The sequence below is a fragment of the Nelusetta ayraudi genome, unplaced genomic scaffold (genome assembly GCF_046127955.1).
Source record: "Nelusetta ayraudi isolate G7.1 ecotype Tasmania unplaced genomic scaffold, CSIRO-AGI_Nayr_v1 ptg000011l, whole genome shotgun sequence".
NCBI lineage: Eukaryota > Metazoa > Chordata > Actinopteri > Tetraodontiformes > Monacanthidae > Nelusetta > Nelusetta ayraudi.
Genome location: NW_027466061.1, coordinates 19,875,513 through 19,939,318, shown reverse-complemented (window position 1 = coordinate 19,939,318; position 63,806 = coordinate 19,875,513). Strand labels below are relative to the sequence as shown.

At 41.6% G+C, this 63,806-nt stretch overlaps 7 protein-coding genes and 3 non-coding genes across 13 annotated transcripts in view; all 10 read right to left on the bottom strand.

Annotated features, from left to right (window-relative positions):
* Positions 1-6,648: 6,648 nt before the first annotated feature.
* rabggtb (Rab geranylgeranyltransferase subunit beta) lies at positions 6,649-11,921 on the bottom strand. Its single transcript, XM_076021776.1, has 9 exons — positions 11,804-11,921; positions 11,309-11,416; positions 10,853-11,050; positions 10,496-10,601; positions 10,253-10,305; positions 10,043-10,153; positions 9,759-9,884; positions 8,475-8,624; positions 6,649-7,945 (listed from the first exon to the last, which is right to left on the bottom strand). Exons 1-9 carry the CDS (start codon positions 11,804-11,806, stop codon positions 7,805-7,807), a joined length of 996 nt encoding a protein of 331 aa, XP_075877891.1. The 5' UTR covers positions 11,807-11,921; the 3' UTR covers positions 6,649-7,804.
* Positions 11,922-12,344: 423 nt separating this feature from the next.
* Positions 12,345-17,206, bottom strand: acadm (acyl-CoA dehydrogenase medium chain). The gene is made up of 12 exons (XM_076021775.1): positions 17,088-17,206; positions 16,439-16,547; positions 16,207-16,304; positions 15,284-15,353; positions 14,895-14,995; positions 14,711-14,791; positions 14,493-14,623; positions 14,123-14,231; positions 13,823-13,963; positions 13,440-13,535; positions 13,087-13,335; positions 12,345-12,996 (listed from the first exon to the last, which is right to left on the bottom strand). The coding sequence occupies exons 1-12, from the start codon at positions 17,100-17,102 to the stop codon at positions 12,925-12,927; spliced, it is 1,272 nt and encodes a 423-aa protein (XP_075877890.1). The 5' UTR covers positions 17,103-17,206; the 3' UTR covers positions 12,345-12,924.
* A 1,495-nt stretch (positions 17,207-18,701) lies between these two features.
* On the bottom strand, positions 18,702-22,453 carry rps8a (ribosomal protein S8a). The gene is made up of 6 exons (XM_076021774.1): positions 22,304-22,453; positions 21,245-21,351; positions 20,860-20,959; positions 20,441-20,616; positions 19,716-19,845; positions 18,702-18,855 (listed from the first exon to the last, which is right to left on the bottom strand). The coding sequence occupies exons 1-6, from the start codon at positions 22,305-22,307 to the stop codon at positions 18,746-18,748; spliced, it is 627 nt and encodes a 208-aa protein (XP_075877889.1). The 5' UTR covers positions 22,308-22,453; the 3' UTR covers positions 18,702-18,745.
* On the bottom strand, positions 19,417-19,484 carry LOC142885766 (small nucleolar RNA SNORD38). The gene has a single exon (XR_012926332.1). It is a non-coding gene; the product is annotated as a small nucleolar RNA SNORD38 (small nucleolar RNA).
* Positions 19,926-19,993, bottom strand: LOC142885767 (small nucleolar RNA SNORD38). The gene has a single exon (XR_012926333.1). It is a non-coding gene; the product is annotated as a small nucleolar RNA SNORD38 (small nucleolar RNA).
* On the bottom strand, positions 21,068-21,175 carry LOC142885768 (small nucleolar RNA SNORD46). The gene has a single exon (XR_012926334.1). It is a non-coding gene; the product is annotated as a small nucleolar RNA SNORD46 (small nucleolar RNA).
* Positions 22,454-23,572: 1,119 nt separating the features above from the next.
* On the bottom strand, positions 23,573-31,380 carry hectd3 (HECT domain containing 3). 2 transcript variants are annotated; one of them, XM_076021772.1, is made up of 20 exons: positions 31,233-31,380; positions 30,445-30,930; positions 29,522-29,775; positions 29,148-29,283; positions 28,899-29,020; positions 28,555-28,668; positions 28,252-28,349; positions 28,001-28,166; positions 27,618-27,699; positions 27,153-27,335; positions 26,904-26,956; positions 26,652-26,820; positions 26,457-26,570; positions 26,249-26,338; positions 25,885-26,091; positions 24,956-25,085; positions 24,583-24,657; positions 24,140-24,221; positions 23,956-24,027; positions 23,573-23,785 (listed from the first exon to the last, which is right to left on the bottom strand). In XM_076021772.1, exons 2-20 carry the CDS (start codon positions 30,787-30,789, stop codon positions 23,701-23,703), a joined length of 2,577 nt encoding a protein of 858 aa, XP_075877887.1. In that variant the 5' UTR covers positions 30,790-30,930; positions 31,233-31,380; the 3' UTR covers positions 23,573-23,700. The 2 variants fall into 2 exon arrangements, with proteins under 2 accessions (XP_075877887.1, XP_075877888.1); XM_076021773.1 differs by having other exon boundaries at positions 28,267-28,349.
* A 450-nt stretch (positions 31,381-31,830) lies between these two features.
* On the bottom strand, positions 31,831-34,819 carry best4 (bestrophin 4). Its single transcript, XM_076019746.1, has 9 exons — positions 34,668-34,819; positions 34,488-34,588; positions 34,158-34,391; positions 33,409-33,563; positions 33,237-33,314; positions 32,586-32,738; positions 32,424-32,504; positions 32,177-32,331; positions 31,831-32,089 (listed from the first exon to the last, which is right to left on the bottom strand). The coding sequence occupies exons 1-9, from the start codon at positions 34,817-34,819 to the stop codon at positions 31,840-31,842; spliced, it is 1,359 nt and encodes a 452-aa protein (XP_075875861.1). The 3' UTR covers positions 31,831-31,839.
* A 4,082-nt stretch (positions 34,820-38,901) lies between these two features.
* LOC142885372 (uncharacterized) lies at positions 38,902-44,753 on the bottom strand. Of its 2 annotated transcripts, none has more exons than XM_076021770.1 (2): positions 44,432-44,753; positions 38,902-41,131 (listed from the first exon to the last, which is right to left on the bottom strand). In XM_076021770.1, the coding sequence occupies exon 2, from the start codon at positions 40,891-40,893 to the stop codon at positions 39,676-39,678; it is 1,218 nt and encodes a 405-aa protein (XP_075877885.1). In that variant the 5' UTR covers positions 40,894-41,131; positions 44,432-44,753; the 3' UTR covers positions 38,902-39,675. The 2 variants fall into 2 exon arrangements, with proteins under 2 accessions (XP_075877885.1, XP_075877886.1); XM_076021771.1 differs by having other exon boundaries at positions 38,902-41,126.
* A 1,742-nt stretch (positions 44,754-46,495) lies between these two features.
* Positions 46,496-63,806, bottom strand: part of glis1a (GLIS family zinc finger 1a) — a 37,913-nt gene continuing 20,602 nt past the window's right edge. Inside the window, exons 4-9 of one of the 2 annotated variants that reach the window (XM_076021767.1) lie at positions 58,843-58,956; positions 57,186-57,315; positions 55,549-55,699; positions 49,887-50,002; positions 49,687-49,785; positions 46,496-49,194 (exon numbers count right to left, since the gene is read on the bottom strand). In XM_076021767.1, coding sequence (XP_075877882.1) covers positions 49,061-49,194; positions 49,687-49,785; positions 49,887-50,002; positions 55,549-55,699; positions 57,186-57,315; positions 58,843-58,956 — 744 coding nt within the window. In that variant the 3' untranslated portion in view covers positions 46,496-49,060. Of the gene's footprint in view, positions 49,195-49,686; positions 49,786-49,886; positions 50,003-53,040; positions 53,316-55,548; positions 55,700-57,185; positions 57,316-58,842; positions 58,957-63,806 lie in introns of those variants that run through there. The other variant, XM_076021769.1, reaches the window with a different exon arrangement.

Sequence of the window (63,806 nt, the reverse complement as noted above, 5' to 3'; positions counted from 1 at the left end):
AAGAGTTTTATGTATATATAGAGAGAGCGAGATAGATAGATAGATAGATAGGTAGATAGATAGATAGATAGATAGATAGATAGATAAAGAGAGACAGAGAGAGAGAGAGGGAAAGAGAGAGAGGGGGGGGGGGGGACTTGCATAAATATTTCAATACCAAAGGCTTTTACAATTACAAGAGGTGCTCAAAGTGGTGGCCACTGGCTCCCAGACATTTATGTGCAATCAATTGCTCAGGTAAAGTTTGTTACCTCACCACTTGTCGGTTTATGAGGGTAATACCCTCTGTTGGGAAAACATCGTACAACAGAGTTATCATAATTTGATCAAACTTCAAAAGAGGTATTGCTATGTATGTTGTTTGTATACATTATTTTGGATGACCCTATGTGTATGTAAACACACGCACGTGCGCGAGCACACACACACACACACACACACACACACACACAAACACACACACTTATTTATTTAGAGCACGTCAAGCCTCTAGTGTGTGGAGTTAATTCTGATCCTGCATGAGGTTCTGAGGACAGAGGCTGTCGCAAATGACTATTGTCCATAGTGAGAGCTCATTTTTGGACACATAGTGTCCATTAAAATGGACCAGGATGGCAGCACGGTTGCAGTAAACCCGCATATTGCAACAGTCGCAATAATTTAGCTTCCCAGAATCTCTGCAGGACAAATTTTGCTGACTGCTAGCACATCTGGTTCAGTAGACGTGTAATGAAAAAATAATAATAATAAGGCCTTCCTTCCTCAACCAGCGATAAAGAGTTTCCTTATCTGCGTCTGAACACCAGGGTCGTCTCCAAACCCCACAGATACAGCCTTGACTGTATGTTTGTTTCAAACCTCCTGACTAAGCAATAGTCACACTGCTTAGCAGTTGAGGTGGTGTTAAATAGACCTATAAAATGACTGTCTGCAACATTTAAAATTTTTCAATTTGTCAGAAATTGTTATAGGACACTGCCTCCAGAGGTGGGACTCTGAGCCAACACACAGTGTGGGGATGAGAAGGCCGGGCATCTCCGACTGCAGTGAGATAGATACCTGTTGACCTTTGTTGTGATCCTTCAGAAAGCCAAGCAAAATTAGCCCAGACATCTGTTTTCTTAAGAATGCTTCACCGTATAATCATGAATGATCCTGGATTTGAACAAGTAAGATGACAGTCTCATGTACATGTGATACTGCAGAATTTCTGACCCAATCCACAGTGAAATCCATGGATGAATGCTTCATGAATCAAAATGAAACCATATGATCTCCTAAATTCACTGTCATGAAATTTTGCTATCCTAATCCCATTTTGCTACCTTTCTGAAATGCAAGTTATTGTCTCTCTCTCCAGTACATCTAAGTCTTGACGTGAGCAGAAAAGTCTGTAATTTGAGCAGCACTTTTGTGGAGCACTGGAGACAAACAGCTGAGTGCAGAGGAAGCGCTCGCACGTCAGACTGCCTCCGGCTACCAAAGCAGCGGATAAGCTGCTGTCCCATGTTCCCCTCCGGTTTACCAGGATGAATCACTTTGACTGAACGCTACAGATTTGTGTCTCGCGCCACTGGAAGGAAGCTTAAAAGCATAAATTAAATTCCTAATTACTGCATCGCCTTTTTTGCTCGTTGTCGCTCTCTTTGTGTGGATTTTCTTTCATTTGCTTTGTTTCTTTTGAAAGCATGTGATGAAGTAATTTCCTCCTCGTAGAATGTTTTTGGCTGTGGGGGCAATTGGTGGACTAAAAAACAGGTTTTCCCATTGATCTGAGGTACTTTTACAGTGACCTTTTCTTTAACCTACAAAACTGAGGACAAATGCTACCACTTCCTTTTACAGCGCCTGAGCGCCACTTGGGTTTTACTGCCTCCTAGTGACCAAAAGTGGATACTGATTGCATAGTTTGAATTTAGTGAAGTTAGTTCTTTTTTTTTCATTTTTTCCTTTAAAGTGAAGTGAAGAGCAGAGTTCATGTTCATGTGCAAGTAAACATGGTGAGATGGATTTGATCTTTAGTTTTCTCCTCGGATTTTGTGAGCGACTATACTCTCTTAAAATTGAACCTTTGAGAGGGAAATGTCTTGAAATAAGTTGTTTTTGGTTGTTTGTTTATTTGTTTGTTTGTTTTTTAAATCATCATGTCTCTGAGAGACCCAAGGCTCCTACGGCCTCTGCACGTCTCAGACTGGAGTTCATTGCAAGAGGCAGCACTTTTGTTTTCTTCCTGCTACGCATTAGTTCTGTCTGAATGATTTATTTGCAAGACTCAGAGAAAATAAAGTGGCTGATTTATTACCTATTTTCCAAAATATTCAATATTTTGGCCTAAATGTCTGGGGAGGAGAACAGAAATTGAACAAAATGAGAATGTCATCTCTGTCAACAAGCTGCATTCACTTCATGGGTGTAAATGACCATGTTGGAATAAGGCGCATTCAGTAAAAACAAACTTGACTCAGTGCCACAATTCCCTAAAGTCAGCGTACAGCTCATTGCCAATGACAATAACCAGAGGAAATGAGGGCAAAGAAGTTCAACTTCTCTTCGGGGAGAGCATGTGAGTTTTTCAGCAAGACTCATGAGTCATGGACATTCACCTACGACGCTGCACTGCCCTAATTAGACATTCATTAAGCGATTGTCAGCAGCATTTGGCCACAGCCTCCGTGGCCCCGGGCTAATCCTCAATATTTTGTGCCGGGAGATAACAAGAGGGTGACGGAGGGAGGAAAATGGGATGTTGCAGATGCAGGGACAGTGAGAGCTGCAGTCCATCCATCCATCTGTTGTTCTGCGTCGTCCTCTCCTCCTCTCTGCGTCTGTCTTGCAGTCACACACCCCCTTCCTTTTTTTATTATCTCTCCCCTGCCTTCTGTCTTCTTGTTCATCTCTCCCTCTCTCCCGCTAATGAGAGCCGGTGGGGCTTCTCTGCAACAGCCGACTCGTTTCTCTCTGCCAGATACCAGGGGCCCAACTGCTTACTGCTCCCTTATCAACGCAGAAAAGGCAAAAAAAAGAGAGGGAGGAAAAAAAAGTCACAGACTTGTCAGTGCATTTTGGGGGGTTGATTTGAGGCCTCACTGAACAACGCAGGTAGCAGGACAAAGGCCAGAGGTGTGGTTTGAATGCACACTGCTCCCCTTAAAGTTGGAATAACAGAATTGATATAACCCATCTTTTAATAGTGCTAGACAAATGTTGTGCATGAATTAATTTTACCGGGCTAATTAGGACAAACAATGTAATCAGTGCACCTGCTCAGAAGTGACTACTGATGAATTTTAATTTGTACTAAACAGAGAGACGTGTCTCAAAACAAAATTACTTCATGGGCAACAGTGTATATTTATAAGAGTAAAGAGCTGCAGCACTGGAGGCCACATGCTCTAGATTGCAATGCGAGCATTTTCAGTATCACTGGAAGGAAGACTGGAAAAAACTCTCCCCCAGCAGGCTGCCGTCCGTACTCTCACTAGTCCAACCGTCATCTTGATTCAATTACAACTGGCTACGTTCTGGCCCAGGGGTCACCAAGGTGATGGCCGCGAGCACCAGGTAGCCCCCAAGGACTCCATGACCAGCCCGCAGGCCTGTTCCAAAAATAGCACAACATGGGGAGCTGCATTTATAATTCAATTTTACATTTAGATCGGTATCATTAAAAATAATATATAACTAAAGGCTAACTGAAAAAAAAAATAGAGTGTAGCAAACTAGTTGTCCTTTATATGCCTCAGTAATAATGAAGTAGCTCAAAAAGGTTGGTGACCCCTGTTCTAGCTGGTAACCAATCACCTGTAGCTATAAAACCTCGAGAGGATGTCCACCAAGATTGAACGTTCACCTACGAACTAACAACCTCTATGTCCATCAACATAACTGTTGGCCGTTTAGGAGTAGTTTAGGAGAGGTCATAAATGTAATACACGGCAAGCCTCAGAAAACAACAACGGACGAAAACATAGCAAGTCTCCATCCTGCTTGTTTGGTGTCACCCAAATGCACGTATAGATGCTGCAGCCAAATGTGGTGATGCTAACACCATGTCCTCCAGACATCCAGTGTAAAATCCAAGGCCAGGAACACGCCTCCGCTACGCGCTGCATGAACTTTCCACACAGTGGATATTGTGAACACTATTTTGGCCGCATCACTGCTTTGAGCCACATTTGACTGTGGTGACACTTCTGGTTTTTACTATTTCAGTTCACACACAGGGTTCCAGCGGCAGTGACACAGCAGTGAGTAGTAGACACATAAAAAATTTTGCAACAGCCACCCCTTCAAAAGCGCTTTGTCTGCTCTCATGGAGCTGTGAACTCATCATCACAAAGGCTCAGGACACCTTTTCATTCCACACCTCAACCACAGACACCACAGTTATTTTCAACATAATCAAGAGTTGCTGCCGTCCATGTAGTGTTGGATCGCCTTGTTTTTTAGTGTCGTGCTGACTTCCAGGAGAGTTTCAGGAGAAGAATGCTGATTTCATCTTTAGTAATTCAAATTCAGAATACAAGTATACAGAGCTCTGGGTCGAGTTCATGCCCTCCCAGCATCATTGATAAGGGGGCACGAAGTCTGACTGCTGCTTTTTTTTTTTTTTTCCCTAATCAACTTATCCAGTCTTTTTAGATAGAAAAATTCCAGTTGTTCTTGCAGGCGCGCTCAGATGACATCCTCCTCTGATTGGCTGTCTGATCTGGCTCCGCCTGGCACAGCAGGTCACCTCGGTCACTGATTTACGAGGGATGCATTCCTGTGTCTTCTCTTAGGTATCATAATACTCTGCACAGAACTTACAGCATGTTATGGATACATTGCCCACCATGTGAATGGGTTAACTGACTGATTTAAACATATTTGTATCAATGATTATTTGTTTATGCATATTTATATCAGAGAGTATATAATTAGGCACAAGCATCTACATTGAGCGTAATATTACCTTCAGTAGTCTCCCTTCTGTTTTTTCCATTCTTCACCACCAAGGCTTCAGCTGCAGACACATTCATCAGACGTACTTCAACACTCACAATCTCACAGTCTCACAATCTACCAATCAAATTAGCTATCAATTGAACCAGATCCTGGTTGAACAGCGCACAACATTTTAGACTGGATAATCTAGTTTTACATTTATTTCCTCATATGGATGGCATGTCCACATCAACGGACCAATTACACAAACTCTCAAGAATACTAAACCTTAACATGCACAGAGACAAGTGAAGGGTCATTTAATGTTGTGGCAAGGTGTAGAGGGCCTGGGCAGGCTTCAAACCCCAGACTCCCAGGTAATAGGCACGCTCGCTTAACCAGTCGGCCTAAGGAATACGCCTTTGGCCAAGTAGCTGCATGATCAATTGGAAGCATAGTGACAGGACCCTCAACTGTCATCATGTGAATTACACAATGAACCTAGAGAGACCTTCCAATCATAAGCTGCATTTTAAGTTCTAATTTAAGAGCAAGCCAACCGTCGTGGGAGGGTGAGAGAACCACAGAAGGATGCACTTTCTAACACCGCTGTGTAACACAACTACACAGAGACACAAATACATGCGAACCACCACAATTAAAGCGACGACTATTACTGTCAGGGAGCCTCTGTGTGAGGTGCAAGCTGACACTAATTATCGCAATGCTAATTACCAGACAACACAAAGCGACCCTGAGCAGCAGAACTTTAACAAGCTCCCTGCCGAAAACCTCCCCAGGGCGGAGAAATCTAGAAACACACATCTGGACATTCTAACCAACCACATGTATCACCGTCCCGGCGACATGTGGAGGTAATCATATTCTACGCAGCATTGGGACCTGATGACTCGTAAGGCGAGGATTAAGTGTCATTTTCGTATCAGGCGGATCAGGTGGTTGCAGGGGGCATTTATCTTCATTACGTGGGGGGAAACAGGTAGGAGAGAAGCAGCTTCTAATTACTGCAGCGCAGTGATTTCATCTCAGAACTGCGTCATCATTACCATAATGTGTCCTTGCAATGAGCTGCAACGAAACTCGAGTTGTTGGCTGGCACCGTGATTACTGGAGTCTGGGTTTAATCAGGAGTGGCAAACGTTTAACGAGAGGGACGGACTTCGTTTCTACAAGTGTTTGTCCTCCTACTGGCTTGCAGAGTGAAACACTGCAACCGCATTTTTCGCTCCAATGAAAACTGTTTTGTTTACAAGTCTGCCATCTAGTGTTTTTGTAACTCACTCCAGCTGATTTTTTTTTTTCCTTTTTAGAATCTTTATGATAACAGAAACACAAAGGCTTGACATATTTAAATATAAAATAATTTATATTAATAATGAAAGTATTAATAATTCATTATTCGGTGTTTGCTTTTCATGAGAAAATGTTTTAGTTGAGACAATATGATTTATAATTTAAGCAACCTTTGTTTTACGTCATTAACAATTGTGTATCCTATGGTTTCTACACCAATTGGCTTGAGAATTCCTAACTGCCAGTAAAATCCAAGAAGAATTTATAACCTCACCGCTGGAGTTTAAAAAAAAAAAAAATAGCGGGGTTTTTATTTTGTGCCAAGGCTACACGTTTTTCAATACTTCTGAGAAAAAGACACCAGTTTGCTTCATCTGCTGCACTAAACCAAGGATCTCAGTCAAAAGCTGTGGGGACTCATTTATTGGCGAAATGTGGCATTTTGTACAGTAATACATTTGCAGTAATCTTGCAGGATAATGTGGCCTGCACTATATTATATTAAGCAACACTCCTTTAAAACACCTCTGGGACTTTCTGTCTTTTTTTTTTTTTTACTATTTTAGATTAGATTAACCATTTGAAATGATGCACCACATTAATTATTAGTTATTAATCAATGTTTTTGGTGGGCCAAGAGATCAATGATACAGGGTAAAGTTGCTCCAGACAAGAAAAATGAGACACTGACTAATGTTAAGGTTCCACATTAAACTCATTCATCCCAAAGTCCAGTGAAAAAGCCTTGCATGATTAATTATACAAAAAAAAAAACACATTTGTTTTGCAGATTCACATATATTCTTTAGAGTTCATTTACATTTAAAACAAATACCCTATGCCTCTGGTCTCGCACAAAAGCAGCCCCCTACTGCACCAAACACCATCCATGATAAAAGATGACGAGCTTTGTTTGCAGAAGTGCAGCAGAGTTTCTTTTTTCCTGGTGTGGTGACTTTTAACTACTGTGTGAACAAAGATATCTTTGAACCAAGTGACTGACAGTCAGCTGGTTCAAGTGTCTCACGATCAATATCACAGTGAAATCACAAGAGTGCAAGTGATCGTTCTGTTTGTTGCGCGCACATCAGCAAAGGTGACATTTACAAGTGACATGCAAGCAGAGCAGATGCAGCCGACACTTCGGTCCAGTTCTTTTTGAACAATGCAGCTCACGGGCACACACAGCACAACATGTGACGAAAGCCAGAACGAGATGATGAACTGATTTCCACAGCAGCTTCTGACACATTTGTATGCTTTCTGTCGAAAGGTTTATAACTCATTTTATAGTTCTTGCAACAATGCTATACTTAAAAAAAAAACCCATCTCTTTACAGAACAACAGCCTCACAATTAAACATGTAACAAGATGAATCAAGTGTAAGTGGAGAGAAGAAGACTGCATGTATCTCTGGTGAGCCAAGCCCTTCACCCCGTTTTCTATACACTTCAGCCAAGATGTTCGGTGGTCCTCTCGGTTGTGTTCCCAACGTCAAGCCGCTGGCAGCTCTCCCTGATCGAGTGTGTGTGCGTGCGCGCTGTGGTGAAGGCTGTCAACGGGTTAGCTGAGGAGCTCGGGCTGCAGGTTCAGCCGCTGCAGGATGTCCTCGGGCATGCACAGGACAGGATTGACTGGCTTGATCTGCTCGTCACCGAGCAGGGAGAGTCCTGCCACTCCGAACAGAGTGTGGAAGGGATCCACCTGCAGAATGAAAGCAGGACAAACACTCAGTTCCACAGCTCCTTTTAATCACATCTACTGTTGTGTTGACATAGGGCACAGCAACCCCTCAGCTTATGGGTATGAGGGTCTCGCCGGGTAATGTGTTATTATAATATGTGATTGACAAATTCCTTTCCCGTTTCCTGCAGCATGAGGCTCTTAGCAAACTATTCGCCTCAGCTATTACAGCAGGTCTCAAAGCTCAGTCAGCATTGAGTACCTTTTTTATATCAGCATACATTTAGTATATACACAAACAGCTGCAACTCAGTGTTTGGGTAGTACAAAACAAGTGCACCTTGATCGTCTATGTGAAGTGAGAGTCCTGCTTGTCGTGGTCTGTCTGCCTTCATAGCATAGCAATGTTTTCACTGTAAAACACCCTAGGACAGCATTTCAAAATGCTGTCTGTGCTATAGCTCATTGGGGCAAGAGTGCGCTGCACCAAAGCGGCAACATTGACAAGAGTGTTACACCAACCCACTAAATCCCGCAGGAGAGAGCTCACCATGTCTCCTGGCCTATCAGCAAAGCCTCCCGTCTCCTCGTCCTGACAGGCCAGAATAAAGGATCGCAGCTTGGCTTTGTCTATCCAGTGAATCCTGCCGATAATTTTCAACGATGCCAAAACCCACCATGAGTAGCAAACATCGGGAAGCTGAAAGAAACAAAGACAAGAAATTGGTCATGTCGTGCATTTCAGAATTTTCAATGACAAATCTTGAGATGTTGAAGTTTTACTTGAACTTTCAGATGGCAAAAAGTTGATGTCATTTTTTCCAAAGAGCAACAATATATTTGGTTCCGAAAGGCATGCTTTTGAATTGTGGCCACAACAAAAATGAGACATGTTTTGTTGACTGGTAATAATGGAAACAAAGGGAGCACTTTGGTTCGCGATACCAACAATACTGCTAGCTGACAGGAGAGGACGATTCCTAGAAAAGCTTCAATAATCTCATTTGGTTAAATCAATTCATTCAAATAACTAGAATGTGACAGTGGAATTTTGTGCCATGGGTTTCACATTGACTAAGAATTTAAAACAGTCTAGTGTAAATTGCAAGGTTTTAGAAATAAAAAGTTGAATTCAAAGAAAGAAATTGAGTAGAGACATTCTGAAGAAATAAATATTGGATGAATTTAACGTTTTTAGGCTTTCTTTCCTAATTTTGAACATTGGTTTTCGCTGTTGTGTTTCAAATAGTTGTTAATTCTGAAGCACATGCCAGGGTAGATTTTCTTTTATTCATTCTTTCTTTCTTTCACTTAATTTATGGCAGGGGTCCCCAAACTACGGCCCGCAGGCCACATCCGGCCCGCTGCGTCTTTGTCCAGCCCGCGTGAAGGCAGCCATAACCCCCCCCGCCACGTAACTTTGCCGCCACGTTAGCGTAGCGCGACAGCGATAGCATGCTCCCGCCCCCGTTCCCCCGCTCAACAAAGAAATGCGAGGACGTTAGCGTTTCCAACCAACCAGCACCCCCCCGTCAACGAACCGTGGCCCGCCGACATGATGCTGTTCGGTCATGTGGCCCGTTGCAAAAAAAGTTTGGAGACCCCTGATTTATGGGGTTGTGGTTTTTGTTGTCTTTTTCACATTTTTATGGTTTAGTTTTGCATATTCAAATGATCGTTTAATTGAATCAAAGAAAATAATGGATAAATTAATCAATTACAAAAACAACTGATGGCTGCACCTCTCGTATCAAGAAAAGCAAAACAACTACATTTTTGCTTCTGGCAGGTTTAGAAACGTGAAAAGTCTGTCACGCTCTGGACATGGGCCTACTTTCTCTGGCCTGCCGTTGAGGCCTCCAGATGGCAGTTGTCTCTCACAGAGCCACCAGCCCAGCAGGTCTGCGTTCACCTGGTGCAGCTGACCAGTAAGAGACAGGAAGCCAGTGCAGCAGTAAATCTAAAAGACCAAACAAGCATGGGAAAACATCAAAAAATATAATAAGTCTAATTAAGACAACCTCAACAAGACACTTGCTGGGGACATAGCACAGAAATAGTCAGAAGGTCTTCATGCATTTGTGAAGAGTAAATTAAATATAAAACCTAATAGCTCACCTGGCCAGCATGTGACTCTGAACCAGGTCTGCAGCCAAATCCACCATCAAAGTTCATAGAGGACAAGACAAATTCCACAGCCTTGTCCAGGTTTATGGTGTCCATCTTGCCCTTGAAAGTAGAGAAAAACAGCTTTTTTAAAAAATGAAATACTTTAATAGATTTAAATAAAACCAACTGCTGCAGGAAAACTATACAGTGAACTCATACCAGCAATGCAAGTGTAGCAATTGCACAAAAGGAAAATCTTGTGTCTATTTCTCCTGGAAAGAACAAAAAAGCATATTTATTATGGCACAAAACAATTCAATATCACTAAAATGTGACATTATTCACTAGATTTTTAATCAGACAGTCTTGTATTTTAAGTTAACTATTTGAACAAAGTATTGTAAATTACAGAAGGATTTTTACTATGCTTCGGAGGAGAACATCAGAATGAATCTTGCTAACCCCATTTGTCGCCAGCAAATGAACCATCTTCCTGCTGCAGCCCTTTGACATATTCCACCACCTTGTCCACATCAATTGCATCCACGCTGTCGTACAAGCAGAGGATCTGGTAAAACATTTAAAAGTCTGTTATTTTTGAATAAACACATTTATCTTAATTGTGTTTTCTTTAAGTAACAGTTTGCCGGGGTGTATAAGATGATTTTAAAGGGGCTTTATAACTGTAACATGACAACCAACAAAATATATATAACAAAAATCATTCTAAATCACAAAGTCCCCCTTTCTTAAGTCTTCATGAGCATCTCTCCACCCTACAGCAAAGAGGTGAGATCAACTTGATGTCTTTGGATTTACCTGGACCGCACTGAGTGTGTACAGCAGATGGGGGTCGTGTCCAATGCTGGCACTGATGCCTCCACAGTCGTGCTGACAGGATTTGATGAAGTCTATGATCTCTTGGCGGTTCATTCGGGGCAGCTGCCCCATCAGATCCATCACCGTCAGCCCCCAGTATATACCACTCATCCGCAGGTACTCCGACAGTGTGTACTCCTGCACAGTTAATATCAGAACAGAAAAATTAGGAAAAACCTCAGTGTCGCAACCATTATGACCTCGTCCTATTGCTTCATTTCAGCACCGAGGAATAATCCCACCATCAATGTGCAGACAGTTCAATAAGGGCAAGACGGCATCAAAATGTATTTACTGGAGATCTGATGTATATATGTGATGATATAAATATCTGGTGATGTATGTCTGCATATCACTTTATAACAACGTTTACAGTTCGATAATGGCATTACTCACATAGTCATCCTTTTTGGAACCGTAAGCAGCGATGTAGTCTGCATGTTTATCCAGGAACAGAGTGTTGGGAGCGTCGGGCTTAACGACGACATCTTTTACTGGGGTACCCTGGAGTTAAGACACGTCAAAACATTGCATGAAAACCATCCCACGAATCCAAAGTTGTCCTGCTTTATCAACACGCGGTTAGAATCAACCATTTTTCTATAAAGCTGACAGGGATCCAACGTATATTATATGGCAAACTGGTAAAGAACCTGTAAAGGTAGGAAAGCAGTTTTTGACAGCTTCTGCTCTCTGGACTGTTAGGCGCTGCTAACGTACATGCTAGCTGGATTGGAGACACTTGTCGGCTGTTTTTACGAGTAAAAGCCCAAAGTAGTACAGAGTATTGACAGAGTATTGTTAAAAGTGACAGTTGTAACTGCTACGACTTCAAGCTCTTTTAAGCGCCAATGACCAAATACAATATTTGTAAAATCTCTCGCCGGTTACCATTCTGTAATGTCCGCATGACCAGGCTTCTTCGTCGTGTTGTTAAAGGGACGATGTTGCAGGCACGCTTACCGCCACCTGCTGCTTGGAATATGTAACATATGCGCACGGTTTTAAGATAACGACGTAAAGTAGGTCTCGTCTCGCTTTCCGACTGATCACGTACGTTAGTTTTACATTTAATTACTGACAGGGTACTAATCCAACTTAACTTACGACGCTACAGACTGCTTGTAAGCGTGTAGGTTACTATAGTGTTTGGATTACCTACGCACTGAAAATCCAGTTTAATGTGAATCATGACTTCACATTCAACTAAACTTTTATCTGAACATCAATATCACGCTGGAATCATTTTCCTTTTGTTTTGTTTTTTTTTCTCTACAAAAGAATGTAATATACACCATTTTAACTTTCCAACAAATTGTGAAAATGTATAGTGCAGGCAGTAGGAATAACAGTTTGCTCTGTCCTGACTAAAAGCCTTTATCAAACCTTGACGACATTAAGTATCTTCATATTTGACAGAGTTAACACACAATTAAATATACAAAGAAATTTATTGACTGATCAGACTTCAAATGAAATTAGCATTATGTTAACAGTGGATGCTGTATGAATTTCATATGAAGCAAATTAACCATGAATGAATTTACGAGAAAAACATTTACAGTCTCACAACTTTTTAGATTCACATTCCTACGTTTAGAATACTGAGAGAATTGAATTTGTCCTCGCCAACATCAGAAGGTATTTTGTATATCCATTTGTCCACAATAGTCCAAGTTTTGTTTCTTTTAGCTACAGCAGCATATGTAATGATTTGTAGTCAGATAAGGCATGAACACAGAAAATGAAAACAGTGATAAAGTGTAAGGCTAATGGTCTGTTTCAATGTAAATAAATATAGTCCCCTGTTTTTCAACAGAAGACTGAACAGAACCTTAAATTCTGCATATGTCTGAAAAGCAAGGCAGCATGAAATCACGTCAGACTCAATGCTACTGAAAAACAGAATCTAGTTTTCTTTCCCCTGGTCATACCTACATCCAAGATCAAACAGTTATAGAAAAATCCAAAGAAATTAAATTTTGAATTATTACAAATTAGAGGCAGCGCATTCATTTCATGTATTTTCCAAGGTGTTCTCTTGCAATGATGAGTCTTTGGATTTGAGCCGTGCCTTCATAGATCTGCAAAGGGAAAAAAAAAAAACGATAATTAGGTTTTGCAAACCAACTTAACAGGCTTGCGATCACCAATTTAACATCATTGTCACCCACCTGGTAGATCTTGGCATCCCTCATCAACTTCTCCACAGGGTATTCACTGTTGAAACCATTGCCTCCGAACACCTGGACAGCATCAGAGGCCACCTGATTTGCGATATCTCCAGCAAAGGCCTTGGCGATAGAAGCGAAATATGTGTTTCTGCGCCCCTGATCCACCTCCCAGGCAGACCGCTGGTATGCCATCCTTGCCAGCTCCACCTTCATCGCCATCTCAGCCAGGAGGAAGGACACAGCCTGGTGCTGTGAAACAAGGAAGGCGGAGGGGGACTGTTGGTCCTGCTCTCATTCATGCACATTTAAATGTAGAAAAGCAACTCTTCCTGTGGAAGTATGAGGGAACGAACCTCAGCAATAAGTTTTCCAAAGGTCTTTCTCTCCAGTGCGTACTTTGTGGCTTCTTCCAGGGCCCTCTGTGCGAGGCCTGTAGCTCCAGCTGCCACCTGGAAGGCAATAATGGCAAATAAGAACAATGTCCCCAAAATAATTCTTGAAGACAAAAATGCAAAATGTATTTTCATCCATTTCAATTAAGGATTTTCTTTTTGTTTGTTTTTTGTTTTTTACAGAATAACCCTGAAAAAAACGTTTCACACAGCTTAGGCCTGTTTGCAATGCTGATGTACCATTTCCAGAAGCAAAAAAAAAAACAAAAACATTTAATTAAAATGAAGTTGGATGTTTGTGTACTGTATTAATTTCACTCCTAAAATCCAATAACTGAACTTACTGGTGGCCTTGTGTTATCAAAAGCTCCCATTGCAATTTTGAAGCCAGCTCCCTCTCCAATCAGTACGTTCTCCTTTGGTATCCTCACATCCTCGAAAGTGATGCCTCTGGTATCGGAGCATCTCTGGCCCATGTTCATTTCCTATGAACACAAGGTAAATACAGATAATTGCTCCATCTTCTATTTTGATCATGTACCTACCAAGACGACCAAAATGTCTCTCTTAATCTAATTGAGGGAAAATTGCCAACTTTTATTACGTCAAGACATGAACAAGCAATTCAGCCTTGCTGTTGTTACCTTTCTGCCAATCTGAACTCCTGGAGTGTCAGCTTCCACAATAAAACCAGTAAAAGCTTTGCTGGTTGGGCATTTAGGATCTGGATTGGTGCGTGCGAGGAGGAAATACCTAAAACATGAAAATGGTCGAAACGTTTAAATAACCAAAGGCCAAATAAAGAAACTAAAACAGTTGTCCTAGGATTCGGTTCAAGTTTGTCTTTTTGTTAAACCTGTTTAAATAGCCTTGAAGGTGGCATTTTAGTTAGGAACACTGCATACAAACAGGTTATGAACAAATCTAATTGAAAAGCTCAACCATGAAACTAAAATAAACATGAAACTTTGTTTTTTTTCCATCGAAATGAGCGCAGAGGATGTGGATACACACCAGTTAGCTTTCCCACCATTCGTGATCCACATCTTCTGTCCATTCACGACATACTCATCTCCCACCTTCACAGCTCGTGTCTTGAGGCCAGCAACATCAGAACCCGCCCCAGGCTCTGTGACACAATAAGCCTGAGGAAAGCAAACACACACCCACACACACTTGTTATTTTGTTTCTAAGAGTTGACAGAAAGACTGATCGCGCCACCATTACTTACACACATGAGTGGCTCCTCCGTCATCCTTCCCAAGTATTTTGTCTTCTGGGCCTCGTTACCAGCCAATATGACGGGCATTTGCTGTGGAAGAAATGTATTATTTGGACTCTCAGCTGTACTGTGACATGTAATGGACAGTGTCGTTATTAATAGCATCACCTTGCTCAAGTGAATAAAAACTTACTCCCAGAGAGTTGGCCTCGATGGCAGTCTGCACTCCTGTGCAGCCGTAAGCCAGCTCCTCTGTGATGAGACAGCTGTCAAAAATGGACAAGCCCATTCCACCTGAAAACACAAGACCCACATATGAAAACAAGATAGTAAGATAGAGAAAAAAAAGGAAAAAAAACAAACAAGATAGTACATAGTAAATTACATTGCAAAAATATCCACTGACAAAAAGATTAAAAGACAAGACTTCAAAAGGTTATTACTTTGGCTGCCAAAACCACCATCTCCACATTACACCAGTAACAAATGGAACCGGTAGTTACAGCAATAATTGCTCAATGAGAGAACCCTCGAGAAAGTCATCTTACAGTTCAATAAACAGACAGCAACAAAGTACCGTACCATACTCCTGAGGAATGTGACTGTTCATGAGACCGAGCTCCCATGCCTTCTTGATGATGGGGAAAGGATACTGCAATATAAATGGAATTTATGAGTAACTCTCAGTACTAATGTTGATCAAAAAGGATTAATCCAAGAGTACAATAATAATAATAATAATAATAATAATAATAATAATAATAGCGACACAAGCAGGGTAAGAGAAAATATACTGCTCAAAAAATAAAGGGAACACCAGAACAACACAACGTAACTCCAAGTCAATCACACTTCTGTGAAATCAGCCTGCCCAGTTAGGAAGCAACGCTGATTGTGAATCCATTTTACCTGCTGTTGTGCAAATGACACATTGCACCAGGTGGAAATGAGAGGCAATTACGAAGACAACCCCTATAAAGGAATGGCTCTGCAGGTGGTGCCACAGACCCTTTCTCTGCTCTCATTCTTTCTGGCTGATGTTTCGGTCATAATTGCATTTTGTCAGCGTCCCACAAGTGTGTCAGCAGTTCCTGCATGAAGACATTGACGCCATGGACTGGCCCTCAGGAGACAATTGGCCGTCTCATAAGGAGCATGCCCAGGCATTGTAGCGAGGTCATACGCACTACTGAGCCTGATTTTAACTTGTTCTGAGGGATTTCCGCTGGAAAGTTGGATCAACCTGTATTCTCAGTTTGCACTTTTACTTTGAGGAGGATTCCAAATCCAAACCCCCATGGGGGAATTTAATTTTACATTGATCATTTTTATGTTATTTTGTTCTCAACCCATTCAACTGTGTGATTAATAAAAGATTTTCAACTGGAACATTTCCTTAATTAATATCTAGGATGTATTATTTTAGTGTTCCCTTTATTTTTGCAGTGTATTACCTTTTATAAATAAAGTTAATAAATTTGGCTAAATGTGGGATATAAACTTACTTCTCCACTCTTGTCATAAGTAGGTGCGTGAGGGACGATTTCTTCGCGGGCAAATTTTCTCGCCAGCTGTTGGAACTCCTTTTGCTGATCGGTGAGCTCTGTGGGTCAAACATGCAATCAGTCTCTCTGTTCAATGTCCATCTCTGTCTAAGAACGGGCTCAAGCCCTCTTACATTTATCACATGAAAAGAATGTGAGATAAAGAGTATGCGTCTACATCATGGCAACTGACCAAACGAGTAGCCCTGGGAGGTGAAGGTGCCGCTGTGGGGCGCAGCAGCGCTGGCAGCAGCACTGGTGCTCTGCAACCTGAACCCAGACTGCAGGCCGGCTCTGAGGACCTTCAAGCACAGCAACAGAAGAAGAGACAATACTAATAAAAATACAAATGAATTTAAAACAGGCTATTATATGGAAGAAGTGATAGATAGATAGTACGTGGATACCTTCAATAAAAATGTAATCAAACGTATTAGTCAAAGTAATCCGAGTAACAGCTACATTAGTTTTCTCAAACCCAAATCAACATAAATTATATAATTTCATGGGCGGCTTTGTTTTGCTCGCTTTTCAAATACACCGCAGCTGGCATTTTAAAGTCCGGAAAGGAAAATATAATGAGTACATATACTATAAACAAAACAAGCGAATACCTAATCTTCAATGTTATGTGCTTGCATAACCTATGTTGCGGCTGCTAAGTGAACTTGAACCACAGGCTAGCCTTTAGCTTAGCCTTCAGAACAGCAAGCGCTGTAGGGGAAGCATAATCCAAACGTCGTTTCGAATGTCCGAGAGCGTGAAAACCCCACGGACGCATTGAAACAACCACGGCCCGTTTATTCACAGGTCAAGAAATCCGATAAATAATTTGCAGATACCTTTGTGAAGAGCATTGTTGTTGTTGTGTCACCAGTCAGTGGACGCTGCGCTGCATTCGAAGTAGGTCTTCTCTAGTACTGACGCTACCTTTGCTCTAAATTACATCCCTCTCTACCTCACAGCGAATCAGAATGGAGGAAAGTGGTCACGTGTCAAATCCCCACACCCGGAAGTTGACTTTTGCCCTACTTTTTGAAGACTCTAGTCCGCCAGATTGTCCGGAGTGAGGTCAGGACACGAATATATTACGAATATACGAATATAATCGGTCTACATTTTAGTGCCATTAGTGAAAAAAATATTAACGAGACAATGCCCATGACTTAAATCTTATGCAGAATTTAATTGGGAATTCTGTCTTTTCTCAGAGAAAATGCCCATAACTTAATCTTATTCAGAATTTAATTGGGAATTCTGTCTTTTCTCAAGAAAGAAAAAGTAAATTACGTTTTTCTAAGTCAGAGAGGCTCACTTTCTCCAAATGCAAGTAGAGCTATGAGCAAAATAATTTCCTTAGTCATTCAAACAGCACGTTTGCATCGCTGCAAAACAATTTACACCAAGGTTCACCTCCTCAAAAGCAACTTTGTCTCGCCTGGGAGGAAATTAACCAGCGCATTGCATTCACTGAATAAAAACAATTAGGCACCAGGATCTCGTAATTACGAGATAAACTTTACAAACGGAAACGTCTAAATCCGTCGTTAATAAATGAGCAATGATGGGGCTATCGCAGTTAATCTGCTATTGCTACCTTCTCGGTTTGAGACACTGGGAAATACTTGCATTTCTCGAAACTGAGGATGGTATTAATATTAGTATGTCTACACTGCAGGCAGTTGAGATTGTTCTGACGTTCTCGAAACGTCAAGCCAAAAACCAGTTCTGCAAAAGCGGTCGAGCCAGCAGGCACGCGCTTTCCGCTTGCTCTGTGTATACAAGGTATTACGGTAATCACTGAGCACAAGAGGGGAAACTAGATAGAATCGCTTATCTCTGTACTTGGTTTCAGGTTAATGTTTTTGGAACATTCTTTGTTGTCAGTCCATTCTTCATTCTCAATAAGGTTCCTCAAAAAAAAGAAAAAAAAGAAAAGCATTTATCTGTTTAACTGTGATAGCGTCATCACACTGCAATAGCGGCATCATTGCCCACTGATTACGGATTTAGAAGTTTCCTTTTAATTTGATCTCGTAATTACGAGATCCTTATCTTATGATTATGAGATCTTTCCGCGTAATTACGAGATGCTGGTGCCTAATTTTTTTTATTCAGTGAATGCAATGCACTTCTGTAGATATTTCCATGTAATTGTTACATAATTAACACTTACAGCTTGTCTACAGTAGCTGTGTGTCCAAACTACATTTTCCACTGGACCAGTTTGAGGTACACCAGGAAAATTGTTCAATCACAATTGAGTGTAAATACAAAATATTTATATTTGAACTTATTTTCAATGTTCAATTGCTTGGCAAATTATAATTTCACAGCACCATAAACCTTCTAGGTATATTTGAAACAGATTCTGGCAACTTCAGTGGGAAAAAAAACCCTCATAATTAATCCATGCATCTTACATTGTGTAATTGAAAAAAAGAAAGACAGCAGGATTGAGGGCATTTCAATTTTATTGACGTATCAAACAGCTTTACATCTATTTGCCTTTCTTGGCCTTGATCTTCCTCAGGTAGAATTCCAGCTCCTTCCCCTCAAGGACGTAGCCATCTGCCCTGCCACACTGGCCAGGTCTGGAAGCAATGCAAGCTACAGGAGAAAAGACAGTAGTCAATATGCTGGATAAACCAAAAGAGATATGCACCTTTTGGTCTCTGGAAGCAACAACTCAAGGTTTCAGAACCTTGCACAGCTAAATAATGGGCCATTGCTACATGCTAGAAGAACAGCCCACCATATTCAGGTATTTCAAGTCAAAAATATATTTTCACAGATAATCTTCGCTAAAAGGTACCAAAACCAAACTTCTGGACTGGTGGAATGGTTTTAGGATTGATTGTTTCTATGCAGGACTAGATGTAATTTGTTCCCTCTTCCTTTGGCCATACATTAATAGTCAGCTTTTAAAATATTGAGGCCATTCACTAAATGATATTTGCCTAAATAAAAGATCACGTAACTTGAACAAGTAAATAGTAGAATGAGTTGGTTTTTTTCTTGGCTGAACAAAAAACTAACATAAGAGACTTTATTACAACACCTGACATCTGAGCCTCTGCACACTTGCTTGTAGAGTAATAGATGTGAATTAAAAAAAAAAACTAACACAGGATCTCTTGTTTAAAAACACTGGCATGTTTATAAAATGTCTTTCTCAGAGTCTTTAGTTTCATCACTGTCATTCAGAAGCAGAACTGACAAGATTCTCATCATTGAAAGGCAAACAATGCAGTCTGCAATTACCCATGCCCGTTTGAGATCCAATACAATATATCCATCACCAAGAACAAAATCAGTTTAGCCCACTTTTATCCAAGTCTGTAGAATGAATGAATAATCACTGCACCGGTGAAGTCCTTGTTATTAAGTCCTAATACACAGGCAACAAATGTATGTCTGTACAACAATGGCAAACCATAACTTGAAGTTATGCAAGAGTAATGACTCACCAAGCAGTTTTCCCTGCTGGAACTGCTCCTCCAAGAGGGTGCTGATTTTGGCCGTCTTTTTACGCTCATCGTACTTCTTCTGGGTCCTCTTGGACCTCTTCTTGTTCAGAACTTCCTCCTCCTCAGGGGTCTGCAGAGAAACATAACTGTCACTCAAACTACTCCACAAGGTTGCACTGATAGTTTTTTTTTTTATTTGACTGCCAAGTCTTTCTCAGAGACGTTGTTTTCACCACTTTCATTCAGTAGCAGAACTGGTCAAGTTATCCTCATAGAAAGACAATTTCTAACAGACAGCAATTTGTATAGTCAATTACTATGCAACCATAAACTAAAGTGACCAAAAACACAACAGAAAAGGCAGAAACAAGTGAGAAGTAAAACTATAGAGACCCATTTTTTTTTAAAACACGCATCTCCTGCTTGGTAAGTTACTGTAGTGACACTGTTTTCAGCAACATTCAAGTAATTTGGGGTGATTTCATGCAAAGAAGCACTTTATATTTTTGAATTCAGATAGGACTTCCAGACTGGAAGTAATAGATTGAGGAGGGTGGGGGTCGGTGGGTGTTGACAAATAGTTTACCAGAAGTTATTGAATACAAACAAGATAATGTTTTATATAAAGTTTGATTTGTTGTGTCACTCCATAGCTTTTATATCAAAGTACCACTAAAAAAAACCTTCACAATCCCAATATACGGCTATAATGCTTTCCAACATACCAGCTTGGCTCCCTTCTTGCGCCCCAGAGGAGTGGTGTAGTGACCCTCATACCACTGCCTGTATGGGAGGCTGTCGACGAGGACGATGCAGTTCTTCACCAAGGTCTTGGTTCTGACCAGCTCGTTGTTGGAGGCATTGTAGACCACGTCGATGATCCTGGTCTTGCGTGTGCAACCTGTGTCCAAAAAAGTTCTATTACTCCAAAGTAATTACTAAAATAAACAAAACAATTTGATTTCATTGATATTAGCAGTTTTTTAACCGTGAGAAATGCGGACATGTCAGGAAAAAGGTTATTTCTCAAACAATTTGTCATCGCCACCATCAGCCACTAGTTACCTGAGCAAATTGTCAATAAAACATGTGAAAGTGCAAGTCATGGTCCTATAGAGTTAAAGGCAGACTGAACTATGCTTACACTCAGATCCCCATGAGAAGTTGCCGACATCCAGCCTCAGAGCACGGTATTTCTTGTTCCCACCACGGACCCTCACAGTGTGGATGCGACGAGGTCCAATCTTTGGGGGAGAAAAAAAAAAAAGACGTCAGGACTGAGCATTCCACAATTACTGTCTGCATTGTTTTGTACACACACTTGTGGAAATGACTTATTACAAATGTTAAGGAGTGTGTCAGTGTAACTATGACAAGTCCTATCACTGGTAGGTCCAAAGCTTTGAACCAAAACGGTCCAAAAAAGACATACCTAAGGTCGGGTTTTCGTCATCCACACTCCATCTTCATTTATCATATTAGGAATCATTTATGTAGCATTATGTAGCTACCCTAATAGTTTCACCTACCTTTGTGTTTGCAGGAGGGCGCCCAAGCTCATACTTCCTTTTCTTGTGGTAGGGCTTGCGTTTGCCACCGGTCTTGCGGCGTTTATGCCAGTTATCCCTTGAGATACCTGCAAAAGTGTGAACCAGGATTTAAGAACATGACGTCTCACAGTGTGCTCAGTTTCGTCTAACTGCATTTGCTTGAGTAATCAGTTCTCCAAGGTAAGGGTTGTCCGCAGTTTGTTTAGGATTCCGCTTTAGAGTTTCATCATTTCACTCAAGCAATTTCGCGTAAAAGGTAGGTTCATGGAATTTTAGAAAACAACCTATTCAATCTGAGCTCCCCTTCGCAGCAGCAGTATTTGAACTAAATGAGCCTTGTTCTATTCGTCCCACAATTGTGTTGAACCGGGCGGAGTTTCAAAGAGGGAAAAGCTACATAGGCATTGCGGCGCATAACGACTAGCTTTGACGATTCCAGCTATCCGTCAATGAGGTCTACAGGACGAAATGGCTACACGTGTCTCAGGCGTACTGTAAAGAAAACCGTCATTGACTTGTCTATCGACAAATCTAATTAGCAGTTGGAAATGAAACTGCTCACCCAAACGTTAAAATACAGAAATACTTGGCTTTTTTAAGAGACGCTTAACTGCAAAAGCATGCCACTCACGGTAGTGCTAGCAAGCACCTCGGCTAATGTCTTTGGTTAGTCTTCTTTAGTTGGATTATTTCGCAGGTGAAAATTTCCACCCGACTCAACGTCAACATACTTAGTTCTGTAACACTTCTGAACTGTTCAAAATTGAAAAACAGACTAAAACCTGGACTTTTTTGTAAGACACACTACACTATCCGCAACTATGTAGCCAATGAGGGCAGCCATCTTGGAAAGCTAGACATCGTTGGCAAGTTATCTATCTAAAATTAAATCAACTTGCTGTAAACAAATAATATAATAGTATACAAACGTTAACACCAATAAACTACAAAATAGCAAACCATCATTGAAAAAAATCCGTCGCTAAAACATCAGATTGAGAAGGATTCTCCCTCCTGGCCGAGTCTGGATTCACTCACCCATTCTCAGGCGCCGGCTAGAAAGAGGAATCGCAAAGGCTCATGGGGAGGTTTGAAGAAACGTGTTCTCGCGATAGTTGCCGCAGCAGTCAACGGATTTTTCTTGCTGGCGAAATGGTTTATTATGAAAGTCAACTTAATTCCATAGTTGATAACAATTTAGTCTATATCTCATGAATATGAATGGCTTTTTTTGGCACTCGAAACCACTGATTTATACCATATCATACAATTTAAGAATAGATGTTTACTTGCAGATAGGTTTGTTTATATTTTATTTTGCACACCTATTTTAAACAGATTCTTTCAGTTTGCACTAAAGTCGAATTAGTTTTAAATTGAAAATTTTAATCATTCAAATTGCCACAATATATTTATTCCATCATCATCATCATCATCATCATCATCATCAAAGGAGAAAGAGAATGATGTGGATTGGGGAAAAGAGTTGTTATATCCCTGTCACAGGTTATTGTAGTGGTTGAAAAGCTCTACTGGATCCATTGTTATGGACCACCCAGTCCAGACTCCACTCTTTCTTCAGGCCTCCTCATACAAGGACTTTTGAGCATACTGGGAAAAGGTTAACAGCTGAGTGTGAAGTGGCTAGTATGAGAATCACCATTTGAAATCTGACACCATAGTTCTTCTCTGCTATAGGCAATTATTTTTTCACACTGGCAGTTGCTGTTAAAATATCTCAGGGTCTTGTATACTAGATTCACAAATCTGTTTTCAATGACTGAAAACGATAGGGTCACACATTTAAGTGTCAAAAATAGAGAGTGACTTGGACTTAGCATTAGAGAGTGAGTGAGAAGCTTGAGCATAAGAAGTAATTTTGGATCAGAGCTACTGATCCTTGCCACCTGAGATCTTCAAGCATCTGGTTATTCAGGCATATACAGATGAGTAGAAGTCATAGGGTGTCTGGATCATTAGCATTTTGTCAATATCAGCACCGAATTATGCATTTAAGACATCTTATGCTTTTTTTTTCTTTTTTTTTTTAATGTATGCCCTATTTTAGTTTTAGTATGTTTTCTTTTTTTTTTTTAAATATAGTTCACTAGTTTAGTTCAGTAATTAACTACACATTTGATAATAAAAGTAAAGACAGTGACCTAGAATGAAAACAGTGGACTATATTTTTTGACATTATCAAGTCAGTCACAATATATAATAACAATAAAGAAACGTAACTTTCATGAACCATCATGCTTAACTGAAAAATGACACAAAATCTTTTTAAATAAAAAATAAAGTCAGTTCCATGTCCCCATATAATTCTTTATTATACACAGTTAGGATTGATTGGCAGATTTATTATGTGTCTAAAATTGGCAAGATTTCCAGATTTAATGAATGATTTTTAAAGATGTGCATTGAATCAGAGATCACTCTTCCCAGGGGCTCATGTCTGTGTCGATCGCCACACAGTTGTAGGCAGCGTAACGCAGCTTTTCCTCACAAACCTTCGCACTGCAGAACAAGACAAAAGAGAGGAGCAGAAACAGAAAGTTAGAAATGAAATGTCAGTAAAAGCAGGTCTGCACTGTAGCTAATAAAAGATGAGGGGAACAACAAATTATCATTGATCCGGCATAAATTAAGAACATTTTCTTCACCACATGCGCAGACTGTAAATATACCTTGGGTAGTTGGGTAAATATAGAGTGCTGGAACATGTAGAGGACTGCGGAAGCGCATCTGTTGTTTCTGATCTAAATCAGAGAGCAGACACATTTAAGACAGGAGAATCAACTGCTGCTTCTTAATAAACGGTTTCCCCCCCAAATAACATAACTAAAATCTAAGGATGTTCTTGGGACTCACCCTTGTTTTTCAGCAAAGACATAAATTGGTGCGGGAAGACGACTTCTACCAGTCACAAACCGCAGAAACCTACTGCGATCCTCTAAAAAACAAAAATCAGTATCATCAGGCAATGCTGAGAGATCATCGACAGGCCAAAGACAGACACACTGCAGCTGAAATTTGGGCATTTTTAATGTTAATGTTTCAATATCATTTTTCCTCTGCCACACCTAAAAATCCAGTAGCAGTTCCATTTTTAAAGAATGCCACTATAAGCTTGATAACCTCTCTGGAAATCTCTACAGTATTCAATCACAACACTGAACTAATACCCTAGACTAAAATCATTCAGTTAATGTGTCAGTGGTTTTAACATTGCGGCTGATTGGTCTGCATTAAATTGTCCAGTCCGCCACAACAGACGTACTGTGAAACCGCTGAAATATAACGGGTCAACTCACCATTGGTGAAGCTTGTCAGTGCCTCCCATAAGTACTGAACTCTAGTGTCAGTTTGGACCAAGTCTTCATAGTGTGCTGGGAGGGAAAGAGAAATGACAATAGTGTGTTAATGATGCAGGCTGCCAAAACCACAGTTCAATTAAGGAAGACATACACTCAGCTTTCAGTTGTTGCAGACCACAACTACTTCTATATTTCTATATGTATGTTTTAATATACAGCTGTTTTGCTGTTGGGATTCAAATGTAACTACCTTGTCCGACATGTTCACTTGCTAAAAAGAGGTTAAGCAGCCTCTACTTCATCATCTGCTGCAAGTTCAGCTAAAAAGACATGACGGCACCCATGCTGTAAAAATCGAATGCACACTCACTGAGTCGTTTCAGGGCTTCCACTGAGATCTCGGGGTCACCGCACACTTTCTTTTCCACTTCCTGCCAAGTGAGTAAATCGAGCACAGCCTGTGGGACCACCTTCAGCAGACCAGCCTGCATGGCCGCAATCTGGAGAACAGACAAGATGATGATCAGGCGCTGGCTTATTTTTTAACATTTCAATAACACATTGAACAAACAGGGAAATGAGGGGAAAAGACACAGGCAAACAAAAAAACAAAACAGATGGGCATTTGGCTATTTCTGACATGAACTGATGGTGAAAGCATCCTGATTTTTTTTTTTTTTTTTTAATGGGACAAACAACAAACAAAAGAGTTTTAAAACAATATTTTAAAGTGATCTGGGTCCTCAGACTAATTACTTGCTGACCTGCACTTGTCACTATAACCAAGGAACCATTTCTTGACCTGGGAATTTTTACTGTTGCATCTCCATCAGCACCCTCTCTGTCAGGTGTCACTGGCCTTTACTTCACTGACCAATCCCTGCAACTGAGTGAGCAAACTAGTTTTGGCACTGCATTTCTTCTCCTACCTTCTGCCATCAACACAACCATTGCATTGTTCTCGGAACCAGTTTTTATCCTGCAGATAATGCTGCTGTTACAAAAGGGAATCTCTTCATCTTACTATGATACTTCTGGACACATTGGAGAAATTATAAACGCAACATGTGATGAATGACACCGTAACGGATGGCGAGATAGATCAATCACAAATGGTGCTCTTTGGTGGTGAGCCACACCTGAAGAGCTGAACTAGTCAAGAACAATCTATATCCTAAATAATGGCATAAGTTAATATCCCTACATAGAGCCCCTATGTAAAATCAGTGTAAGTGAAACACTGGATGTGACAGAAACGGCAACCTTTAGGACACCTCTGACAGAACTTATTAGTCTCACCGGCTGCTTGCTCTCCTCCAGCCGAGCTTTCTGCACCAGGCGGATGAACTCGCTGCGGTCTTCATAACGGACAGCCACGTTACTGCCGCCAGGGACCAGATCCACCATCTGGCCGTCACTCAGCATGGTGGTGTACACCAGCTCCTCACCAAACCGGAACTCAAAAGTCTCCCGGTCCATTGTCTCCATGGCCTCCAGCAAGTTTACCTGACAACACATCCAGTTTAATACAAAAGGGGAAAAACGCCCTCCAACAACATCTGGTGATCATTAGAGTAAATATTAGTTTCGTAGAAAGACTTTTGAAAGTAGCACTACTTCCAATTTTTGCTTCTGTTTCTGATTGTTATTTAACTATCCTCACCAGCACAGAGTCTACAGCAGGGAAATCTTTACTCCAGCTGACAGCCTCTCCAGTCAGCTGCTTCCACACCAAACCAGGCAGAGCCAAGACCTGGATGATTTGACATGAAAAAAAAACCCAAACACAGTCAACATTACAATAACCACCTATTATTTTGTTTTACAGCACCAATCAATCAATCTCAGGTTTAAGAGTGAGCGTGACTCACCAGGAAGTCTTTTCCTCTCAGAGCAGCTCCCATGAGCTGACCAATCCACTCATACTTGTTGAACTCTTTACACGACGGGTTGGGGACGTAATAATCTCTGGCCTCTAATGCACCCTGCCAAACAGGCAGACGCCAGGTCAGGACTGAGATACAGCCGATGATGATGAATGAGTGGTTCTGGAGTGCGCCGGTTACCTGGTTGGACGTCCGGCAGAAGAAGGGCAGCGGCATGTTGCATTCAGCCGAGGTGGGACACAACTCCTCCGACATGTCCGACAGGCTGTCCCGAAATCCACCTCCCTGGTCAATGATGCCCTCTGCGATGAACTTGCACTCCCACCACTGGTCATATCGAGCAGGCCATCTGCAGACGGCAGGATTGCAGAGCCAATTAATGCAAGAATTATTCACCACACCAGCCTCAGATGAGAGGTGAAAATATCCCACCTGTAATCCAAAGTCTTTTCAAACTTATCGGATGGCTTGAGACCTTCGAACACCTGAAACAAGGGAAACAAGCTGCACTCTTGTCTCTCTGAAACCACACTAACCACCATAAAACCACCACTGCAGAACAGATATTCTAATGATGAAATTCACTCAATCTGACTGTAGCGACACTTAATAGTAATTGCATGCAAATGTTATAGTTTTACTTTGGCAAGGGATAAACGACTCAGGTAGACCAGCATGTACCTGAGTAAACACAGTGTTCTTGCAGCTGAGGTCCAGAGAAGGGTTATCTCTATGCTCCATGGCCAGACGCCTGTTGATGTACAGACGGGGCATAAAGTTTGGCTTGCTGGTCTCCGAGTCGATGAGGCACTGTGTGATGAGGGCCGAGCGGCGCTTGGACAGCAGCAAGAACTGCTTTATCCGCTGGAGGGCACCAAACACAGAATATGAGGAAACTGGAGCATCTGTTTGACCGCTCATAAAGTTTGGCTCTCTCAGTGACTAGAGAAAAGACATTATGAGCCTATTGTATCCCTATTTGTTTCCCTATTTGGCTTCATTTTAAAACCTTGCTGTTTTGCTTCTATTAGAAAACTGACACACAGCATCATTTTATACATTTGTGTTATGACTATTTAATGCCAGTATTTTTAATTTTAAAAAAATGTGAGAATAATTAATGAATTAAAGTCCATGTGTACCCACTTTGATCTGGTTAAAGGTGCCCAGACTATGATCCCAGGCTGGAATCATGTAATGAAGTACGCTGTCAAGGAGTGTCATGAACCTGCACAGAGCAAAACCACACTAAACGACTTATTTGAAATACATGCGTAAAAATAATACACACACTCAGAGCGTTTCACTGAAAACATGTACTTGAAACCTCACTATTGTTTTGATTTTCTTGGCGTGGACTCTTCAGGATATTTTCTTAGAAATACTCTGCTAACTTTGGTTCAGTTCCAGGTGGCTTGCTGAAATGTTCAACTGAACCTGCAACTTGTCAATATGGCAGCCATAACACTTGACTTCCTGACATGTGGTCATTCAATGGACTTTGAGTAAAACCTTGAAGACTCAGATACCTCTGGGTGACCTTTGCCCTGCCGTACAGGAAGTCAGAGGAGTGGCCCTGCAGACGGGGGTAGCGCACCATGTTGGTCGACTGGAAAATATCAGCATTGAGCCCAAGGTCTCTTTCGCATGATGACTTGATCTTCAAACCTCTGATCCTGACATCTATCCCCTCATCTGGAGAGACAAACATTGAAAACCAGATCCAGATCATTGTATCACCGTGAAATATTACTTACACACTAATGTATCACCAGCCCACCGATAAAAACCTTACCTCTGCATTCCTCAATCCGAATCTCAATTACAGGCAAGTGAGACGTCATGTCCTCCAGCACAGCCACCTCTCCAATAAGATTTCTGTAGGCAAATAAAGTGAACGACATTCTCATTCCAGGCAGCTGACAACTTCTGACATCAACCAAAAAAAACTGCCGACAGGAATTACCGTTCAATTGTGCATTATATTTATCTTGACATGGTAAAATAAGGCAAAACAGCACATTGCAAGGCAACAGCTTCTTTACATGCAGCTTACTGAGAGAAGCATTGCAACAACACTCACACATCAATGGTGACGTCACTCATTTTTTTTAGGTTGTCTCCCTCTCCACCATACACAGTGACTCGCTTTGGCATGTAGTTGTCATCGGTTGAGTCCACCACCAGTATCAGCTTACTAGAAGGAAGACAATTCACAGAGTAAAAGTAAGGACAGGTCTTCAGGCACACGTCACTGCACAGAAGAAAACTGTAGGAGTTGCATGTTAGGGATGATTTTAAGAATACTACATGCCTACTTTGTCAAAATATATTTATATATCTTAGGCTCTGCCATTTTAAGTTGTAGACTCAAGAATTGTTTCTGTTTTACTTCGTCATCGTCTTGTTAATTGCACAGCAGCTTACTTGACCACAGTGCCTCTCTTCATGTGAAGACGGATCCAGTGTTGTCCCTGCATCCCATCGCTCTCCCAGTAAGTCTCAGTGTTCTCATCTGTCAGGCAGCTCACACCGCCAAGGCGATCAACCTGTAAGAAAATATCAAATATTCCTAGTAAGATATTTTTCTTTTTTAACGTCTTGACTAAAAAAAAATAAAATCATAATTTTAATGGGAAAATGTTTAAAAACAAGAATATTTGGAGTGTGACTCGCCGTGAATGAGGAAACATCAATGCTGTTCACACACTGTTTGACACTCCCAAGGTTCTCATCCTCTTTTCCTATGTGGTCATACAAGAAGTGCACCAGGTCCTCATCACATTCATATGTCCAGGTGGGAGGGATGAATCTTCAGGATTTGATGGAGAGAGAAAAAACACCTTAATTGTTGTAAATACTCTGAACTGAACTGAAACTTCATTCTGGTCCTGAGTGCTTCATTTCAGGATACCTGTTTCTTTCTGTTCTCTGATTAAGCTTGGTTACACAAATAGATGTTTTTGTTTTGTTTTTGGGTTGTTTTTATTTTAAAGAAAACTCATAGCAAGTCAAATTAATTAACGGACAAACGAGTTTTGAATGCTCACCTTAACTTCTGGACGGCAGAATCATCCCTCTCTGCAATTTTTGGCTTGGAGCCGAGACAAAGTGCACTCTCCACATTGACCACCTGCTCCCAACGATTGCAGGGTTTGTGGTCATAGCCAAAGAGCTGCTGCTGCCGGCTGATGGTCTTTGGTGACTCCACCGGCACCAGTCTGTCTCCTCCCTCAGTTTGTTTACATACCAAGATCCAGCCTTCAGCCAGCTCTACCCCTGGATGGTGCTCCTCCATCTGATCCTGTACGCATATAGCATGAAATCATGACACAAGACCCTAATTGTAACATCATAAAAGGCAATTAACAAAATAAAGAAAAACAAAAAACAATCAATTTGAAAGAAAGGGAGTCCTCAAATCCATTCCAAAACTCGTTCATCTTCAGACACAAGATGGTTCAGGAACCATTCAATAAAATGAACCCACAAAATATTTTTTGAAGATGATTGGTACCTTTAAACTGCTCTATCTTAACTGGACCAGAAGAGAGATGGCAAAACATGAGGATAAATATAATTTAGGGTTTGTTTGTTTAGCAGAATTGACAGGACTGCACTAATTACCGAACATGGAAATCAAACCTCTCAGTATCCCCACATGGTAAAAGACACAGAGATCACATTCAACCTCATTTGGTCTTAACCAGCAATGGCTTACAAGGTGGTTTCCCACATTGTTGAAAGGAACACAAGATGACTCTATAGAAGACTATATCATGACAATAAATTCAAACCATGAAGCTCTATTAATGGTTTTAGTGGTCAATGTTTCAAAGTTGATACTTTATGACTTTGTGAGCATGCTATAAAATCTTAGTGTTCCACAGTTACAAAACCAGTGTTGCAGTAATAGATTGATTAACGTCACTTAAAGGCCACTTCATTTGTGAAACACTTGTAAAACACTGACCTTAGTCATCTTGACCCAAAGGCCCTGGCTATTGCGGTATTCATCCCCTGTAGTCCGGATGCATGCCCCTTTCTTTGGTTCGATGTTGTACTTGCACAATTTCTTATGCGGCGTTTGATTCGGATTTTCGTAGACGGCGATGAGAGTTTTCCCCCCGATGGAGCCACCGCCTGATGGTCCGGAGGAGGAGGACGTGGACGAGTCTTTGCAGATTTTGTAGCACACCTCTTTCGGGACGTAATACAGGGACTCTGGCAACGGCTCGCTGCTCTTGAAACACTCAATGCAACTGTTCAGGAAGCGGATCCTGCCTAACAGCAGGTGAGGATTGTCGCCGAAAGACATGATGATGATGACGATAGTGCTGTTGCTGCTGCTGGGGGAGACGATCAACGGCTCTGCACCAGGTGGGCGTCAGCTGACATTGCACCACTGTTGTGCAGCACTGTTTGTTTTGCAGTCCGGCCGGCTGAGTGCGAACGTCCCCTGTGAAACACACCACCACAGAAACGAACATTCCAGAGACCACGAGTCACCAAACACACAGTTGACAAATCTAATGGGGAAATCTAATTTTAAGACCTCATTCACGGAGTTCACCTTTACTTCACCGGACTAAAGTTCACTGATACCGAACGTAAACTACTAACATACTCGTATTAGTAATAAAATGAGCTGACATAAGGTATCTCGGCATGTGTTAAATAAAAAGCGTCCAGCATTGACTGTGAGATCCATTTCCGCTCTATTAAATATGGAAGTATCATTATAATATATTTAAAATGTACCTTTACTGCTGGCGATTCTTTTCCACAAAATCGATTGTCGACGAGCTTCAGGAAATTGACAACACGGAAGCGTATAGACGACTTCTTCTTCGTTGTTTTTTTTCCATGGCGGCCGAAGACTATGTGAGTTCATTACCGCCACCCTTTGGTCTAGTATGCTCCGCTTTGGCCTGGAGACGCTTGGCAACCGCAACCGCATCCGCATCAATAACAGTAAACAGACTCGTTAGCGTGGGAAGTCAAAGATTGGGAAAAACACGGTGGATCCGGCTGATTTTTATTTTAAGTGATGCGTGACTTTTTTTTTCTGAACTCATGTGGCCTGGTTTAATTAAAAAAAAAAAAAGAAAGAAAAGAAAAGAAAATAGAATATTTATGCAGCTAGGTATTCTTGGTGGGCAATTCCACAAGTGACTTTGACACAGTTCAGACCTACATTCTGCAAGATGGGAAATCAATAGAATATTGGACCGAAGTCTTTAAACAAATATGTTCTCAACACACATGGTCAAGATCATTCAACTTTATTTCACAATACTGTGTCAATCAAAACAAAAAAAGCAATGGTTTTAAGGCTCACACTTGTTTGTTTCTTGTTTGTTTCTTTTTAATGTTCATCTGGGACTCTAATCAGTGCCATCTCGAGATCTTTTAAGCTGGAGGCATTGGTGACATCCTCAGGAGAATAATCACCATCCTCTTCATCATTTGAGGGTGAAGAGATTTCGAGTAGAGAGGGACTCCTTTGTCCTTGCTTGATCCCATTGCCAGACAGCAAAATGCTGGACACATCATTGCCCTGAACCTTTCCAGGAGTGTCTGCAGGCAGGTGAATCTCAAGGTCTTCTGTGCTCATCCTGCAAATATGGGACTTTTGAGCTCAGTGATATCTCAGCGATCTAACAGGAACAAAAACATACACGGTTAAAGTAAAAGTGGGTTACCTCATGTCAAAGGTGGAGCCTTTGAAAGCAGGTCTAAGGTTCTCAGCTGCTGTTGACAGAGTATAGGGAATGGAGAAATGTCTCTGTGTCCAGTATTTGTCTTTCTCGATTGGAGCCAGGTTCTGGTACATATCATCCACAGCCAGCATTGACACCTTCCGGAGCGAGGAGACAAATTCAGATCAGGGCCGCTAGTATTTGGCGTTAACAGCAATTGTTACATAGAGAGAAGTCATGAGGGGACAACCTCAATGTTCCGGTCAATCAGCTGATTGGTTTCAAAGTCATCATCATCTTCACCAAATGGATTGATAATAAGCTCTCCAACCTACATTGCAAAAATGTAATTTCACTGTAAAAAGCAATTATCTCTTATACTAAAGTAAAACCTGGTTATTTTGCCACATACCTTTAACCAGCCAGCATAGAAGAAGAACTGCAGCAGTGTGAAAACAGGGATGTACATGTCTATTCTGTGTTCCTTGTGCTCTTTGTTAGGGTCCAGAAATTGTCGACCAATGACGCAGAATGCAAAAAATGAGTAAACTGCAATGGTGACAACCTGTGTGCGCAAAAGAAAACAATAACTAAATGAGTTTTGAAATAAAATAACATATTTACAATTAAAGCAATTTATTCTCAAATACGACAATTAAATGTCCAGCGTTATAACATTTTTGTAGATTTTTTTTTAATCCTACGCTCAAGTGGAAAGGCCTTTTGTGGGCATATCTCTTTGTGGCATATCCAGAAATCAGCACAATTAACCACCTGTTTAGAGCCTTTACCTTAAAATACTTCTTACTGTCAACTTCCACATAGAGGTAAGTCACTAACTTGGGAAAAGGTATTGTACCCGTAATGGCATCATAAAGGAATGTTTGCAGAACTGTGTGCATTAGCACAAAAAGTGGAGCAACCTTATGAAGTAAAGGATGAAGTTTTCTGATGTCTGTGGAATGTGTTGGCAGCCACAGCCAATATAGGAAAACAAAGATAAAGTGAATTTTGCATTATATGTGATCTTTAATATTTTATCCCATAATGTCCATCCACTTACCTGAGTGTAGACTAGAGGAATGCTTATCCAGTCATAGTGGAACAAGAGGCTACACTTTGATCTGTAATTATTCAGCTCCTGCACTTGGAAAAACATGATACATATTAACAAACGCTGTTATGCAGAATATAAGGTCAGTGTGAGGCACAGCCACGGTGTGTAGTGATCTCACGTCCATCAGCAATCTCAAGGCGATGTCATCCCTCACCCGACCCTCCTCTCTCGCTCTGGATGCCAGGTTGGAGAACCAGGTCAAAGGCATCCAGTACTTATTGAAATCAGAGTGCAGCGACGCATAAAGCTTCAGCTCGTGCGTTGTCATAAATCCTGCAGAAATATGAGACGCATGTTTTAGCTATGAGCTAGAGAGAGTTTCCTGGATCAACCAGCGAGGAGAGACTTTTAGACATTTGGCACTGAGCTTTCAGAATCATCTCTTTAATCAATTCAAAAAAGAATTTATTTCAGAATGTTCTCTTCATACGCCAGCAAATGAAATGACGTGTCCCCCATTAGGAATATTCCAATTGTCATTTGTATTTCTTGGAGTGTAGTTCAGACTTGCTGTAATGCAGTGACACGTGCAAAGCACCGTATTTTTGTGTAGAAATGTGCATTCAATTAAAATAATTGCAACAACTAAGATTATACCCTGTGACCGTGAATAGGAATAAGCGGGTATAGAAGATGAATGAATGAATGAATGAACTAAGATTATATATATATTCAGTTTTCATTAAAAAAAAATTGTTATGTATTATGTATATTTTGATTTAAACTGAATTTTTTTTTTTTTTTTAATTACTCATAAAGCAAGTACTTAAACCGATCTCCGTTGCAATAAAAATAGCAACTAGAATTGAAAAGAATGTAAGAGAGAGAGAGAGAGAATAGAAGGACCGTATCCACTTTCCTTCTTACCGGCCTCCACCACGTGATCCAAGGTTGGGAAGCGTCTGCGAACCCTGGTGCTGATGGAGCGCAGAATCAGGACGGAAGACAAGTTGGCATATCTCATGAGCGTTCGCCGCAGCAGGCGGCCCCTCTCATCCACGCCGTGCACATTTCCAGACACAACCATCATCAGGTTGTCGGGCAGTGGGAAGCTAGTGTACTGACCCCACCAGCGGTTGAAGGCCATAGTGACATAGAAACCTGCAACAGAAATAAAAAGAATTCATTTTTAATTCTGGCGGACCTTTTTTTTTCTTCCAGATTTGGTCCAGACAGAGCCGCTCCAGGGAGACTCACCCAGCAGAAACAGAACTGGGATGAAGTTGGCGTTGGTGAACTGGTCACAGTAGAGGGCCACGCGCTCAAAGACCTCCCGCTGGTTTGGCGTGAGCATAAACCTGTAGGGGAAAGTCTAGCTCAGTGGACAAGCACAGACGTGTACAGAGAACAGCAAGACTGAGGGTTGCGGCCAATCACCTGTAGAACAGACTGAAAAACAGATAAACCCCACAGAACACCAGGAGCTCCTTGTATATCAGCCTGTAGATACTTCCCTTCCACCTGAAGAGGAGCTTGGTGAATCCACCGAACCTGGCATTGGCCACCTCCAGAGTGTAAGAAACTGTCATGTCACCTGTGGCTGCGGCAGGATTCCTGTGAAATATTTAACCATTAATGTTCGGCCTTTAATTGCATACGTCAGACCAAACACATGCGGCTAGTTTCACATCCCCCCAAATGGTAACTACAACTCCTGAAATGGTGCAACAGCGGGTCTTTCACCTTGTCCTGTGTCGGCTCGTCTGCCCTGAAAAGAAAAACATCAGCGTCCGGCCCTCAATTTAAACCTCACTGCCGTGTTGTCATAAATTAACGTGTTCAATTTATTGTCTGGGAACCAGAAGCCCAGTGTTACACACCTGCAGTTGCACAGTAAGTAACATGATACAGCTAAACAGACAGTAGAGGAAACATCTATGAGTTCTGTAAATCCAAAGAAAATCTCCATAAATGCAGATATGCAAATTTATTGTATTTATTAATTTAATACCTGAAAATAAATAAAAACTCATATCAAAACTATAATCCTTGCCTTGCCTCTCTTATCTGATGTCATTATGATGATGATGATGATCATGAAGACTCAATTTAATTCAAGGAAGCAGTATATCTGACTAAATTAGGAAGCAAAAGTTAATGCAAGTGTGACAGATGAGGGTCCTGTCACTACTTGGCTAAGGGGATATCCCTTTGGCTGACTGGTTAAGTGCACATGACTATTACCCTGGAGTCTGGGGTTCGAAGCCCGCCCGGCCCCTCTGCACCTTACTACACAAGCATTGTTGTTCAGAATATGTGCACATTCATTTTCTCATCACATATCTCTTAATTATTTCAGTCCAACGATAAATCACAGAATCTAACTTTCCAGCACTTTGGACCTCCTATTTTACTGAATCCAATCCCTCCAGCCCAACATGCATATAAAACACTGATTACACAAGATAGGAAATTTACTGTGCTGGTGAAGTGTCAGTGATGGACACCAGCTCCACCGCTCTTACATGCCACCAGTGTCTCTGTCTTTGTCCCTGGCCGCTGTGCTCTTCTTCACATGTTTGTTTTTCACATGGTCAGAGCAGTCCACTGTAAATCAGCACCTCCGCGGCCGCCAAGTTTTATCCTCTGACCGTGTTTGCTCGTGTGTTTATGAGGCCATCCCTTGCTCGTCAGCGCATGGACATGTCTGCAGCGCGGACTTCCTCTTTGCCTCAGAATGTGCTGCCTCGTCTTAACGAGCTTAAAGAGGCTGTATTTCCAAACTCGAGAAAGAATGACATTGGTGCTAAATATTGGTCTCTGTTTCTGTCACAAGGTGGCGCTCGGTTGACACGCGGTCGGCCTCTTGTCCTCAGTCTGGAGGTCATTTTACCTGATAAAAACAGAAAACAGTAAACGAAGATTGCGTGGGTGTAACTTTATCAGTTCGTGCATTTTTGCATTTATCCTGTGATTTATCTGTAAGACAGAAGAAATCAGTGATGGAAACGTAATCGTTGGCCGCCACTGTCTCTTGTGCACCAATTCCTCTTTGGATTTCATTTTGCCTGTCAGCTCACCTGTCTGTATATATTATTCCCATTTTTCATTCTTGGACAATTTTGAAGCCACTTTATCTGATAAAGTTCTACGACATGGTTTGCAGACTTGGGTTTAAAAAAAAACCTTCTACAAAAACTGTTGCTTTGTTGTACTGTACACATATGTGTAAGGAAACAAAAATGAGGCAGCAATGAAGAATCCCCTCTAAGCAGAACAACTAGCTTTGTGTGTTTGTGACATCACAAAGGGATGATTTCTAGAAGTGTGTGTTTGAGTACAGATCCCTATAAGTGAAGCAAACCAAATGAGTCAGGATAGACTTCGCTGTAAGCCCAGACACACTTTTTATATATCTTAATATCACAGCCATATGACAAAGACCATTCACATACTGTAACCAACTAGTTCATCTACTGCCTGGAGCTCAGGCCTCTGAGAACAGGATAGAGTGGGCAGCACTGTGGTGATTGGTTCTGGTAACTCAATGCAGTAATTACTACTTCCCACGCCAAGTGAAATGAGAGCTCAAAAGAAAGTGGAATTTCAGGTGAATTGGGCTGGTCTGGATTGCTGTCGGGCCAGAGAGTAAATACAAGGCTGCTGGAAAAAAGTGGAGGTCAAAGATCTGGACAATGTTGGCAAAATGCAGACTTCAATGCAGTTTAAAGTTTTGTTTCCCTTCTTGTTGACCTTTCTCAGGATAGAGCCCCTAGAAGCACACATCTTGTAACACATATCTATTTTCAGCACTGAAAGAAAACAAGGCAATGCATCTACAAAGACAATTCAGTGCTCTTTGCAAAGTTTGACACCAGTATTCCCATTGTGTGTTTAGGATTGCACTAGTCTTTTACTTTGTTTTTATTTATTTATTTATTTATTTTTTATAGCTGTTGCTTTGCAACATCGATACAGCAGATATTAGAAACATTTTTCAATATTTAATGTTTTTGGTTATTCAAGATGAAGATCAAAAACAGGCCAGTAATCGGATCAGATTTATGAGCCATCTACTAAAATCTAACAAATCTTAAGGGTCTAGTCATTTAAAGACTTCAATTACTTAACATACTTGAAAAAGCAATTTTATCCCCTTCTATCTGACTCATGCAGTGATCAAATTACCTTAACTTAAGAAATGACTTTACACTAGGCTAGAACACCTGTGTTCCTTCAAAGAAACATGTGCCATTTAGATCCTAAACGGCACGAACCAGAACAAATGTTCATACATAGCCTTTTACAGTAATCATTACAAGTGCACACAAACATTGTAAATGTAATAAAGTTTCAACATTTCATTCTGTAAAATAAGAGAAAATGGCTGAATATTGCGACTGTTTTCATTGTTAAATGCTAAGCTGTAATATTAGCCCGTATATCTTGTAGTATATCAGTAGGTTGCTAAAAAAAAAAAAAAAAAATTAAAAGTAGCATGTAGCTGAATATGTCGTGGACAAGTGTTTGAGCAAAGGACTTGTGGAATTTTTAACGCAATAAACCTCAGCAAACAATGTGCTGAGAGTTATGAGTGGAAAATACACCTCAGTTTTTTGAATTCCAGGAAGTCCCACGCCCTCTGCTGTACCCATTCACTCGCAGTCTCTGACAGAACACACACACACACACACACCAATTAGCACTCACAGCATTACAGCGTGTGTCAGAGTGAGATGTCATGTTTTATTTGACAATGGCGTGTTTTAATTCTGCAACCCTGAGCCTGATACTCGCCGTTGTCCTTTCGTGGGTCACACACAGATTATTGTCTTGAACGTGCCTTTTGGTGAAACTGAGTGGGGCTTTGAAGCACCAAGTCAGCCTCTATTCTTACATTCTGGCCAAATCAGGCCCAATAAAACTCACTGAGACTTGTCATCTAAGCCTTAAATTCCACATTTCATCTTGAGTTTAATGTCAGCATTGTAAAGGGATTAGTCATTGTTCATCTGCTCTTCTGGATGTGCAGCTCCATCCAGAACATTCCTCTGTTCGGGATAACATACAATTAAACACAATTAACTATTAGACTTTGGAATGTAAAAGGAACTACATATCATTTGCTTGACCTGGATAAGCACAACACAGTGATTAAAACATATCTTGTGTGACGGCTGTAAGTCAGAGCGCATTTAAATGGGGTGCAGCATGAAATAGAGAAAATGCCTTTGTGTCTCGGTGTAAAGCTTTTTTTTTTTTCTCTCTCTCTCTCTAAAAAAGACAAAGGAGGGAGGCCTCCCTTTCAAACTGTCGGTGTGTTCCGCAGGTCCCACAGGAAAAACTCCGGATTAAATCACTTCCTCTGACATTGTGATACCCCATAGTGGCCGGACCGGACTGCCTCTGGCCCGAAAGATAATACATACAATTGTGAATTTAAAGGAATCATTTGAATATTTGAATATTTGAAAATACACGTTTCAGTTTTTTTTTTCTCCCCAGTTGTGAAGTTTAAGTATGTGTGTTATTTTTTTTGCAAGGCTGTCGGACGGTTGAGGCTTAAGTCTGGATGCCTGGCTAATCTTTTCTGTCAATCCATCCAATCAGCTTTCTTCTACTTGAAACCAGGACCGACGACTGGAGAAGGGAAATAAATCGAGGCAATTATAAGAATACAAAAGTTTTATTGTAGTCAAGATTTGGACATGACTGTCCAAGCTTTCTTTCTTTTCTTTTCTTTTTTAAAAAGGTCTTGTTTTTTCTATCAACCGCAGCGGATGGATGAATAAAATGACACAAACCTAACAGCTTTAGAAAACAATGCAACCTGGTGAGCTAGGTCGGCTTCCTATATTAAACCTGATTCACAAACCATCTACTGTATCTAACATCTTGAGGGGAAAGTTGGCCACATCTTGCCCGTGCTTTATTAGTCTGGATGTTTATCTGTGCATGCCACACTCAGTGGAAAAGCTGGGGGCTGACGAGCTGCGTTGACGGTGCCCACATGTGCCAACCCTCTCTAATTGTATATGCAACTGCAGTGAGCTTGGGGAACAAGTTTTGCTTGAGACAGGCAACACAAAGGAAAAACAAGTTGTTGTGTAAATAAAATATCTTGACAGTTGAGGATCACAGTATTACCCTTTTCTGACACCAGACCAGACCCACAAACAAAAACACTTGTTTAGAGTGTAGAGAAGATTTGTGGCAGTGTTCTTTCTGTCATACATCTCGGGCCACCAGACAGAAGGATGTAATCTTCAGCCACATCATGAGAGCTTCACTCAAAGAAAAAAACAAAAACAAAAACAAAAAAAGCAAGATGATCCAAGACAGTGGGAAAGTAAACACACAATGTCGGTGTAAACACAAGGACCAAGGGCCGAACGGGATATGAAAGAAAAACCAGTGCGTTTTTCCCAACTTGTTGATATTTGTGTCACGAGAGGTCCACGTTCTCATACTCGCCGTGGTCTGAGTCGTCGAGTTCAATGCCCGGCACCAGGCTGTAGTATTCGGTGGACTGGGTCAGGTAGGCCTTCTCTCTGTCAGCCGAGTCTTTCATCACTTCTGTCACACTGACCGTGTCCAATTCTGTCCTGCTGCCCCCATCTGGCTCCGCTGAGCCCTTCCTCTCCTCTGCCGTGCCAGAAGAGCGTGAGCACTGTCTGGGTATTGACTCCACTGAGCCCACCTTAATCACCACCTCCTCGTAGATGTCCCTGGTGCTGCCCAGGAGGGCGGATGCTGGACGCAGCAGCAGCTGGTTTTTAAGGATCCCCTCGTTGGCGGAGGGTTTCTTCTGCTCTGAGTTCTGAGGCTGCGGCCTCTTGTGATGTTTCTGGCCGTTGCTGCTGGAAGGTTTCTTTTTTGAGGGGCTCAAAGGCGGGTCTTTCCTGTTCCTCGTCCTCCCACAGCACCAACAGAGCACCAGCATGGATAAGATGACGAGAGGGAGCACAATAAAGAGCGCTGTGAGGCCAGCCGGGCGACACACATCACTGAGCCTCACCGACAACACGGTCATACCGGCCAAGTGCCTGGGAGAGACGCAAGTCAGGTTTCCCACAAGGTCCTTCAGATTGGTGCTCAGATTGACCTTCTTGATTTCCTCCACTCCTTCCAGCAACACACAGGAGCAGTCCCAGGGATTTCCACCCAGCTCCAGTCTTTGCAGCCTGGGCTTCTGCAGTATGGTGCCAGGTAGGAAGTGGAGCCGGTTGTCCTGCAGGTACAGCTCCTGCAGTTTGTGTGAGTCCTGGAGAAACCCCTGTGGAATCTCCCGGATCAGGTTCTCTCTCAGATCCAGCACCACCAGGCCGGGGTGGCCCGCCAGGAAGTCCCTTGGCAATGTTGCCAATTTATTATGACTCAAGTCAATCTTCTTCAGTGAAAATGTGCCTTTGCCTTCCATCTCAATAGATGTAATATTACAGAAAGAGAGATCCAGTGTCTCTATGATGTTCCTCCCGTTGGTGAACGCGGTCAAGTTCACGTGGCCGAATGTTGAACCAGAGAAGTTCATGCAGCGGACATTAGCTGGCATCTCTGAGGGAAACTGGGACAAAATGGTGGCTGCGGGACACAGGCATCCGCTCCCAAGCGCGGACATCAACATGAAGATGAAAATCTGAAAGGTTTCCAGCAGGCAAACCATGTCTGAAACAGAGAACAAGTTCAATGAGAGCAACTTCACTGTGTCATGCTGCACATGTGTGAGACAGCCATACTTGCCTCCCGCTCTATGTCCACAGTGAAGAACGCTATGTCGGTTAACACAGATGGCGATGAGCTTGTAAACCTAGCAACTTCTCCAAGGACTCCCGGTTGCTGTGAGGATCCCGGGGGTTGGCATGGTGACAGGAGTCACTCGGGATCAGGAGTCCAGTGCTGCTCTGTCAGAGAGGAAGCAGATGTTACTGCGACTTTCAACTGAAGGCTGTGGATGCCATCCGCAGCCTTATCCCATCTTAGCTGTCAGATGGGATCAATGCCACTCGAGGGCAAAGCTTGAGATGAGCTTAATGAGACGCAGTGACATTAAACCTCCTCAGGATCTGAAATCTTTAAACAATGCCTTTGAGCCACTTAGGGCATTTTTTCACTGGCGCTACTCTGCATCCTACAGCAGAGATGCAGGGGATTTGCTAACAGGCTAATGTAGGAGCTGGCTGTAAAGCACAAAAAACACGTGCAAAAGTCCTTAGCGATAGATTTTCTGCAATCTACAATCCGACCAATAGCTTACACCTTAACTGTTCTACACAACCAGATGCCTGAACAATAGTTGTTAGCTTAAAGGAGACAGAAACACTTTTGTGTTTAACTTGGAAGTGGAAAAGGTGCCAGAAATAGCAACATGGAGAACTGTCGTTCTCAGAATTAAAAGGAACAAGCATGCATGACCGTGAAAAAAAGCAAACATCAAAACACATAAGTTCAGAGGGCATAAATAAAAAACGTAGATTATGGTGTTTGTGAGGATTCCTAAAATAATCTGAAACTGCTCTGGGTGACTGTAATTTTGCACAGTGTAAAATAGCCCTCATGATGATTTTAATCTCAGGTTTCCTGCTGAGTCTCTGGCGAGACTGTGACATTGCAACCTTTTGGAAAACCCTGCCCGACAGCATATCTTTGAAAAAAGGGGCGGACAAAAGCCATAGCTGTCACTTTTTGAGAACTCCGTTGTGCTTGGTGACGTTGCCTGAGCCAAATAACATCTTGTTTGTAACGTGGTCACAAACAAGGCTGTTTTTTTCCTAAAGCTGCGGACAGGAAGAGACGGACAGGGGAGGGAATGACATCAGGCTTCCTCAGCCACCACAATAGAGCTCAAAGTTGTTCGTGTTGGGGGGCGGAGAAGATCATGAACTCTCCAAAAATAGGAACAAGTCATTAACAGTGAAGGACAGTCATGTTTACAAAGACACCAAGATTCATCTCTGAAAAGTAAGATTTGTTTTAAGATTTTCATTTAAATATTATGATTTTTTTAGGCCCACTTGTTCTCAATCTTAAATCTTAAAAACCCAATCTTAAACACTAAATCACAATATTTTGTGAGTATGCTGGATGTTTTAAAGGTCCAGTGAGTAAAATTTTTAAGGCAACCTGCCTGACTTTTATTGTACTGTGAGAATACACTTTTATTAATCTATTTATGGGCAGTACGTTAAGCTTTTACCAATATAAAAATCATAAATCAAGCCAAATTTTACACAATGAACCCTTAAAATGAAATGACGTCACCGATTTGGAGTGAATGTCAGAGAGGATTAACAAAACAAAAATAGAAAAATGTGGCTGATTACTGCATAGGCACGCCAAAACAAGTCCAATCCAGAGTGGCAGAAGTTTTGAGTCAACTGCTTGCAAAATGTTCCTGTTTTCAACTTTCAACTTTAGACTTTGTTTGCTCATTGCCCACATGTGAAGAGACTCAAACAACAAAAACATCATGTGAATAACTTGCTCCTGCTTCAGTAAAACAAAACTGCTATGAAGTCGATTTAAAAAAAATAAATCCTGATTAATCAGATTTCTTCCCTTTAGTAACCTTAAATACAGATCTCAAATTTACCAAATGATCAGACCTCTTTAACTTTGTGTCTATTGAAACTAAAAAGCATTTTCATTTCTTTGATTTTTTTACCCTTCTTTTTGCATGCTGTACATGCAGGCCCTGCGATGAACTGGCGACTTGTCCAGGGTGTCACCCTGCCTTCGCCCTAAGACAGCTGGGATAGGCTCCAGCAGACCCCCGTGACCCTGAATAGGAATAAGCGGGTATGGAAGATGAATGAATGAATGCTGTGCGTGCAAAGATGGCAAGGACCTTATCTTCTGACAGTGAGCAACAAGCTGTAGCTTTCCGTGACTTGTGCTGAGTTTTTACCTGAGGGTGATGATTTACTTGGATTTAAATATATTGGTTAATAACGTCATGTAAAGTTAAGCGTTTGTGCACACTGTTGCTTGCAAATATTGACGAGCTCAAGTGACTAACTATCATTTCAACGTGATAAGTGCTGCAGTCTAAAGGTTGGAGTTGACTCACTCCTGTAGGTTTGTCAAGACGGCAGTTAATTCAGGCCTGAGTGATGGCAGGTGAGCGCTCTTTGGACTTGGAAACCGCACGCAGCACTTGAGAGCACCGGCTGACCTCTGCAGAGCCTCGGAGACCGAACAGCGAGAGCGAAAGCCCTTTGTCCAAACAGACGAAACTCTTCAAGAGCTTTCGCCTTGCCGGGTGTGAGTCCACAGCTGGGAGGAGAGGGCCCTAAATCTGGAGAACATCGGTGATCTCACTTGCGAACGATGTGAGTTGCTACATCCTTTCTGGCAGCGCAGTTTCCATGGAAATAACGGTTGCCATCATTCGCCTTTGATGCAACACATCACCTTAAAATATTCTGACCTTAAGCAAGAGCTGTTGCTCCTGCACACTGGCTGAGAAGATAGAGAAAATATTTCCGGGCATTTAGGGAGTTTCTCAAGAATCTTTGCAATTTATTGTCTCATTAGAATGGCACCAAGCCACTGACACGCCCCTGGCTGGCTTATTATTGGACTGTATACTGTGGTTGCCCACACAACACTTTTAAACAGAGCTGTCGATGTTAGCCGTCAAATATTCCGTACTCCTATAACAGGCCATTGTCCAACTTTAAACTAAGTAAATGAAATGTAAGAATGGTTGGGAAAGTGTCATTTAACGGTAAAAAACTAAAACAAAACTATACAGCTCAATTTTAATGTCAAGAATGAATCGGATAACATTTTAATAGAAATCCCCAAAACTGCATTTTAATATAAATATCATAATATACCAATTACCGGTTTAACAAATGTACTTAACATTTTTACGTTTGGAAAAAATATATCAAAAAATTAAACTCAATCTGACACAAAACATGTCGATGAATGATTGATTTTTCATAGATAGATAGATAGATAGATAGATGCCATTTACTCAAACATTATGTGTCCCTTTATGTCATATTTTTGAAGAGGGGTGGTTCCATTTGTGACTCCTGGGCCTTTGAACTCATCGATGCAGAGGATCTGGTTTCATGTCAGCGTCAAACCCAAAACAACAACATGTTTTCATGTTACCCTTGACTGACGGCGAGAGAGGACTACAAAGCTGTTTTTGAAAGGATAACAGAATCAGATATTAGCCAAAAGCTTACCTCTTCTGGACATGCCTGTTGCTGCTGCTGCAGCCCGGGTTCTCTGAGTCAGGAGGAAACCTTGAGGATCCAAACACCACGCACAGCGCCGACGCCGGTCTCTTCGTGCATCCCCATCCACGTCCGCCCCCCGTTCTCCTCCGGATCGGTGGGTGTGTCTCTGGCGACGCACAACTGACAGTTTTGTGTGTCTCTGTGGGGAGGCGTTTCGAAACACGAACTCACGAAGCAGCGCCGAAGCTGCACGACTAACTCAAAGGTTTAATTTCATCTCGGTTCAAAGTAACACAAAGTTAGACGTTAAGATGCCACCTGGTGGCGGCCCTACGCTTGTGAGAGAAAACACAACACAATCACAACTGTGAAACCACTAAAAAAAACAAAAAAAACCCCAAACAAATCAAAACAAAGCAAAAAAAACTTCACAAAATCACATTACACCCAGAGAGCAAGAAATGCAAAGCCATCAAGGAAATATCACGCAGGTTTCAGGTACGCACGCACACACACACACACACACACACACACACACACACACACACACACACACACAAAAAGCATGTAGCTGCAGGTTTACAGGTGTCCAGCAGGGGGCGCATACTATTGGGGCCGCCCGTGAAGACGCAACAGAATTTTCTTTCTTTTCTTTTTTTTTTTTTTTTTACAACTCGTCCTCGTCAGATACACCAGTCCGGCTGTCAGTTGGACGCTTTCTGAAGAAGTTACCTCAGAAACAGTCAAAGTGAAAGAAACACGGTTTTGACCTACTGTGACGGTGATCCGTCCTATGCACCTGCTCAAGAGACTCTCCGCCCACAGCATCGCGTACAGGAGGTAATGCCCTCCTCTCAGCAGCGGTCAGAACTTCACCTTTGGCAGAAACTCCCCCTTGTGGCGCGAAGGAGCTACTGCTCCTTGCAGTTTCTCACACTTGCAGTTTCAAACAAGCAAACAAAATAAAATATTTGGACATGAAGTACTGCATGTATAGCTTATAACGTATCCTACATCAATGGAACGGTTTTTGATATGACAGACAGAACACGCGCAAAAAAATAAATAAATAAATAAATATATATATATATATATATATATATATATATATATAGTTTTTTTTTTCTTTTAGTCTGCACTCAACGTGATCACGTCGAAACATTTTAACACCACCAGTCCACATGTAAGCTATTGCTGAGTGGGGGACAGAATTTATGAGGTAAACGTGCGACCCTTTATCCAACAAGGCTATTTTTTCTTCTATCCAAAAGGCAAGTGAGAAACTATTTTTTCCCTGATGTAAATAAACCTGGACTCTAGATTATTTTACTTACATTGCGATTGTATTGCATTATTTTACTTACTTACAAGTCAGTGTCAATAATTGCTTCTTTTTTTAATTTTTATTTTATCCTTGCTTAGCCAGCTATAGTTATCCAGCCATTCTCACTGCTCAACAAAGTTTTGGACGCAATATTATTTATAATCAGCATTTATTTATATTTATTCTTGGCTAAATTTCAAAAGCCAAATTTATTATTTTACCAAGTGAATGAAAACATTCATTCATTCATTCATTCATTTTCTATACCCGCTTCTTCCCGAGATCAAGGTCACGGGGGTCTGCTGGAGCCTAACCCAGTGTGACGCAAAATAAATATTTCTCCATCCAGAGAGGTTATCACACTGTCAGCATGGCCACATAAAGCCAACTCAATTTAACACAGTCAGGACAGTATATGTACAGTTTTTGTCAGCTCTTCGTTGTGCGATCTGCGAACGTTGTGGTACTCTTTGAGTTCAAAGTAACCAAGCGTCAAGACGCCATGTTGTGGCGGCCTCACAGTTATGACCCGTTCTGCCTTTGAGTTCGTTATTCTCCCACTGGCAACAACAGCCAGTAACTCGGCTGTTCTCGGCTGTTGTCAGTTGATTGTCAGTATTATTTTGTCGAACGCCCATGGACAAAATGAAGATAGCTTAGCCGGGTAGAACTCCATGTGGCAAGGCGCAGAGGGCCCGGGCGGGCTTCGAACCCCAGACTCCCGCTTAACCATTTGGCCAAAGGGAAATCCCTTTAGCCAAGTAGCCAGGGCGCATGATCAATTGGAGGCATTGTGACAGGACCGCCACTGTCACATCCAGATCCCAAAAATGTATTTCATTTTGCAGATGTTTTAATATTTTAAATAGGACTTGATATGAAGACATCCATTCGGTTTTTTGTTTTTTACAAACAGACTTTTTCTTTATTCAGCTAGAAAAGACATATGTTTGTACAGTCTATATACACTGTTGAATGATATGATATCTTATAATTGCTACAAAATCAGTGTAAACATTTCCATTTTGGTCATTGTCTTTGAGTCTCTGTGACACAGAACTTATTGTAAACAAGGCACGCCTCCGTCTGACTGAATTTAACACTGACAGAGAGAGAAAATGACAACCAAACTGGACAGGCACATTCATAGGCAACAAAAGAGAAAATACATCGGATCGCTTATTTTTCTTGACAACGCTCCTTCTGCACAGTAACAAAGGTTATATTTTAGTGCAGTATTTTTGTTTCTGGTTTTTGTGTAATGTTTCCCACCCATACTGCACTCAACTCTGTACTAAAGACTTTTAATATAAAGTCCAGTACAAGGACTACAATACAAAATAATATGCAGTGTGTTGATTATTAATTATGATTATTATTAATAATTAAGTACATCCAGATAGGTAGCATGTCAACTGCTATACGGCCCAAAAAACAAAAACAACTACAAAAAAACTTGATGTGATGCATGTGGCCTTTGTGCCTGCCGTACGCTGGGGTGTCCATGGCCAGTCTGACCTACAATCATTTGCACGGTGGAAAATACATCACATTAAACATGCTGGGGCAGCAGACAGGTACGCTTTTCTGGGAAGGCATTAATGCACTGACACCAATAACACAGTTAACAGAATATAATTGTACACATGATGATTAGTATGAATAGTCAATAAAAGCACGTCTGTACAGGCTATAGAAAGCTGCAATGAATGAGCAAGAGTCAGGAAGTCAAGATAAGGCAGGGATGCATCCACACTGCATATATCAGTGTGTATTCAATGGGAGCGGATAAGGCATTTACTTGAAAGAATAATAAGAAAACAAAAAGGAAAGTGACTTATTTGAGTGAAACGTCTGTGTATTTTACAGGCTCTGCAGTTTAACCACTTGGTGGCAGCGCTGATTCACTTTACAATGCTGCATACTGCACTCTTGCTGATGCCTTGTGTGCGGCTGAGAACTATAAATCAAGGGGGTTTCACAATCTCCCTTTGGTTACAAGAAAATTTGGTTGGGGATAAACAAATCCTACAACTTCAACAGGACCGTTTGACAATTGAGTTGATACATTTAGCATTTTTTTCTGTGTAATGTTACATGGGCCAATCACCAGAAGCCTCATTTTTAATCTGTTGTGTTGCTCAGCAGGGTCTTTCACAGTCTAATCTTTAAGAGAGGCTACATGGCAACATGCCAGAGTAAATGAACTCTCAACCCCTCTCCCCAAAAGACCTCTCAGATCTGCTGCATGGGGCCTTGTAGATGTTGCACACTCCACGCTAAAGTCATGGCTGACCAAAACTTTGATTTGGTGACTCTGCTCTTTTTCTTTGTAGGATGGCTCGCACTGATTAATCCAAAAGGATATATATATTTCCTTGCATTGCTATTGTTTTGGTTCTCCTTCAGTGGAGTGTTTGGTATGCACCAGACTGTGAATAGTGAATAGCTATAAAAAAAAAAAAAGAAAAAAGAGTCATTATTATATGATGCAGTAAGTATCGTAAGATTTGAACTGTCCCAAAAATATATGTTTATTATAAGCTCTCATAGTTTCAATTTCTCAACATATTATCCCTTTGCTTATAAACAGGACAAGAAGAGGAAAAGAAGGGGCAGGGTGATGTTTTTGAGTCTGATTATTTAATAGTGCGGCAAGAAACTAATAGGCATTACTAGGGTGAGAAAAAAGGTCCCTTCACAGTCATTTCAATATTTTTTCATTTTTGATGTCATTTATATATTTATCTGTGCTCACATTCTCACCTATGGGCAATTTGGAGTCACCACATTAACAAAGCATGTCTGTCTGTCTCTGGACTCATGGAGGAAGAATCCACACACACACACGACACATGCAAACTCCACACAGAGAAGACTTAAAAACAAGCCCATCATCTTCTTGCTGTGAAATGAACAAAAATGAAATGGTTCATCCGGTGATGCAGAACTGCATGACGAGTTTCTTTCCTTTGGCATGTTGTTGTTATCACATTTGTGTGATAACAAAAGAGACTGTACTTCATTATGTCCAGATCTCAAACACCCTGGACTTCTCTGAAAATAAATGTTGTTGCTATTTCACTTAAAATCCGAGCAGATTTCCTCTTTGGCGCTTCATGTTTGGCAGTTTGCCCTCAGCTCTGTCTTCAATCAAGTTTTCACTTTGGTCTGTTTTCATAACTGTTAAGAATGAGATTGTAGATAACTTAAGCCATGAAAAGTGATGTACACACTGGCCTTGCATTTTGTCCTGAAGAACGCAGTGCATTTCTCACTCCTTCTGTATGTGGTTGAGGTGAGAGTTCACATCACGAGTCCAGGTAGATGGAGTAGATCTGATTGAGGCAGCGGTCAACGCCTCCTGCCTGGAAGAGGAAGCTGTCATCCGAACATGGAGACATGGAATAACCTCCTCCCACTTGGCCCTGCAACATATCAAACCCTGAAAGAGGGGGGAAACAGATAATTAATACATTATTTCACAGCAGCTCCTTTGTTTTCCCGAGGAGGAGAATGTGCCTGCAGTTTTCCTTCCAATTATCTTTAACCATTATAATCAACCTGCAGCTAATTATGAACTGATGCAAGAGTTTCCAGAATACTCGTTGCCCAATCAGTGAATCAATCTTGCAAACAAGTAGCATTCATCACGCTTAGCGATTCCGAACCCATCCAACTTGTTGTTTACGCTTGAAGGAAAAGCCTGTTTTCACAGTGCGGTGGGGGAGAGGAGGGGAACAGAGTGCGATTCAACAGACGGCCTATGTGAAAGTGGTGTTGTGCAGAACATGAAGATGACAGTGCAAGAAAGAGCTTAATCACTCAAATCAGCAAATCAGCTTCGAAACTGAGTTTTCATCATTAATCAACAATTTTTTTCAGGCGCTTGAAGTCTTCCTCAAATTACTTAAACTGCAACACATGCGGCTCTCACCTGCAGAGTGCGAGGCAGCGGAGTTAGTGAAGTAACTGGCCGCCTCGAAGCCTCCGTTGCTGGCCGGTTGAAGCACCTTCCCCTCGCCGTACACACATCCTTGGCAAACAACAGGGAGGAGTGCAAAGGTCAGTGAGGTGGCTGCTGACTGTAAGTGAAAATCTGTTTGTCCGACGCGGCCGTCGCGAGTCGGTCGATACCTTGCTGTTGCGCGAACACTTGCTGGTGGCCGTAGGCTTTGTGGTAGCTCTGCAGCTGGGCGTCCACTCTGTCAGCCGACGAGTTCAATGGGCCGAACAACGACGACGATCTGGTTCTGTCGGGACAAAAAAAACCAAAGGAGGCTCAGCGTGAACATTTATGCAAAGCATAGAAGGAAAATTATATATGCAGTTCAGCCAACTACAACAAAACACTTCAACTCATACAGTGTGTTCGGATTAGATTTAATGGGAGTGTCTTCAGCTTGTAGTCCAGAACAATGCTCAGCTTTACTTCATACTAACATATGCTTTTGTTATTAGCCTTTTGCTTTTAGTGGCACCGCAGTCTTTTTAGCATCAGCATATTCAATTTTGACAGAATGGGCTTCAGCGTTAGCAGTCATCCTCCTACAGTTGGAACAAATTTAGCTTTGTGTTGTGTTTGGGCTGGGCTTTTTATTTTTTTTCATGAAAAAGCATAAATTGTGTCACGTTCACAGGGTTTTGGAACAAAGGCAAGAAGGTGCATTTCATATACTAGCAACAGATAGTAAAAACCCCAGCCTGTGCCAAGTTTACCAAGTTTGGCTACCTGCCTCAGTCAGATTTTGCCCGTTATCCATGCGCGCGCTCAAACTTGGGCACATGCTTGGAGGCATTTTGGTGAAAAGCACGAGGCTTGCACGAGCTATAACCATCAAGTGACGTGAGAATGTGAGACAGACGTTAAAAGCACGTGTCAGTGTGAACTGGCAACCCTGGCCTATGCCTTGATTCTGACACCAAGCCTTTCCCTCCGGTTGTGTTTACGTGAGGCTTTGTTTATTCAAACTACAGTGGAGGGCAACTAAATCAAAATAACCAATGATTGATGATGATTGTTGAGTCTTCAAGTTTTCAAGTGTGACATAAAAAAAGGTTGTAAATTGCACTTTTGAACACAATTCAACACCAGGAAAGAGTCCATTCAAACTGGAATAATTGCCTCGTTTGCAGAAGTGACATTTCTATGACACAACCTTTGTTTTTTACTTTTTCCAGCTGGCATGATCTTCACTCCCGCGGAACTTTTTCAGGTTTCCATCTCATCACGCAGGGATGACTTTGAGCATTTCTTCAGCCTGACTAAACCCACCGCAGATTTCTGAGCTCCGCTGGCGAGCCAGGCAGAATTATGTCAGAGACGTAACTAAATTATTAGTAATGTGACATCGGAGCAAAAGATCACACCATCTTAAAACAACAGATTATGAATGAAACACGATAGCGGCACATAGGCGGCACCCAACCATTGTTTCTACTTTCTCAAGGAACTGAGGAGGGCATTCCTGAACCTCAGAGGAAGCAGAAGAAAAAACTGTTTCTACTGTTGTTGGGATTAATGGAGTCGAAAGGGAAAACAAGCCTCGGCTGGCAGAGCGACAGCTGCTGTGTTATCAGACAAACATGTAAACACTTAAACTGGTCTTCCAGCAGTACAGTTCATGCAAGGAAGTGTTTCCACCATCGCGGGGGTAAAGTGGGCGGGCTTTGTGCGGAGTTGTATCCATCGCTACGCTGCAGGAATGTGCTGACTCTGCACAAACATGGGAACGAATGAGTCAGTGAAGCCAAGTCTTCAAGAAGAAAGAAAGGCACTCGAATATTTCCTCTGAGGAGATATGCAGCTGAAACCCCTTCTCCTCTCCCTTCAAAGGGCTCCCTTTCGGCATTTCACGTGGCCTGAGAACTCTGCCGGATGATGTACTGTAGCGTATTGCTCCCCTGGGAGCCAAATGGCGCTGGTTTCTCCTGGTGGAACTTTAGTGGGCTTCATAAACAAGTCAGACCTAGTCAGAGATACTGATGGCTGCTGGCCCAAGGCGCCTGCATACTCAAATCTGACCAGTCATAGAAAGGGGAAATGTTTGGGGATTTCTTTATGCATCCATCATTTATCATTCCCCGGGTCTCCTTTGAGCCAATCCCTGTGTCAAACGGCATTACATTGAATGTAAAGGCCCCCGCTCTGAGTAAACCAACACAATAAAAGCCAAATTATTCAGAAGGACCTTTTGAAAGAAAAAACTAATATAACTTACAGATGGCTGTGGCTTCTCAAGGTAATAGAGACCAGGTTTTGTGTGGGATCGTGTCAACAAAGCAGTCTTTGATACAGTGCGACTGTTGAAGTGTGCGAGTGTGCGCGATGACTGCGAGGCCCAAGAATTCAACACTCCGGGTCCCCCGTTCCCCTCCGCCACCCTCACCGGCCTCACAACCATCAGAGCTGACCTTAACTATAAACAACTATGTCGGCTCCAGCGCTTACATTCTTTCACCGGTCCAATAACATTGCTGAAATGTCTGAAGCTGGGCCGTGTGCGGCTCGGTAAGCCCAGCAACTCCCATCAAAAAATCTCTGACTTGTTAGCCGAACAGTGAGCCTGCACTGCCCCAGGGAGCGGCTGTCAGCGCAGCTTCGGGGATCCGTCGCTCTGGTCATAATTTAGCCAGTAAACCCACCAGTCGCCCGCAGCTCCTCTGCACTCCCCCAACGCTAGCCAAATGCTCTCTGTACACCTGGTATGAAAACAATCCTGCATGCTAATTTAACACTGTTGTCGTGCGGCGTGCATCCCTAATCCGTGGCCCGCCGTTTTCTGCTGCAGCACACTTGCACGGGATCAGCAGCAGGAGACAAGAAGGTTTACTGTGGGTGCCAGTCTGTGGATGTTTTCCAGCGTTGGCTGAGGAGAGACACTAATGTGCAAGCGTGCTCTTGATTTAAGGGGTTGCAGAGAATTATGTTGAACATGGGTAATGCAGAGGGAGATTTAAGGTGATTTAAGTGCTCCCAATTGGGCACTTAGGGGATGTAATACAGATATTTTTAACATGGCTAACCAGTAAATATTTAAAGGTGGCTGCATTTCAGCGAAGCCGCGCTCTTTGGATTGGGTGTCACATGGAACTCCTGCAAAGTAAACGCCATTACCTTTCCGTTCTGACAAATTCTACAATGGCGAATCTGCATGAGAGCCATCCTGTATATGACGGACACGCTGTGTGAGAGACAGAGAGAGAGAGAGAGAGAGAGAGAGAGAGAAAAACCCAATCCGGCTCTCCACCCTGGTGGCCGCAAAACACACAAACACTGAGCATCACAAATACTCCGTGCCAGACGAGCCTCAGCACGGCTCTCTCAATCCCTCTAAAAATGAAATAATTAAAAGCTGTCCAAACGCTCCCTCCAGGCCAGAGCAAACACGCCTAGCTATGAGGTCAGGCTTTGATGTCGGCTGCGCTGTGAAGCAGAGATAATTCTCTTTCACCTGTTTAACGTCTCGCTAGGTAATTCTGCGGGGGGAAAGTGCCGGCCTGGTGTTGGTTTTGGCAGGCCATCGTGTACTGCAGGCACCAGTCGGATTCTATGACATCCTCAGTCTATATAAAGAAACATCAATGGAGAGATTGTACCTGGTCACATGGGAGCTCTGGCGGCAACCTTTGAGGAGATGGAAGCGTGTTTAGGCCGGAACAGCAAGAGAACAGGCAATAAAACAGAGTTTTTACTATACTGAGTCCAACAATGAGGTCATGTGTTTGTTCCACATTGTTGATTTGTTTGTGGGTAAATCGCAATCTTTTTTTTAACAATTACCAAAGGAGAACACAACACTTGATTTCTGGTAAAAGGAGGAAACGCAACCCACTGATTAATATTGACAAGAGTCAAATTAGATTGAGCTCAAGAGAGCTGCTGGTTCAGTGAACTGCACAGGGGAAACGGATGATTTGCACCGACTGATCACACTGGAAGCAAACAAATCAACACCTTTGCACACAACAAAAGTCAGGTGCCTCAGTGCCCGATGCCTTCAGGTGAACTGACAGCAACCTTACATCAAACTAAGACCCACGACACAGATGGAACAGAGGAGGGAAACAGAAAGTGTGACGCAACATGGATCGGATTTATAGTCCGACCACACACTGTCACTGGCCATCAGCCGACACTCAAGCAACATGTTGTCACATAAGCATCCCCACCTATAACACGGACGTTAACTTCACAAAAGTTACTAGCCCAATTAGGACCCATTTAGAACCATATTCACACCAAATCAAAATCAATAAATGTGAGTGAAATCCTAAAAATGGACTTTAACTGACTTTCTGTTCATGCTGGAAGAATTGAATGACTAAACGATTATGAACAACTATTGATTTATTTGAGCTGATTCTCTGAGCCTCTCTCAATGTCTGCAGGCACTTAACAGTGTGTTATCATTGTATTTGTCAACACATTCAACCAAAACAAGTGGGGGATGTGACAAATATGGATACATTGTGAAAAACTTTACAATGTATCACACATTTATATCACAAAAAATTATTTTATTTTTTTACTTACAAAGTTGCCGTATTGCGTACGCAGGAATTTTTTTTTTAATTCTAACATAAAAGACTTAAATTTGACTTCATGATGTGTTATCAAATCATTGTGGTTTGAAGCCTACTTCAAAAGAAGTTGGAAGAAAAAGTGGCAAAAGTTTATATAATTTCTAAAACATGGTTCTTGTTGAGTTTCCCCCCCCCTCCAGTGGACACAAACTCTTTGTTGTCAAAAAGCTTGGTTTACTGGCAATACTTAAATGACTTGAGATGTGTCTCCAGACCACTGACTGGAGGGTGCCAGATGTATTATTGTTAGTTTCATTTCTTTTATTCTAGAATAGACAAGATTTGTCTCAGCTTACAGAACACATGAGTTATGCGGTCCTCAAGTACCCAATCAGAAGAACCGCAAAGCCATAACTCCATATCTGGTGATAATGCGTCTGGTTTACTCAAGAATGCACAAGCTCACATCTCTCCCTGCAACCCCCACCTCCTCCCCCTCCCTGTAATGGACATGTGCTCTCCAGACAAAAGATTTGAAACAGAGTCTAATATTCAAGGTTAAGAAATTACTTGTGGGTCCGGGGTCATTTGCGTAGGAGCTGCTTACACAGTTTGAGCGTTAAGCGGTTTGAAAGAAGAAAACTAAAAATGTAATACGCAGGAAACTGATGAATGGAGAGTTCGGGGGGAGTGGCCGAACATCTTCAGGAATCGATTTCACAAAGAAGAGCTGAAAAGAATGGTCAGCTCTTACTATTTTTATCCTAGGAAGAAAATAGCTCTGGGGAAAAACTGCCAAATGCAAATGAAATCATGAATCAGCTCCATTATTGGCCTGGCAGCGGAAGCAGATAACACAAACCTTGCCAGACACCACGAAGAATAAGTGGGAGAATGTTTTTTTTCTTCTTCTGTGATTTGGAAGAATGCTTCTGCCTCGGTACATCACTGACGAGAAAATAGGCTGTTTGCCAGAAATAACAAAGATAACAATGTTGTTATTTTGACCATAGTTTGAGTTGAATGATAAGCTTTTCTGGTCTATGATTTCACCTTAAGATACAGATAAAGCGAAACCAACTAACAAAAAAAAACAAAAAAAAACCAGACGCACGTCTACACGGACGGCTTCTCTTGGAAAAGACGCCTCAGCATCCACTCGAAATAAAAATCTAATTCAAGCACAGAAATGCTGACAGTGTGAGTCTACAGCCATTTCCGCAGACTTTGAGGATGCAACATCCACTGATGGCCTCGTCGTGCTCACACTCACCCCTCTCGCGAGCTCCCCAGGCTCGGGAGTGGAGATATCGGGCCGCTGACATCAAAGTTTCCTTCCAGCACTTGATACCTGGAGGACGTGTCTGCAGATGTTGGGACAAACTCTGAATTTCTCCCGCTGTGGACCGTGTTTGAGTACACATCTGAAAGACAGACAATTTTTTCAATGGCTCTAAGATATCACATGTAGAAATCATTTTTCTCAAAGATTTACAGTTGTCAGATAGAAGATGAACAGCAGAACATGAGCACCGGAAGCAAGACCCAATGTGGTGAGAAAACTCATAGGCAATGCTAATTTGTTGCAAATACTGTCAACTGTCTTAATCTGTCATTCACTTACAGAATGACAGATTAAGACTATTCAATTTAATTTATTCAATTTTAGGTTCACCTGAAATTTTGTTGCACTTAAAAACTGGTTAATTGAGACCAAGGTGCCTTATTTAAAATGTAAATGAATATATATATTTTTTTAATGACATAAAAAAAAAATCCTCAAATGAAAAAAAAAACGAATTTAAAAAAATGAATACCATAGTAGCTAATGGTTAGCCAATGAGATGAATATGAGGCAATTAATATAAAATGCTCAAGCACAAAGAACAACAAACAGGTAAGAAGTAACACAGTAAAAGGAATGAATGGTTTGAGAAGATGGACATTTTACCAATAACAATAAAAGTGGGTTATGCCATGAGACCGCTTTTCAGTAGTTGACTAATGTTACCTATAGCTACATTTGATAGCAAAAGCCAAACCAATTAAAAAAGCCACGACATTTTTAAGGTATGTTTTCATATTGAAATAACAGTTTTTTTCTGAAACGTTAGTTTGAGCCGCAAAAAACAAAGAAACAAAAAGTTTTCAAAACTGTGCTTTTACTTGACTTAGCTGATGATGTATATATATTCACCAGGACATTAAGGTGCATTCACAGCTATACACTGAACAGTCCTGGAGCTAGATGCAGGCTGCAGTGTACAGTCAAACTCTGATAAGGAGAAAGTCCTGTTGGAACGTTTTCAAAATCAAACACTGACATGCTTGTTTTACTTTGAATAAACAGCTGGGAGTGTGCTGTTTGAGGCTTTTTTCCCCCTCCCCCCTCAACGTCTTTCGGGTAAAACTGCAAGTAGTCTGAAGTAATAGGCACAGACAGCTCTCCTGGACACACTCCCCACTCTTTTGCCAACTGAGGTTCAGTGTACCTGACAGCTTCTTGATCCTGGTTCAGCCATTGAAAGGAAAAGAAAAAGAGTTTGGCTGGAAAATTGGTTCAGAAGAGCTGGCGGATGGGCACGGGTGGGAGGTGGTGGTGGTGGGGGGTGGGGGGGGCAACTTGCCCACAGTCGGTGGCCAATAATTGGACGAGGTAAACACTGGCATGATGAGCCATCACCAGAGGAATGGGGGGGGGGGGGGTCGGTCGGGGGGGAGCAGGGAAAGGAGCTAATGAGACAACAGAGGTGTACGACCAATGAACAACCTCGGTGGCAGAGCTCTCCATCATCTCTGTGATCCAAAACACCCTTTGGTGTGTGTATGTGTGTGTGTGTGTGTGTGTGTGTGTGTGTGTGTCTGTGGGCGTGTGTGTGGTGATGTTTGGTGGTTACTACCATTTCCTACCTGTGAAGTCCTCCAGGGTGGGTAAAGGGGAGCTGTTTCCTGGATGGGAGGGGGCAGAGTTGTTGTGGAGATGCTGCCTGGCCAGACAATCACTCAAAATGTCCGACTGCAGCACTGTGTGCACCTGAACCTGGTAGAGAGACCAAGATACAGATGAAAGGTATATTAGGTGGTACATTTGATGTGTGTTCTCATGCTGGTGTGCAAGTTTGGTTGCCGGCCCCTGGGAACGGGAGTGATCAAGATCAAGTCCAGTAGTGTGCACTTGCATTTTACTTTTGGGAAGTAAAAACACCTCTCACGGAGCCAAACTTTGATTACAGACAACAGATCAATTGAAAACACAGATTCCTTCAAGCAATTTTCTACTGTTCATTTAACAAAACAAAACAAAAAAATAGATGCCCAAACCAGATGGCCTGGCTCTGTTTGGTCTCGCAATACAGCATCTCCGTCTACAAAATCCAGGAATCTTACAGGAAATTTTACTCTAAAAGGCTCTAACAATATTAAAGGAAGACAATTAACTTCATTATCGAGCATCCCAGAGGACTTTCCAAAACAATTTAATGACCATTCCAGGACTCATGAAAGACACCCAGGAACCACAAAAGTATGAACAATCAGCAAAATATGCCTGCCCCGACCCATGTTTATGAAGACATAAACTTCAATAACCGAGACGCATCAGCTCAAAGAAATGTATAACTGTAAGCAGTTTGCGCAGTGCATGTTTAAAATTTCAAAGCCCTTTCTTTTTCTCTTTTTTTTAGCCCCGCGGGGTTTACTGTAGTGCAGGGCGTGTTGGCCATGTCACAACTTAGGAGCACACGTGGTTCTCCTTAAACCAAACAAGGCATGGGAATACACACACAGCCCCAGTGTCACTCACGGTCCATAGAAAACAAATAAGGCCCAGATAACCACGAACAATAGGTTCCCTATTCTGACTTCCAGGAAGTGTGTGTGTGTAATACCTTTTGTTGTATTTCATCCTACTGAATCATAAACATGCTCACTCTGCCCTCCTCCTGTCTCTTTGTGAAGATGCTGGAGTTGCTCTTTGTGCAAGAAGGAGCAACCAAGAACCTCCCCACAAACTCAGTGTGAGTGTTGATAACAGGGCGAGAACTGTTTCCCTGCAAGATATCATGTGTTTGTTTTGTTTTTTTCACTAGAATATAACCTCCAAATTCCAAATTAGTTTGATCGGGCATGATCAACAGCTGCACACTGATGTGTCCTTTCTCGCTGGCCTGTGCAAACATTTTTGATTCCTCTTACCCACTCTGTCTGTCTGCTCCTGCTTTTCTCAGGTAAAGTGAGTGTGGAGAGTTTGGCTTGATTCCCACAGAGAGAAGAGATTAAAATTGGTAGATACAAAGTGCGGTGAAAGGAATGGAATTTCTTTTTTTTTTATTATTATTATTAATAATAATAATAATAATAATAATAATAATAATAATAATAATAACAATAATAATAATAACCATCATCATCATCATCATCATCATCATCATCATCATCATCATCAGTCACCTTCAGTAACTGCTGTTGTTCTGGCCATCTCAGTCTGATGTAATCTAACTCTCCAGACGTGTCAAAGGTGCAGTCACACTCTGTGCTCTGCACGCTGTGCTACACGCTCGGCTTTTACCTTGACCTCCCTCTCCTGAAGGCCTTTGGCTGAGTGGGCCTTGACGTGCTTCCGCAGAGAGCTGGGATCAGTGTAGCGTTTGGTGCAACCCGGAATCTGACAGGCGTACGGCTTCTGTGAACAGATACAGCACCAAAAAGAGGGGGAGCAGTGAAGGGAAATGTAAAAAAAAAAAAGAAGTGTTTTTTCCACAAGCAGATTGGCCATGGAAAGTTGCATGAACACCATGAGCACCACAGACACAGTGGGTTTGATCTCAAGTAGAAAATGTTTACTAATAATAAAACAGGTTGAACGAAGCCACATCCAGATGGTCTACAGGTGTGACGCTGTGTACAGTAGTCCTGTGTACTACTCACACAAACATTTAGGAAAGATGCTCTGAATGTGGTTACTTAGCGTGACAACTGCACTAACAGACACAGGAAGGACATTTACATTGTGTCAACAATTTATGCCATTTGCCCCTTAACTGAAAATACAGTATATTTACCTTTCGTCTGAAGGCTTAATGAGAGGAAAAGAGAGAAGAGTCAGACTGGGAAAACAGTACAGAGCCCAAAAGCTCAGCAATAATTCCATTCACTTACTTATGACCTCCATGTCAGATTTACAGTGCCATCATATGAATGAGAACATTTTCTTTCAGGCCTGCATTTTGTTTGAGAATTTTTAACTAAAGAGACCTTGTGAACAAAAATGAGCCTGTATCAAAATAAACACAGTCACAGGATTTACTTTCAAAGATTTGCACAATTTGAGGCATGAAATCTGTAAATGAAATCTTGTAACCCGTTCTTTCACTAGTGTGGTCTATGTCCTATTTCCTCTTGATGATTCATGCTCATTAGTGTGAGAGGAAAACAAATCAAGGTACTGCAACTATTAAGTATCTAGCATCAACAAGATGTCCCGAGTCGGCCCAAACTTTGACGATAATCTCAACAATCTTAATCTTCATAATCTTCTTAAAAAAAAACTGTTTTAACTTTCATGAAGAGTTTGAATGAACAAGTCGGACAAAGCATCTTATCTGCGCTGCTCTGACACTCTCCTTTAAATTTCACAATGTTTGCTCGCACAGCAGCAGATTTCAACTGTAGAAGCTGGTCAGTGCGTAATCATATTACGTTGACAGGGCTTAAACAAAGCTCTCCTGTGTGGTGTTGCAACCCCAGATCGCTCTGTGGGAATACGTCAATGACGCAGTGTGACAAGGCATTTGGCGTCACAGCCCAGTCGAGCAGAGTATGATGGAAGACACAGTTTCACTGATCATTTTGAGTGATAATCACACCATGGGTGGGAGATCTGTTGAGATGTTAGTTGATATTTACATTTCCTTCCTCGTCTTAAACTTCTACCGTGCACAGGCAACACACTTTGCAACGATAGGACACCTTTCTGCAGCAATTCTTCACACTATTGAATAAGACTGGAGAACAATGCAACCACAATATGATGGGTAAATGGTAAATGTGTTGAATGATTAAATAAAATTAATTTATGGTTAAATTCTTAACCTCTTTTTTTCTCGTGATATTTATTATAGCTGTTGTTATTAGTATTGTCTATTTTTCTGAACCAAAGCATCTGTACAGGTTAATGATGTGAAGTGTGAAGGAGAAACTTCTATGACATATACAACAATATGACTTTGGGCTGGATTTCTATAGCTGATATTCATGTTATTCAAACATAACGCTTTATTCATACGGTAATTTAGAGAAATTCTTACTGCTTTAAGTGCGTCATCCAGTCTATTCTTGGGCGAGAGTACTTATTCCATTCATCGGATTAGAGTGTTTTCCCAGCATCAATTCAAATCATGGAGTGTGACTGGTGTGAGAGCTGTTTGCGCTGATTAAAGACATGTCAATGCTGTCCAACCACTCCAAATTTTTTGATGAGACCCTTCTCCCTGAGAACAAAATTCATTTTTCATGGGGTACTATTTATAACATAAGTAACAAAATACAAGTTATTTAGTCAAACACCAATAACCGGCACTGAAACCAGACTTTTCTTGGCTGGAAGTCTTGCAATGTTCAGCAATTATTTACGTTGAGACAATTCTCCCCGGGGGCCCAAGTCATGGCGCCACAAATGTCTGATTTCTGATTTGTGACACATCTGCCAAGCCGCTATTAACCAGCGTGAAACCACAAAAAGGAGAAAATAGCTTTCTCCGCTTGTTGTAATAACACTGGAGTGCAACACACAGCTCCATCTCACCCGTGTAATAGGAGAGCTGATTTGCTGGATTACTGCTAAGTCCTCATCGCATGTCAGCAGGAATAAAAATAAGTGTGGTTTATAGTATAAATCCATGGCAGGTATGTAGTTTCACCGTTCTAAAGAATGTTCAACTTTTATGGCGGCGGTGCAGTCGGGGGGAGTTTAGAGTTAGAGGGATTTTGTGGATTTTGTGTGAATGAAATGTGCACACAGCTAATATTCTATATCATAAGGCAAAGGAGTAATCAAGGAGTTTACTACCAGTAAGCTTGTTTCATTTTTGAATGTGAAAGAAGGTCGGCTCCAACTGCTCACTTTTCACATCCGGACATTTTGGAGAATGTTCATGATAGGAGACATTTCAGATCCTTTCAAATCCTTTGTACGTTATCCTGTTGTTGAGCGACTTAAACATCATCAGATCGGAAGGAGGTTTGCGTTTGCAGGGCAACCAAGGGATAATAAATCTTTATAATCGTTATTCTTGCTCCAACGACTTTTCTACACACAACCACCTTTTCCTGGCGCAAGCAGTGAGAAATATGGAACCATTTTTGTTCCTGAAATGTGCCTAATTAAAGTTGTAGCTCTTGATTTACTCGAAACAACAAAATAAAAAGAAGAATGTGCAAGTGAAGTACGTACATGGTAACATATTAGGTTATGACAAAAGAATCTGAAGACGCGCAACAAACAGCATAGCTGATAATGTCCATTCAAGTGCTGAAGTGGATTAATTCTTGCTGTTTAAATAGGCTGCGTACTACCTTCCCCAGCCTGGCTGTGGATTGTTTGGCTCACTTCATTGTTCAATTATTTCCTCCTGGCCGAGGGAAAAAAAAGACCAATGAAACAAGTGTAGTCCTCGGGATAGTTTCCTACTGAACAGTTCCTTTAAGCAGATTTGTCGAACTTTGAGTTGAAAACTGCAGGTTGCTATGGTTTAAACAAGCCAATAAAAGTCACCTCATTGTTTCTTTCCCTGATGGAAAAAAAGGCACTGACCGCAGTTTGGGCAAAAATGTTCCAAAGGTTAACTTAGGGTAAGATTGAGACTCAACGAAAGGATATTTTCCCTGTGGGCTATTTATTACTATCCTTATGGTCACAAACAGAGAAAGTAAACACGAACAACTGTAAACAATTACAGAAAAAAAGGCTGTTCCACACAGTTCTAATCACTGTCAGCCTGGAAACATTTGCCAAATTATCCTTTAAAAACTTATTATACAGGTTATGGTGTTCTTTGTAAACCTATTAATCTAATGAATAGTGATTAAGAAGAGGGCCATGTGTGCAGACTGTTTTGATTTAGCAACAGAAGACCATCTTGGCCACCTCAAACAGGCCGAGGCAGCAGACAGAAAAGCAAAGGCTGAAAAAAATGCTTTCTGGTTCTTGCTTTCTTTCACACTCAAATTAGTAGGACCACACAGACGGATGACAACTGAGTGGAGTTTGGACTGCGGCAGCGTTTTCTCACGTTGACTTAGACTTGGCATTAGGCAAAGGTAAGTTGTACTTTCCCATGGCAATTTTAGACGAAATACAAATGCAAACATTACCTCGTGTTAAAGTCACAAACTAACAAGAAACACATTCAGAGAGGAACTCTCTGAATTTGTTTTGTTTTGTTTTTGTTTTTCTAAAGTAACCACAACTTTACTTCTCAAAGGCAGAGTGACCTCAGTAAATTGCAATTCCAAATCAGTAATAATAACACAACAGTTTGATTTTAGCCCACAGTCAGGTTTTCTTTTACCATAAACATCTGGACATGTATTTTCTATTGAGTTAAATCCCTCCACCTGCTTTGTATCCTTTTAATCACAATGTCTTGAAGATAACATGATAGAGGGTTACAGACATTCAACATTCTTTTAAATAATATGTCAAAATACGGAGATGAATTTCTCCTAGATTGTAGCTACACCTCAGATAACGTCTAAATAATTAAGATCAAGCAGACTGACTGCATAGCTGCTGTATGTGGGAACCCAGAGAGAAGTGACCTCAAAGCAGCCTGTCAGCACATGTCAACATGCAACATTTGTAAACTTCATAGCACTTCAGGTTATCAGGTAGACGTTAACTCTTATTTCTTATTTCCATTCCAGTTTCATACAGAGACAATGAAAGGAGGTGTTGAGAGTGAAGTGATAGTTGAAAAAAATACATATTATTACTGTGAGACTCTGTATAGGAACCTGCACAGTTTCTTTGACGTAACCTTTCTTTGAGAAAGTTAATTATATTTTATTATATGAGTTATTATTATATTATGTCAATTAAAAACATTACTGTATTGTTGTTTTTTGGGGATGGTACAAGTACAATCTAAGTTTTGAGGAAGCAGTGAAATAGATGCACACAGCAACATAAACAATGGAGTATTAGTCAGTATAAGCTCCAAGTATACCAAAGCAAAGGACCTTTATACGGCAGCACTGGTGCTCATGGTGGAGCGATGTTTAGGAGGTTTCAAGAAACAAAAGGGCTTTTTTCCCCAGCCTGCATCAGTTCTGGATTTCATAACGTTTTCTGCTGCTCAAGCCTGAATGCATGACACTCATCTCCCCGAATCCCCTGATGCGTTTTTTCCCCTCAATTGTTTCATCACTTATCGTTCAACAGTAAATTTTGTTGCCTGTTTATTTCGAGTTAAACGACGCAGAACCACAGCGTTGTTAAAAAACTGGAGTAATTTCTGCTACATTAAAAGAGGG

Coding starts and splice junctions, on each gene's coding strand:
- rabggtb (XM_076021776.1), bottom strand. Junction 11,051..11,308: donor GTTCCAAAAAGGATGACTAT/GTGAGTAATGCC, acceptor TTAACTGTGCAG/GAGTACACACTGTCGGAGTA. Junction 7,946..8,474: donor CTGATAGGCCAGGAGACATG/GTGAGCTCTCTC, acceptor TTCATTCTGCAG/GTGGATCCCTTCCACACTCT.
- hectd3 (XM_076021772.1), bottom strand. CDS start 30,789: ATGTCTTTCGGCGACAATCCTCACCTGCTGTTAGGCAGGATCCGCTTC. Junction 26,339..26,456: donor TGAGAGGAAAAGACTTCCTG/GTGAGTCACGCT, acceptor CAAATCATCCAG/GTCTTGGCTCTGCCTGGTTT. Junction 25,086..25,884: donor TGGAGGAGAGCAAGCAGCCG/GTGAGACTAATA, acceptor TCTGTTCTCCAG/ATTGCGGCCATGCAGGCTGG.
- rps8a (XM_076021774.1), bottom strand. Junction 20,617..20,859: donor CTTCTCATGGGGATCTGAGT/GTAAGCATAGTT, acceptor TTTTGGACACAG/GTTGCACACGCAAGACCAGG. Junction 18,856..19,715: donor CCAGCAGGGAAAACTGCTTG/GTGAGTCATTAC, acceptor TTTCTCCTGTAG/CTTGCATTGCTTCCAGACCT.
- best4 (XM_076019746.1), bottom strand. CDS start 34,819: ATGACAGTTTCTTACACTCTGGAGGTGGCCAATGCCAGGTTCGGTGGA. Junction 32,739..33,236: donor TTCCTCTAGTCTACACTCAG/GTAAGTGGATGG, acceptor TTGCGCACACAG/GTTGTCACCATTGCAGTTTA. Junction 32,505..32,585: donor TCTATGCTGGCTGGTTAAAG/GTATGTGGCAAA, acceptor TTTGCAATGTAG/GTTGGAGAGCTTATTATCAA.
- acadm (XM_076021775.1), bottom strand. Junction 14,996..15,283: donor TCACATTCCTCAGGAGTATG/GTACGGTACTTT, acceptor TTGTGTTTTCAG/GTGGAATGGGCTTGTCCATT. Junction 14,792..14,894: donor TCGAGGCCAACTCTCTGGGA/GTAAGTTTTTAT, acceptor TTTCTTCCACAG/CAAATGCCCGTCATATTGGC.
- LOC142885372 (XM_076021770.1), bottom strand. CDS start 40,893: ATGGTTTGCCTGCTGGAAACCTTTCAGATTTTCATCTTCATGTTGATG.